The 72089-nt window shown below is 39.9% G+C and overlaps 1 protein-coding gene across 1 annotated transcript; it reads left to right on the top strand.

Annotated features, from left to right (window-relative positions):
- Window positions 1-45516: 45516 nt before the first annotated feature.
- On the top strand, window positions 45517-65826 carry STEAP4 (STEAP4 metalloreductase). The gene is made up of 5 exons (XM_081102169.1): window positions 45517-45637; window positions 59801-60258; window positions 60880-61407; window positions 62640-62804; window positions 64633-65826. Exons 2-5 carry the CDS (start codon window positions 59803-59805, stop codon window positions 64894-64896), a joined length of 1413 nt encoding a protein of 470 aa, XP_080958295.1. The 5' UTR covers window positions 45517-45637; window positions 59801-59802; the 3' UTR covers window positions 64897-65826.
- The last annotated feature ends 6263 nt before the right edge of the window (window positions 65827-72089 follow it).

Below are 72089 nucleotides of genomic sequence, written 5' to 3'. Positions count from 1 at the left end.
CATTAATTCTATCATCACTTGTCCCATTATGAAACAGTGAATTGCAAAAGAAAATAGGCTTGATTCTTGTGTTATTGCATGATGAATAACTGAGATAAAACAAAATAATCTTTTTGGAATTTTAATTCCCATGATATTTTTTACTTTCCCCAATAAGAAAAAGTAATGTTCCTTTTCAATAGCTATTATTAAATGAAATTCTAAACTATTTTTAAAATCACACAATAGTCTCTACTATAATTCTGATATTATTTAAGTATACTGTTGCTTATTTATCAGCCAATTAAGAAAAAGCACTATATTGGGTTAAAAAGTTGTGTATGAGTGTGTATTTTTAAAATTGTATTTTTAAACTACCTCATGTGTGCTGCTGGAAACTTAGGTCTTGTTGGAATTTTTGACACAATTTCTTGCTTTTACCCTTTTAAGTATATTTTTTAAGGCAAAAATATTAAATAATTTTTTGTTGGAAAATTTGTTGAAACACAAAATATGTTGGTTCTCTTTTTACACTCTGTGTTGCAGCCATTCCCTACCTACATCTTACTGAAGTGACTGTGTAACTCAAGGAGCAATGGCACGTTTATGGTGACACCCTTAATGCACAAAGCAGAATACAGGCACTATGATACTCTTCAGCCCAATGATTCTCATAGGCTAGCCCCAGACAGCAGCATCAGTGCCACCTGAGAAGTTGTTATAAATGCATGTTCTCAGGCCCCCAACTCTAATTGGGAAACTCTGGGGATGGGATCCAGCAGGTTGCACCAAGGCCTCCAGGTGATCCTGATGCCCACACAAGCTGGAGAACCACTACGTTAAGCTGAAGAATATTTTGAAACCTCAGGGGACTTCCCAAAGTTTCTCCTAGGTTAGGAGCTACTTCAAGACAGGTTCTCTCCACTGGCAACAATCCATTTCTATAGACTAACTCTCTGGTTTATCCTTTTTGTTAATGCCAGCTCTGACCTACCTTCAATGAATAGTCAGTGAAAGCATCTAGTTTTCTCTAAATTCATAAGGAGGAGTACATTATCTTATGATATGACTTTCCCCAAATATCTCGGAGAAAATTTGTCATTTTCCTCACAGCTATATTCCCTCCATCGCTGTGGATACCTCTGCTAGAACCATAAAATGATGAGTACTGCTCCCATTGCTGCAATTAGTGAAACTTGACCCAAGTTTCCTAGTTTGACACAGATTTTTAAAATAGTATAAATAGTAAATATTACAAATCATACTTGTTCTTGAAAAGAAATAGCACTTTACATTGCTTCATGCAAATAATATTGTCATTACTAGAGGAATAAAATTTGATTAATGAATCGCAATGTATTTAGATAAACAGATTAAACGGAACTGATTTTCCTAATGAAATGGAAAAAGAGCATCAAGCTCTTCATATAAACTGACCTGGAAATTGAGTCAGAAAAAATTTTCTGACAGGTTGCCATTTCAACAACAAATACCGAGTTATAACGTGAACCATCTAAGTGGCTTCCTTTCTTAACGGCTCTCCTCTTGCTAGTTGGAGGGAAGAGTGAGTTGGAAAAAGAGGTAGAAAGGCAGGATTCCAGGCACATGAAGAAGGGGAGGCATGAAGTCAGATGGATTCAGGGAGCAGGAGATTTGTCAGTGATGTCGGGTAAATTATGAGGAGAGATCCACCAACCTAAGAGGCCAGAAGGAGGAAGGTACTTATCACCAAGGATAGCGTAAGATTTTTTTTAGTAAATACCTCTTGAATTGCACTCACATACAAATGTATGCTGGAGAGGAAAGAGGACAACGACCTTTGTCAAACACAACCAGACTCTCATGCCCCATTTAGACTCAACTGGAGGAAAACTCCCTGCACACACACATATGTTCCTGTGCTACGTCACACATCTGCATAAGACCTACCATTAAAATATGACCTGCGGCAGGAAAAAAGCAAAGATATCTTACCCTTTCAGACTGCATGGAGGGATCTGACGAGTATTATGCTAAGCGAAATAAGCCAGTCAGAAAAAGACAGGTATCACTTGATCTCACTCATATGTGGAATCAAATGAACAAAATAACTGATGAACAAAATAGATCCAGAGACATAGAAGCATGGAACAGACTGTTGAATCTAAGGCATTCATATATGCATAACTTATGGACACAGACAATAGGGTGGTGAAGGCCTGGGGCAGGGTAGGAGAAGTCAATGAGGTGGAAATCAGGGGACACATTTAATACTTTCAACAATAAAGAATTTTTTAAAAAATAATATGGCCTTAAATTGAAGCGAGGAAAGGTGTCTCTGTCTAAACCACTTATCCACACAGCAGTCCATGCTTACTCTCTTCTCCTTAGCCTCCCCACTCCGCACCTAGCACATCCTTTAGGCCAGTGGTTCTCAACCTTCCTAATGCTGCGACCCTTTAATACAGTTCCTCATGTTGTGGTGACCCCCAACCATAAAATTATTTTCGTTGCTACTTCATAACTGTAATTTTGCTACTGTTATGAATCGTAATGTAAATATCTGACATGCAGGATGTATTTTCATTGTTACAAATTGAACATAATTAAAGCATAGTGATTACTCACAAAAACAATATGTAATTATCTATGTGTTTTCCCATGGTCTTAGGCAACCCCTGTGAAAGGGTCGTTTGACTCCCAAAGGGGTCGCGACCCACAGGTTGAGAACCGCTGCTTTAGGCGATCTACTGGAATTGCTTTCTATTTGCCCATACCTGCCAAGCCAAGCATAGATTTTCTTATTACTTCCAGTTTAACTTTAAAAATGCCATGATTACTTAAAAAAAACAAAAACTTTCAATGGACACCATTTTTTAAAATCCCTTTTCCTTTCAATTGTCCCCATTCAAGGTTATTCCCTACACATCCCCATCTTTCCCATGTCGTCATCACCGGCTAGTTGTTTGGAGGTTTCACAGGTGAGGATGGGAAGAGTTTCACTATGTTCTTACTGTTCTACTCTCTGATTTTTGAGTACTATTTGGGCAACATGGTTGGTTGCCAAGGCATGGTTACCATGGTAATATCATCAGATAGCATTTTTAAAAACCCAGCAAATTAAAAGCTTGCTTGAAATGAAACAGTGAGCAAAGAGGGTAGAGTCCAGTCAAGAGTCAGATTACCACTGATTCCCCTTTCCTGGGCATACAATATTTTTTTAAAGTAGCCATTCTGCGGGAGAAGATTAAAGATAAATAGTCTATTGGTTTGCTTTTTACTTAGCTTCTATGTATTTTTCATCAGGGAAAGCTTCCAATTTTTCAGTAGTCAGCCGTTGATGTGAAAGGAATTGTGTCTGCTCCCCCATAATAATGTCACTGACCTCTCTGAGTATTCCACTGAGGACAGGGTCAAAGTTTGCAGTCCTTGACCCTCTCAAGAACCCATGTACAGAAATCCCACTATAGTAAAATCTCAACAAGAGAGAATAAAAATAATGAATGCATCAGTCCCCTGGCAGCTGATACTAATAGCCGGGCTTATGCAAAACTAATTTCTTAAGTTGAAATTGGTTTATTGTGTGAGTTATGGTATTATATAATGTAATATTTAGCTGTCCTGTTTAATAAGAGTTATTTCTTTTCTTGGCAAGGAAAATAGTTTTACAATTAAATTATGCCATTTCCATGCCTTTCAATTTCTGGCATGCCTATGTTGTAGAAAGCCCAGTTTAAAATATAAATAAGAGAATGTTACATTTTATATAAGTGGATATTCCATGGTGATCTGAACTCCTTTTCTTCCATTTAAAGCATATGTCTTTTAAAAGCACACGTGATAGCTCCTGCATTTTCATAACATCTGAATTCTGAAGTCCTATGCAGCAATCAAAGCTGCAGGAGCTGACCTGCTGCAATTTTACTGTCTTGGCAAAATCAGCCCCCTTATTCTAAGCCATACATTTTCAAAGACAGTCTCAGCAGTATGCTTTTTTTATGGCTCCAGTTTATGTAACTTTTCCTTAGGACCTTAATTCATCCATACATCTGAGATTTCCAAATGCAGCAAGCTATCAAGTAATAGCATTATTTTATGTTTCATCAGTAAAGTCTGAGTACAGTCTGAGTGGGAGGAATAAATTGAGGTCACAGACATGCCGGGAATGTATCCGCACTGATATTCAGTCAGAAGTTATGAATATGTAGGAACAGACATGGGTACATTTAAAGGTATGTACATTCAAAAGGGGAAAAAGAGTTCAAATCATTGCTGAACTAGGTTCTTTGTGAATGAAGAGCGAGGGACCCTAATGCATGCTGCAGGCCAGAAGCTCACACAGTGTCACAGCTGAACTTAATAGTGAGCAATTTCTAGGCAAGGCCTCCAAAGGGGATGATTCAAAAGAGGAAACCAGACTGCGTGCATTCTTTTACTCCCTGCCAAAAAACCAGGGTCTTATACATTCACTGAGACTCTGCAGGAAAATAAAAGACAGCCCCGTGGCAGGGATGAGCAGGGAGCTTCTTCATTGGGGTGATAATGGAGACAATAAAATGGAATAAGCGTTGCTAAGGAAGTCACTTAAAGTACAGTCAGGAGGCTCTCACTGAGGAAGTGGGAGCTGCACATACCTTGTGCCTCGGTGCTCAGGGCTGCTAAATTGCTGACTCACTAACGTCCTGGAACAACTGCTCTATGGATATACATGGATGTGACCTCCTTGTCATTCCCCCCCCCCCCCCCCCGCCACTTTTATTTGCATATTGGAACTAACCAATCCCTATTAACCTTCATTTGCATGACAGAATTACACTTTGTGTTTTTTTGCCTTTATAAACCCTCCAGCAGAGCACAATTTAAGTTGCTACCTGAATCTGCGTCTCCTGGGTGGCAACTCTTTTGCTCAAATAAATGCTTTTTGTTCTTTATTACAGCCTGAACGTCTTTGGTTATCAGAGGTTATAGGGCTAGACAGGACTACAGTTAAGTTCTCACTTAACATTGCCCAATAGGTTTTGGGAATTTAAGTAAAAAGACATATATATATAAAATTTTACCACCGGCTAATTGTAATAAACAAATTAGGTTCCTAAAGCATCTCATCAATATGATAATGAAGCCACGTTATTGGAGGCCCTGCTGGATATGGAAAAGAACAAAAGCTCCTTTATTCTTTTTTTTTTTTTTTTTTTCAAAAAAATGTCATCCTTTGAGTAATTATATATTATCTGTCTTCCTATGGTTCCTGAAACTAAACCAATGCAAACCAACATAATTTCTAGATATTTTGTGAGACTTATGCATTTCTATCTTTGTCCTTCACTGAACATTCAGTTGGAAGTATCCGTTTGAATAGAACCCTAGGAGTATGAGCATAATCCCACTACATGGGGTCTAGATAACAGAGAACTTTATGAAGAAACTTCCTTTAGCCTCTAACATCAAATAGCTCCTGACCTCCCACATGTAGAACTCTCCTGTAATTTGTGATTCTGGGGACACAAAGGAGTTTCAAGGGAAAGGAGTCACTCATCAAACAGACTAGATCCACTGGACTCAACAGTGTGAGAGCTAAACTAATCCACTAGAACAAGTAACACAACATGTCAAAGTTTTCAAGGCAGCTTATAAAAATCCAATTTCATCTTTCAGCAACATGTAGTTGAAAATACCTTTCACCTAGATGGCCTACAGATGTGTTTTAAGGATAAAAAAGACACTAAATTTAATTTACATCTTTCTCTAAAAACAAGAGAGCTCCTTCTGAAGAGAAAAATATAACATTGAAAAAGCGTGCACTTTTTCAGATACAAATCAATGCTAATTAAATTAGCAAATCAAAAGTATTATTTACCTATTTCAGTTAAAAGATCTGTCCTGTCCTCAGCTGGGTAGCACATAGATAGCTGGTTAGAATTTTTGAGAAAGTAATTCAAATAATGACTTCAGTTACCTACTATCTTTTATTGTTCATTTGCCTTACACACTGGGAAGAACTTTAAAAGTAATATAGCTACCTTTTAATTATTCATGGGAAAAAATGTTAACATTCTCACAAAAAGAAATGTGAGAATCTGTTTTACTTTCAGACTTTTCGTTGTCATAATTAGAGAAATTATATAATTCAATAATCACTCTTCTATTGTAATTGCATTTATGTATGTGTCCTTTGATTGTCATTTTAAACCAAAATATTTTACCACCCATCCTTCCTGGTGAAAGGGGCAAAGGATGGAGTTTACCTTATGCTGGTGACTTGTATGTCTCTAAGAAATGCTATCAAATTTCAGCAAGGATTGGAAAGCCAAAACACCAGCTGAGTTAGTTTTCAGTTATTGGACTGGATTACTATGTACACAGTTTTGAATTCCCATACATGCCAATAAAACACTGATAATCAAATAAACTTCTAAGCACACATTAAGATGCTAGAACAAATACTCATGCATTACCTATATGAATGCTACTTCCCATAAAGGAAGGCAATACAAAATTAACTTTAAATAACTATGTATTGATTGAGCACATACTCTGCATGATAATCTAATACACTAAATGCTAATATTTATTTCTAATTTGAAGCCATTCTGGAGGAGGGAAATCAATGACCAGTAACTTCTGCACAAACATAACACTGAAGAGACTAAATGCTTATGTTAGTCCCATGACCTTTCTTCAACTAGAAGACTCTTCAACATTTCATAAAACTATCTCACCTCGCTTAAATACCATGATGCTTTTGATAAATCTTGTCATACTGAAATGAAAAGTTTGCAAAAAAAAATGCTGTTTTTTAATATTACAAAATTAAGATTTTTATTCCATATTTGTAGTAACAGGTATGTATATCTTTGCGTCTGAGACCAAAAACTGAGCAAAATAAATTTTCAAAATTGACAAATTAAGCACTACATCTGTCCAGACATGGAAACAAATTGTTGGAAATAGTGTTATTTTACAAAACCACAGGCTCATTTTGCAATGTCTGTGGTCAGGGAGGAAAGGGAAGAAGTGATGTATTAATTACATGTGATGAATGACATGACACTTCTGAGTGTTAGAATGAAGATGAAGTTTTGAAAGGTTTTCCGGGTGGGTTGCTTCATGTTTCAGATGAATATGTGTTTCTTCATATGTCTGCATTTTAAAGACTTTTAATAAAGATGGCAAAAACACATTATAAATTTTGGCATATAGGAACACACACACACACATACACCTCATACTCAATCACTCTCAACATTCAAAGAATCAACCTCTGGGTTTCTGCAAGAAAGATGTATTTCCCCCATTTATTCATGTGCCTATAGTATCCTAATGATTCTATTTCTTCTAGTTGGTAGCTTGCATCTTGTTAGTGTTTAATATTTCATTCAAAATAACATAATATACTGCAATAATACTGGTGTGTACAGTAAAATTATGATTACCTATGTGAAAAGGGATGGCAAAAAAATAATCACACATTTGAAAATGACATTATCCCAAAAGCCTACTTCCAAGCATTGTGCCAATATTGACCTTTATCTTAAGATTGCACCATTGTAAGACAATTAAACCTATTCATATATCTGCTCTTTCCAAGGCTATAACTTTAAACTGTCTCAGATTTTTTCTATAATCTCATATATCAGGTATTCATATAATAAATCAGGAGAACTAAAATCTTCAAATCTGAAGCAATTCCTCTCTTCTCCCTTCTGGTTGAATTTCTAAAAAGAATAATTTTACCTCTTTCCCTATGGTCTTGTCGCAGATTTCAGGAAGCTCATTATAAATATAGTTTGGGTGTTCCCAGCAGAGACAGAAATTGACAAAAAGTAGTCATTCTCAGTCATCACCTGTTCTGCAGATTGTCCCTTATGTTCCTGCAAGTTATTTTCTAATAAAGCAAGTTGTAATACACAGAGCCCAACTCTTCACATTTTTTTGCTGGAGAGGTTGTTCTGTGATATGTAATGCTAAGATCATCTTGACATAGTGTTGAGATTGCTTCCTTTTCCTTCCCTCACCCCAGCACACCCTGTACAATTAATTCATCAGCAAGCACCACAGCTCTCAAAGAGAATGACTCCAGGAAACCAACAGGCTAATCACATATCAGGTGTGTGGGCAGCATAACTGTCTTCACCCATCTCTCTTCCATTACCATCTGAGATCGGGGATCATGTCCTACTCTTATCTCTTATCAATATTATGCAGCATCGTGCCTGGCATGCAACAGACATAAAACAACTATAATTTGAATGAATGGATTTAAGCCACTATTTAGAGCAGTAGCTACTGAAGCCTTTGTAATATCCCCAGGGTCTTCACATCCTAAATACGCAGGGATTGTTTCTATTATGTGTAACTTGCCCTCATCGGCCTGGGCAAGAATCAAAGCATCTGCTTTGCAAAGAGGGGCCCTGCTTCAGGCCCACAGGGACTCCTGGTCCTTTCAACATGGGAGGTGGGGAGGGTCTGGGCCAGTTCAGCGACGCAGAGGGAAGACCAACAGGACATGCAGCTCAGAATGGCTGAGGAATCTGTGGAATCTGTGAGGCCTGCAGACAAGGCTCCTGTCCTGAGAACATTTGCCAACTCCAAGACTTGCTGCTAACTCTGCCACTTGGAGGCAGAGCAAAGAAGAAAGCCCAGGTTTCCCCAATTCTTCACTCCCCTGGACACAGAGAACAGGGGTAAATTTTATAATGGCATTTAGATGTGCTGCTCTTTCTGTGTAAGAACCAAAAATGTATATTTCTTCCCATCCATTCCATTTCCAGGTAAGTGTACCTGTGAGTACCTAGAAACTACTTAAAGCCCTCCCTCCATTGTCTTCCATTATTACTATCCATGTCTTTCTCCGTTAATGTATGGGGGAAACTTCACTGAGAATGAACAAATTAGGCCAAAATATAAAAAGATAAGGACAGTGGGACTTTAAAAAAAGATTTGCCTCTCACCATTTGCTGCAATTCTACTGGTTTAACTTGTCATATTTTTCCCAACAGGCCTACATTTACATAACTATAATACATTTTCTTTCAATAGGTTACAAAAAATATTCAAAATATCATTTTCTGTAAGTTCTCTACGATTCCTGTGGTAGGTGCTTCTCTGGGGTACCAACTTCAGCTGAAACCTGGTAGCATAAAGCTCTGCTGCAGGCATCGGGGAAATCACACCTCCTCCTCCCTCTTCCTTTGGAAATCCTGTCTGGACGAGAATGTTCATGCTGATTGTTTTTCCCTTTTATTTAATTTTTTTTTTCTTAGTAAACTTTCTATTATTATTATTATTATTATTATTATTATTTAAAGTTTTACATATGTCTTCTTTTTCCCCAATTGACCCCCCTCCCCAGCCATTCCCACCCCGGCAAGCCCCCACCGCCCCAGTTATGCTGATTTTTTTAAAACAACAGAAGTGTCCTGTTAAGACGCTGTCAGAGTGGCAGTGGTGTGCTCACATGGGCCTCTGAGCTTCCTGTTGTTGGAACTTTGTGAACCTAATGCACTTACCGGGAAGAATTAGGCTCATTCTTTCATTTGAACAGCAAGGTCTGTATAAAACGACGTTAGGATGCCTGGTGGCTGCCTCAGATGCTCTCACATTCCCAGGATGCATGTTGTTCAACTTGAAAAAAAAATCCCCTTTAACGTGTATGACTAACTCACCAGGCTCAACGTTTGCCCTTTATGGAATACTCATTATGGATCAAGCTCTGTGCCAAGAGCTTTGCCTCAATTTTTTCGTTTTATCTTCACAATCGCCTCATGAGGGAGGCACCACTGTCATCTCCAGGCTGCAAACCAAAGCTCAGAGAGGGACCCTACCTCATCCAAGAACACACAGCAGATGGGGAAGCCGGGATTCACATTCCGACCATCGCGAGTCCTGAATGGGGACTGTAACGGCTCTGCTCAGTGGCCACTCTCTGCGGGTCTCTCCACGGCCCAACGTGTCTCAGCTTCTAAAACACTGAAAGGCCCACCTTCCAAGAATGCTTTTCATTTTAAAAAGTGATGCGCTGTGCTACACATCGTGCTCTCCTATATTTAAGCCACTCTTTTTTTAAGGGGGTAGAGGACATAAAGGGGCCTAAAAATACAAATTAGCCAAGATTTCACAACGCAGCCACCCTGACTACTCTGTGCACAGCTAAGTCACCTACTAAATCACCAGATCCCGTGCAGCTACTTGCAGGCGGTGAAAGCCTGCCCGCTCGCTCGCAGCGGTGCTCCTCTGCCATCTAGAGGCCGGCTGGTCAGCGACGCTGTGCCCCGGGAAGGTCAAGCTAAATGAGTTCTGAAATGAGTCCTTCCTGAGATTCCAGCCTTCCAGTTCTCTCCTCTTTAATGTTTAATGTCCTGGGAAACTTCTTAAGATGCACATGTTTACATATAATGACAAGTTCCAATATATTCCTGTGGAAAATGTGTGTCCGCTACCTTCACATGGAAAAGGAATAATTGTGAATACTTGGAGGGGTACCTACCAAAGGGAGGGGGCCATAATTATTTTTGTTAGTACATAAATGCAGATTTGGAAGTATTTTTTTTTTTAAATTGTAAAAGAAGCATATGGGCATTATGGTCTTAGAATGTTAGAACTAGAAGGAACGTAAATATCATCTATTCTAGTCAGCATCACACTTTTCACAGAACAGAAAGCGAAGGCCCATAGAAATGCAAGAACTTGCCCCAATACAGCAAAGAGAAGGGCAAATCCAGAAACAGAACTTAATATGCCAATTGCCAGTCTTGATCTTTTGATAGATCAAGCAATATGTGTTATCCATGCACAGTCCTTCCTACACACACAATGTGTACTCATTTGATAAGTACCCAAATGCCTGCCATTGCTGGGCTGTAACAGATAACAGTAAGTACCTGGCACACAGTAGACACTCAATGAATATCAGCTGAATGTTCAATGCCTATATGAATTCCCATATGAATGCATTCACTTATTGGTATCTGCTACAGCCATCTGTATAGAAGAGAATGCAATGGAAAAGAGGATACCCAGAAGACAATTTTTGACCAGAAACAAATAAACAAACAACCACAACCTTCTTTTTGTTGGCCTTCTTTTGAAGGAAGTGGAGGAAATGTTTCAGATTTGCCACAATAAAAGGTATTATCCTTTAGTCATAAATCCAGAGAATTTCCAAAGAGAAAGTTTTCAGTATCATAACTAAAGACAAATGCTTTAATAAAACTGGCAGTCTTAGAATACATAAATTATCAGAAGAAAATACAAATTAGTAGTTATGAAATTCAGCCACTTGGTAGATAAATATTAGGCTCACTCCAAGAGAAATAGAGCAAACAGGTTAAGCACATTCTCTGAGCTGTGTCCTGTCATAGTTAGAGGTAGATGGAGGGTCCTACCTTCTGAACAGCCCTCATAGGGCTTCATATTGGCTAAAATTATTAGAGTTTAGGGGGCACAATCTAAGAGAAATTTTAAAAAACCAATCAAGATGGATCTCAACCTCGTTCATAAAAAGATAAATGTGAATTAAAACTATATTATTGCCCTGGCCAGTGTGGCTCAGCTGGTTGAAGCATGGTCCCATACACCAAAAGGTCACGGGTTTGATTCTGGGTCAGGGTACATACATAGGTTGCAGGTTTATTCCCAGTTGGGGCAAGTATGAGAGGCAAACAATGGATGTTTCTCTCTCTCTCTCTCTCTCTCTCTCTCTCTCTCTCTCTCCCTCCCCCTTCCTCTCTCTAAAATCAATGAACCTGTCCTTGGGTAAGGATTAAAAAACAAAACAAAAAACACTACACCATTATTATTTGTCACATTGTTACAATTTAAAATTGTGATAACACTCTATTAGCCAGGCTGTGAGGAAATAAGCCCTCTCATATGATACTGTTAAGATTATCCCTATGAAAGATAATATACCAATGTCTATCAAAACTAGAACTGCATATACCCCTTGATCCTGCAATTTCACTTTGTGAATTTATCCTCCACATATACTTACACTCGTGCAAACAATAATGTTTAAATATTCCTCACTGCTGATACGGTTGTAAAAAATCAGCGCTAATGCAAGTGTCCATCTATAAGGGAATGGCTCAATTAATTATTGTACATTTATATAATGAATAGTAGTTACAGCTATAAGAAAGAGTAAGCAAGCTTCTTATATACGACTACAAAAAGATCACCCAAGAAAAACTGCTAAGTGAAAAAAGCTATGTGATGGCACATAAGAAACTTACAACAGTGGTTAACTGTGGCTGGGGGAGATAGGAAATGGGAGGATGGGAGATCACAGTGGAATGTGAGTTTTCCAAAGTGTATTTTTTTATTTCCTTTAAGCTTTGAAATTTTAAATTATCTTTAAGGAATGGGGAGGTGGTAAAAGTGATGGGAGCACACCAACTGCACCACCTAAAATATTTAAGAGGGAATCTGTCAGCGTGCTTAGACTTGAGAGGGGGCAGCTCACTAGGGAGCCCTGTCAGGCCAGCAGCTGTGAGAGAAAGTGGGTGCCCAAAGGGCAGGAGCAGCCCAGGGAAAGCCAGACCACCGCAGTCACAGGTGAACCCAAGGTTGACCGGAGAGAGGAAGGTGACATTTTGGGGTTTTCTCACTTTTCAAATGCACTTTGATGCAGGATCTGGTTCTGGCTGAGTTAAAACTCAACAGATCTTGAAAATACATTTTCCTTTCAATGTTCAACATAGGGGAGATGCTTATAAATGGGGAAAAGGAAGGCAAATGGGGGTCCTCCCTAGAACAGATGCGTGCGCACAAGCGCGCACGAACACACACACACACACACAAACACACGCATAAAAATCTAATCATAAGGCCAGTTGTCATAAATTCTAAAGCTGATATATTTTGAGTCCATTTTATTTAACTCTAGAGAAATATAAAGATAAATAAACTTACCAGAAACATAAAAAGAAAAAACAAACCCATACACATGAAGATTTGTTGACTGGAACTTATTAACAATAACGGTACTCTCGGTCCTGTACTTGGATACTGTAAATAAGGAAGAGGTGCGGACGAAAGGATGAAAATATGATTCTCTGTGGCAACATCAGAAAGGAAAGGCATCATTTTATTCCCATGGTCTTCGGCATAGTTAGGCATACCCAGAGAGTTCCCCAAACTGTTGACAACTTGTTTCTCTCTAAATCTAAATGCTATTTTCTTTCTTGAAATGAAGTCAATATGAGAATTACACAATTTACACTTCAGTTACTTTAACCATAATTTTTCCAGCATACCACTAAATTCTGTGGGCTTGAAAACAGAAAAGCTTTGTAATCCCTACCCCTCTAAATGTGTCACTAAATCATAGCACTGGAAAGTTCACAAGAAGCTGTTTTTTTCTGGCCACTGTCTATCAGATATATAATCTAATTCCTATTATAAAAAAACCTTCCTAGCAAAGATTATCGATCTTTCAAATATTTTCCATAGGTAAGTTGTGCTTTCAACTTGAAATACTGAACTTTACCAGAAAAGTTTTTAGTACAAGTTCTCCTATAGGGGTGATGTTGCCCCTTCCCTCATCCCCTGGACACTTGGCAATGTCTGGAAACAGTTGTGGTTGTCACAGCTGGGAAAGGGGGGGCGTTGTGGTGGTGCCAGCACCTGTTGGGTAGAGGCCAGGGATGCTGCCAAACATCCTGCAATGCACAAGACAATCCCCATAACAGAATTATCCGGTCCCAAATGTCACTGGTACTGGGGTTGAGGAACCCTGATCCTGTGTTCTAAGAGGGATAATTGTATTTACATTTCCCAGATTAAACTTGGAATTTTGGCTGCAGCGCATACACAAAGCATGCTACTGTTTATCATATCCATTGCTAAGGTTAATTGTTGTTTTAAGTATATGTTGACTCCAATACTTTGGAGAGTGAAAATGGGATTGCATTTTTTTAATGTGCTTGAGATGAAGGGGTTTTGCATTTTACAATAGGAATCACTTTCATTTGTTCACAATTCTGAGTCAAAGGATAATGATAACCTTGGGAACAAAAGGGAAGAATAATAACATGTTCAAGATTTTACTAATTTTTCTTCTCTGTTACAAATCACATCCAGAGTACCGGTAGTCTTAGTTGTGGCATGTATATCTACATTGTTTTACTATTTGATGTATGTGCCAGATCACACCCAAAACATCAGTCAGGTCTAAATAACTAAAGCATAGTCAGTCCTTTACACTAACAGTGGTTCACAGAGAATAAGAAACATAGTCCTAATAGACATGTTTTCATATCGCCATTGAAGCCTAGCAGTGAAACTGTGATTAAACAAACGAGCCACTCTTGAATTAGTCAAGCTCTCTATAGTCACATAGATAGAAATTTCAGATATATTTTAGCCATTCCCACAACATGACAATTACTTTTCAAATAATTTCTCCTGCCAAAAAAGCTTGACTTTTTAACCTAGGTCAAGTGGAAATAAGTAAACAAACCAGGTGATGCAGAATCCATTGACCCCTATTGAACTCACTACATTGGGGAATCTGAAATTTACTAAGTGAAACCAGATGGGAAAATAAACATGAGAGGATCCACGTTAGACTTAGTAGTTTCCAAAGTAATACCTTTAATCAAATAATACATATTAGCTGCAACATTTGATTCTTTTCCAGAAAGAAGAATAAAACATGCGATTTTCTAGCAAAGTGAAAATGGATTTTCACAATAGTATGGAAATACTTTATTTCAATTTAAGTTTAAATGTGCCGTTGAATTAGCATTAGGCGCATGAACATCAGTTACTCACCAATCAATTTAAAAAGTATCTGTGACCACGTGAGTGCTGCAAACAACCTTGTTTCCTTTGCGTTTACAGGTCATACAAAGCACTTCACATGCCAATAGAAAATGTAGCCTTACTCAGTGGATAGAGTGTTGGCCTGCAGAATATAGGGTCCCAAGTTCGATTCTGGTCAAGGGCACATGCCCGGGGTTGCGGGCTCAATCCCCAGTGGGGGATGTGCAGGAGGCAGCCAATCAATGATTCTCTCTCATCATTGATGTTTCTATCTCTCTCCCTCACCCTTCCTCTCTGAAATCAATAAAAAATATATATGAAAAAACCCACAAATTATTCCACTATCTTTAAAAAAAGAATTTTTGCAAGAAACATATGAAAAAATGCTCAAAATCACTGATCATCAGAGAGATGTAAATTAAAATGACAATGTGGTATCACCTCACACCTGTCAGAATGGCTACATCAACAAATCAACAAATGACAAGTGCTGGTGGGAATGCAGACTGGTGCAACCATTATGGAAAACAGTATGGAGTTTCCTCAAAAAAATTAAATATGGAACTGCCATTTGACCCAGTGATCCCACTTCTAGGAATATATCCTAAGAAACCTGAAACACCAATCAGAAAGAATGTATGCACTCCTATGTTCATAACAGGACAATTTACAATAGCTAAGATCTGGAAACAGCCCAAGTGCCCATCAGTAGATGAGTGGATAAAAAGGCTGTGGTATATTTATACTATAGAATACTAGGCAGCAGCAAAAAAGAAGAATCTCTTACCCCTTGAGACAGCATGGAGGGACCTGGAGAGTATCACGCTAAGTGAAATAAGTCATTCAGAGAAAGATAAGTATCACATGATCATACTCATATGTGGACTCTAAGTAACAAAATAAACTGATGGATGGAGTGGATCCAGAGACATGGAAACTTGGAACAGAGAGAGGAGTCTCAGAGGGAAGGCAGCGGAGGGTGGGTGGGTGGGAGGTAATCAACCAAAGACCTTATATGCATTTATGCATAACTCATGGACACAGACAATAAGGTGCTGAAAGCCTGGGGCAAGGGGAGCAGTAGGGGATGAGCTGGAGGGGGTCAATGGAGGAAAAAGGGGGATATATGTAATACTTTCAACAATAAAGAATTATCCAATATAATAAAAGGCTAATATGCAAATTGTCCCCTCGGGAGTTCAACCAATCGGGAGTTCGACTGCTCGCTATGATGTGCGTTGACCACCAGGTGGCAGCGCAGAATGAAGGAAGGCCCCGATTGGCCCTGATCACCAGCCAGGTCTACACATGCATGAATTTCATGCACTGGGCCTCTAGTAAAAATAATCCTATATAATAAAAGGCTAAGATGCAAATAGACTGAATGGTGGAACAACCAGAACAACCGAACAACTGGTCGCTATGATGTGTGCTGACCACAAGAGGCCTGTGCAGAACGTGACAGGTGTTGGCCGCGGCAGGATGGTGGAGCAGGTGAGTGGAGGCATCAGACCAAGACGGGGCACTTAGTCACTGTCATCAGGGCAAACCTCTGGTGGTTACTGAAAATTCTTTGCTCCCACGTGCTGGCCCCGTTCACACCCACTGCCAATGCCAGCTCTGCTCGCACCCGCTGCCAGTGCCCGGCGCCAGTCCAGATTGCTTGGCGCTATCAGTGGGTGCGAGCAGTAGCTGCTGGCCCTGATCGCCCCTGAGGGTTTCTCTACCTCCCCCTGCTCCTGAGGGGTGATCAGGGGTAGCAGCCGCCACTCACACCCACTGCTAGTGCCAGCCCCAATCACTCTGCACTGTCAGCAGGTGTGAGCAGGGTAGGCACCATCAGCACGCAGGAGTGGCGAGGGAGAGAGCGGGGCTGCTGGCAGACAGGGGACCAGGGGCCGAGACAGGAGGGGCTGTGCGGGAGAACGGAGGATGGGCCGAGACCTGCACCTGTGCCTACCACAGCCTCGCAGCCCACAGTTCCTTTCAAGGTGCACAAATTTTGTGCACTGAGCCCCTAGTAATAATAATAAAAGAAAAAGGAGCCTTACATAGAGATGCATTTCTTTTCAAGTTGGTTCAGATACTGCAGGCTGATTCTTTTCCGTGACTTCCTCACCTTTTAAAAATGGGTCAAAGCATATAAAGTTCAAAACCTAAGTTGACATCTGTGCCGGGAGTCACCTTGACAACTTAAGAGACTGACCCAAGCTGCCAGAGCCTGGGAGCTTCTGGAACTCCCCTTTCTCTCCAGAACAGGGATTCCTGTCATGGTCACTGACTGGTCTTACTTTTATACCTAAAGGACATTCTTTCGTTCCCTTACCTTACAGCACAATCCTCATAGTGTAAGCTGCAGCTCAGAATACATGAGGTGAATGTTTTAAGCTCTCAAGGGGTGAACCAGAAGAGTCCAAGTGTCAATTAAAGAAAATGAGAAGCAACATGATGCACTGTGCCTTTCGGAGGTCAGCTGGGAAGGATTTTCTAGGATACCGTGTGAACCTTCCCTCTTCCTTTCGGGATTGATTAGACTGTGCCCATCTCTGATCGATAGAAATAACAATTTTAAAGAATTGTGGGGTCAACTCACGTTTTTCAGCCTTTCATTTAATCCTTACAACAACCAAAAAATTAGACTATGATTTGTCATTGCTAGTGTTATATTATTAATGTTCTTCCTGTTGCTGAGAGGGAACTCTGGTGGTGAATTGGTTGAATAATGAATAAGGACTTAAGGTGAGAAGACCCAAGAATGCATTTTCTGTCTTTTCTATATAAATTCAAGCAAACTACTTTTATCTGCCTGAAGACCTGTCTCTTCATCAATAGAATTGTCCTAAAATACATTTCAAAGGAAAAGAAAACTATAGGACATATGTGAAGGTGTCTGATACAGTGCTCACAACACTGCTCATTTAATCCCATTTTTAAAGTGAAATTTGTTTATTTGGTTCAGTTGGGTCGATAAAAAAAAAAGAACATCACAACTTTCAGAAACCTGGAGATCTGCCTACGGCCTCAGAGGTTATTGTGGCAGAGTAGAATTGAAATTTAAGTCTTTGGAGTGGATGCTATGGTGAACCAACCAGCCCCTCCCTCTCCTCACCCTGCACATCATGAGCAAAGCACTCCTTACCCAGCTGCTGGTAGAATTGCTGGCTAAGAACTCACAGCGGCACCTTTCACAGGGCACTGCCTTAAGCCTAAGGGATCTGCCTCACCCAAGATGAGCCTTCCCCCCAAAACTACCCACCACTGAGCACAGAGGCCTGGCCACGGCCTCACTTCCAGATAAGCCTGAATGCCCAGCTCAGCTCCAGAGACCCCTGTTGCAATTGCATCATAGTTCGCCTTCTCCCTCTGCCACATCTTGCTTCCCTCACTGGTGCTGACCACAGTACACTGCCCAGTGAACCTCTGCTCACTAACTTCCATCTCGGAGTTTCCCAGGAACCAGACATACTACTGTCTCCTGGACTCCAACTTCCATATTCTTGGCACAGCAGTACATAGGAGAGTGGGCAAAAATTTTTCCACAATGAACCTATATCTGCCTGTCAAGTTATCAGCAAATCTTTTAAGAATATAAAACAGAACCTGTAATTGTGGATAGTTTCAGGGAAGCGTCAGTGTCATGAAGAACAGGGTCCAAAGCAAAAGTAAACACCAAAAATAACCTTCTGCCCTTTGTTTTGTGCAATGAGACACAAAGTGTTTGGATAAAACTAGCTCTTGCTGTCAAGACATTGCAACCGAATTGTGCAGGATATCAACTCTCCATAGAGGAAGAGGGCAGGGATGTGCATGCTACCCAGAAGCCCCTGCTTCAGGGGTCTGCCTCCATCAAAATGCAGAAACAACGCATATGGGCAATGCCCACACAGTAGTCACAGACCACTCCATAGAAACTTGTCAGTGCAACCTTGTTGGAAACCATGCATCTCACCCACGGGGATCTTCTCCAAGCAAATGTGCTTCTGTTGCCATTGCCCCTTGAGTAGAGTTGATTGGTTCAAAAGAGGATCCCAGAGTCAAGCCAAACCAATCAAATGCTCTCTCCTAGTGTTTGGATTTTTAAACAAAGGGACCCAGAAACTGTTGGTCTCACTAATGTGAAAGTGCAGAACAATAATTTGGATAATACATCTTAGAAATATAGTCCAATTTTGCCACCTCAAAATGATGATAAATAACAACCACTCTTAACACTGAAGCAGTGTCAGATGCTACAGTGGGAATCCTAAGTAATATTAATAGTCCCAAAATCTTATGTCAAGCAAATGCAAAAGTTCCCCAGAGAAAGATGCTGGACTTACAAGTCCAGGAAGCACAGAGAATCCCAAACAAGAGGAACCTAAAGAAGATAACACCAAGACACATCATAATTAAAAAACCAAGGGCTAAAGACAAAGAGAAAATCTTAAAAGCAGCAAGAGAAAAACAGTTATCTACAAGGGAATGCCCATATGACTGTCAGCTGATTTCTCAACAGAAACTATGCAGGCCAGAAGGGAGTGGCAAGAAATATTCAAAGTGATGAATAGCAAGGACTTACAACCAAGATTACTCTGCCCAGCAAAGCTATCATTTAGAATTGAAGGTCAGAGAAAGAGCTTCACAGACAAGGAAAAGCTGAAGGAGTTCATCACCACCAAACCAGTATTATATGAAATGTTGAAGGGTATTCTTTAAGAAGAGGAAGAAGAAGAAAAAGACAAAGATCAAAATATGAACAACAAAATGGCAACAAATACATACCTATCAACAATTGAATCTAAAAATCAGAATAAATGAATAAGAACTGTAATGAACAGAATAAACTGGTGAATAAAATAGAATCAGAGGCATGGAAATGCAACAGACTATTCTCAGAGGAAAGGGGGTGGGGAGGTGGGAAGAGATTAAACAAAGATCTTATATGCATATATGCATTACCTATGGACACAGACAATAGGGTGGCAAAGGCCTGGGGCAGGGCGGAAACCAGGTGGAGGGAGACACTGGGGGGAAAAAGAGGGATATCTGTAATAATCTCAACAATAAAGATTAAAAAATAAAGAAAAGAACATAAATGTCTACAATAGAGGCTAAGTAAAACAAGCTATGAAAAAGATATGATGAAGTAAAACAAGATATGATGAAGCCATTAGCATGATGTTAAAATATTTGGCTGTTTTAAAGGTAACTACAATATAGTTCTAAGTTTTAAAATGTATTCGTTTTTAAATATACTACAATGCAAATTTAGCTAAAAATAAAGGTATGTTTTCACTCAAACAAAAACATCTGGAAGGACATACACCAAATGCTATTAGTGGCTGCTCCTAAGTATTTGAATCATATATAATTTTAATATATTTTCTTTACACTTTTACTCTAAAAATTAGCTATAGTGAATGTATATTGCATTTCAATGAAAAATGCTTTATATTTTAACTACATGCTAAAGAAAATACACTTTATAGGCAGTAGAAGATGGGGGGGGGGTAGCTGTTCATTGAATGACAGAGAATAATTTGGATAATATGTCTTAGAAATATAGTTCAATCTTGCCACCTCAAAATGATGATAAATAACAACCACTCTTATACTGAAGCAGTGTCAGATGCTACAGTGAGAATCCAAAGTAATATTAATAGTCCCAAAGTCTTATGTCAAGCAAATGCAAAAGTTCCCCAGAGAAAGATGCTGGTAGAATAAATAATCAATTCTATAAGACTGCACTTCTGGTAAATAGTTCTCTTCGTAGGTTTACGTAAACAGGACAAGTTTTAACTGCATTTAAGATATTAATCATTATACTAACTTTTGATATATGCTGATAAGTATTACAACAATCATGTTCCTAGATTCATATAGCCACCACATGAAGCTTGGTGAAAAGAAAACACATTTGGAAAATGTTGAGCCACATAATAACCATATTGAAAAATGTTTTGTATTAAAGTATTTATAAAATAATTATATCTGCAAGTTTATGAACACATCTACCCTTCAAATGTAACTTCCTTTCTTTAATTTCTCCCTATCCCAAACTGGCATGCTCCCAAAACACACACACACACACACACAACACACACACACTCACACACACACATTCTATTGCCATGATATAAAAAACAATTAGTTGATCTTTGGGGGTTATTTTTGTTGTTGTTGTTTTGCAGTTTTATCTGATATGTTGTCTGTTTCTGGTTATCCATTTACAATAGAACGTAAGCTTTCTATTTATTTTTTGCTACTAAGGAAAATACAAAGGAAATTGAGTTTCTTTGATTCATAAAGCCACTAAGTTTTTTAACTTCACTGTTTCATTCAAATCACATTGACAGTAAATTGATTAAAGAAGAAAAAAGGAGGAGAAACCAAGATGGCGGCATAGGTAAACACCGGAGTTTGCTGCCTCGAACAACCACTTCAAAAATACAACTAAAAGACGGAACAGACATCATCCAGAACCACAGGAAGGCTAGCGGAGTGGAAGTTCTACAACTAGGAGGAAAGAGTAAAACATACCGAGACTCAGAGGAGGCGCAGTGCTGAAGTAAAATACTAAGGTGCGGAGTGCATGCGGAGTGGGCTGGCGGCTGAGGGCGTGGTTGTTGTTTTCTATTGGGAGGGAGTCTCAGACTCTGAGCTCCAGCTCCAAGCGAGTCTCTAGGGACCCAGACTCATACGGGAGAAGCGGGACTGTCTGGCATCGCTCAGAACCCTAGGGCAGCTTTCTCTCCGTGGGGCTTGCAGCAATTACTGGGACACTGAGAAGCAGAGCCTCTGAGGGCAAGACTGAGAGCAGCCATAATTGCTAACCCCACCCTGTTGATACTGTGGGACCTGCCCCGCCCAAGCCCTGCAGGGAGACTTTTGCTGGATAGCCTCAGGCAAAGGCTAGATTAGCACCTCCCTAGAGATCCAGGAGCCAGGAAGCCCAGAGGTCAGAGTGGGACCATCCAGTTTGCAGCTCTGTGGAACCGTAAAAGACACACTCAGGGGGAAGACTCAGTGAGCACCAAAGCCCCATTGAAGCAAGTCTAGCCCCAGAGGGGTGTCTCCAGCACAGAAGTTCTCCCACTGCAGACACAGCTGATTCTCACAGCCAATTGGCCTGGAGGTCAATTCCTCACAGTGATAACTACAACAATCAAGGCTTAATTACAACAAGACTGTGCACAAAGCCCACAAGGGGATGGACCAAGAGTGTCTACCTCAGGTAATTGGGACACTTAGCACAGAAAGGAACTCTATCGACACAGCGAAGCATAAAAAATGCCGAGACAAAGAAACAGGACACAAACGACAGAATTGGAGGAAAGCAAACTGCTGGATATAGAGTTCAAAACCACACTTTTAAGGTCTTTAAAGAACTGTCTAGAAGCCGCCAGTAAACTTAATAAGGCCCTCGAAAAGACTGGTGAGACCGCCAATAAATGTAGTGAGATCTTCAAGAAGACTGGTGAGACCGCCGATAAATGTAGTGAGATCCTCAAGAAATCTAATGAGACCCTCGATGTTGTGATAAAGGACCAACTAAAAATTAAGCATACACTGACTGAAATAAAGAACATTATACAGACTCCCAACAACAGACCAGAGGATCGCAAGAATCAAGTCAAAGATTTGAAATACGAAGAAACAAAAAACACCCAACCGGAAAAGCAAAATGAAAAAAGAATCCAAAAATACGAAGATAGTGTAAGGAGCCTCTGAGACAGCTTCAAGTGTACCAACATCCGAATTATAGGGGTGCCAGAAGAAGAGAGAGAGCTAGATATTGAAAACCTATTTGAAGAAATAATGACAGAAAACTTCCCCTACCTGGTCAAAGAAATAGACTTACAAGTCCAGGAAGCGCAGAGAACCCCAAACAAAAGGAATCCAAAGAGGACCACACCAAGACACATCATAATTAAAATGCCAAGAGCAAAAGACAAAGAGAGAATCTTAAAAGCAGCAAGAGAAAGAAACTCAGTTACCTACAAGGGAGTACCCATACGACTGTCAGCTGATTTCTCAACAGAAACTTTGCAGGCCAGAAGGGAGTGGCAAGAAATATTCAAAGTGATGAATACCAAGAACCTACAACCAAGACTACTTTATCCAGCAAAACTATCATTCAGAAGTGATAAGAAAAAGATTCACAGATAAGAAAAAGATTCACAGATAAGAAAAAGCTAAAGGAATTCATCACCACCAAACCAGTATTATATGAAATGCTGAAAGGTATCCTTTAAGAAGAGGAAGAAGAAGAAAAAGGTAAAGATACAAATTATGAACAACAAATACACATCTATTAACAAGTGAATCTAAAAATCAAGGGAATAAATAATCTGATGAACAGTATGAACTGGCTATTGTAATAGAATCAAGGACATAGAAAGGGAATGGACTACTCTTGTAGGGGGGAAGGGGTGTGGGGTGAGGGAAGAGATTGGACAATAATCGTGCACCTATGGATGAGGACAGTGGTGGGGAGTGAGGGCGGAGGGTGGGGTGGGAACTGGGTGGAGGGGAGTTATGGTGGGGAAAAAAGAGTAACTAATGTAATAATCTGAACAATAAAGATTTAATTAAAAAAAGAAAAAAGGAATCAGGATAAAGTTCCATAGAAATAGTCACCTTTCCTTATTTATTGCCAAGAGAAGTGGGACCAAATCTGCACTTTCATTCCAGCCCAGGGAGACAAGTTTCCCTCTGCCTCATGGTTTATGCAGGGATTCTCACTGTCATGCGGGGGAAGAACCGAGATCATGCATTCCACTCTGGTTTGGGGAAGTCAGGAAGTGTGTCCTCCAAGCAGAGAATATTCCAACCTGTGAGCTTGTCAAGGCTGAGAACTCTGGGATAGTTCAAACGGGCACAGTGTGTTTGTGCTCTATTTCTTGTTCAGTGCCACTTAATCATTCACAATCCCTGCAGACAATTCCTTAAAAAAAAGACTTCATTGTGTGTAAAAATGTAATCAACAGTGTTTTAGTTCAGGTTCCACAAGAAGTAGATAGATCCTGAGGCCAGGATTTAAGTGAATCTTTATTTGGAAGGTTCAAGAAACTCCAATAGCAAGGAGAGTTATGGGTAAGGAAAGGCAGCCAGAAGAGAGTAAGTTGTTAAGCAAGTGTGTTGACTCACCATACAAACCAGTCCAACACCTACTGACTTTAGAAATGGACATATATAGTTTCTCACACTTCCATTAGTCATCCAGACAATTCTTTTTTCTGGGCCAGCTCAACTGATCTCTACATTCAGCTGCAGCTCTTCTAGGACCCTAGGGTCTTCAGTGGTCAGACACAAATGTCTAATGGTTGTTCTAGGGGACTTAAGCTGGAACAGCTCATCTCAAAGTCACCTCTCATCCTCCAACAGGCTACCTGAGGTTATAAAATGCCCCAATAAAACAAGCTCCAACAAGCAAGCACTTTTCAATCTTCTGATTGGTTCATGGCCAAAACATGGTTGGGATCTGCAATGTCATGTTATTTTATGACCACCACCAGCCATATGAGGCAACTGGAATTTAATTCACCAGGGAATCTGATTTAATCTATACTTCAGAATTAATTCATCCCACACTAGGTATGAGGAAACTAGAGTATTTATACACCAGTCTCAGAAGGCCACTCCATGGTTGCTAACACCCCTGCAACTCCAGAGCAGGTAGAGTGGTTCAGAACAGACCTCAAGCACACTGATCCACATGCTGGCAGCTGGGAGTCTTCTGCTACCCACAAATAATAAGTCCTCAGGATAATAATGAGGCCTTGTCTGTGAATAATACCAACAAGATATATTTACTGTTGTTCAAAGTGATTCAAACCACCCACACCAAATAGTGTGGAGAAAAGAAAAAAAAGGCCACATGCTGACCTGACAAGTTCAGGGGAGGCCTGCATGACAGTCTTGCAAACTTCAAGACTTAAAGCAACCACAAAGGATGGTCTGAAATTAAAACCTTAACAAAAAGCAGTTATAGTGGTAGGCCTGTCCTAGGCTGGTATTTTCCCTGACAAGGTCAATTTTTACCTTAACTGGGCCTATTGCCTTTTTTGCATCTATGATAACATATCCTTGAAATGTCTGGGTAACTTGTAACTTCTCTTTTTCCGGACCCCTTGGCACACAACCTAATGTGCCTGGGCTCCAGGACAGATACCAAAAATTCCTTCACTGTTATCACGTTGATTGCTTACAAAATACTTCTGTTGAATATAGTGAGAAGTGGTCAAGACCGTGCACCCAGAAGTCAAATGCTTGGGTTGGAATCCTGGTTTGGCCACATACCAGCTATGTAGCTTGGAAAATTCACTAAAGCTGTCAGTGCCTTCATTCTTTAACCTGTAAAATGTGGATGGTAAAGTTTCCTATCACAAAGAATTATAGTAAGGAGCAATACATAGAATAATCTTAGAACAACACTGGGCAATATTACGAATGTTAGCTATTTTAGTAGTGAATTACCATTTCCACATACTGACTAGTTATTGAGTTAAAAATAATTACTTAAAAGTTCACAGATATGATTTAATTGCATCCAGATGTTGGTGAATACCTTAAAGAAGTTAGACTCTGTAAAATTAGAAGCAAGCAGTTCTGACTTCAGTATATTCAAACTTTTTTCTCAGTGTCTTCCTGGTAGATACATTTTTCATTATACACAGACACTGATTTATAATACCTACCTGCACATACACACATAAACAAATATATTCACACATACACATCAAAAAGAATGTTTCATGGAGCAGTACTCATTATAATATTCTCTATTCTCTTTTATTTATTTGTTTATTTATTAAAATGTTGGTAGTAATTGATTTCACCATCATTAATGGTTCCTGACCTAATGTTTGAAAATATACTACATTACCAATCCGTTCAATGAGTTAATTACAGTAAGTCCTCACTTAACATTGTCCATAGGTTCTGCAACTTAAAGTGAAATGATATATAATGAAACCAATGTTACTATAGGTTAATCAATATAAACAAGAGTTAAGTTCCTATGGCATCTCATGAATGTTATAACAAAATAACTTTGAACAAAATGGCGCTGTTAGAGGACGTGCTGTATATGGGAAAAATATATGCTTTTCCCATTTCTGGCTCCCTTCAGCGCATTTCCACCCTGTAGTGTCAGTGTTAAGTTCTCCCTTAGTACAAAAGGAAACAGATACCTTCTTGAAGATTCCCAGCTAGATCAGACTACCCTGATCTCTGGTCCTGGCATCAGCTACTCATCCTTCTCAGCAATTTTCTGGACATGGAGGATGTGTGGAATGAAAGCCTCTGCCTGGGAAAAGAAAGACCTCTCTATGACCTAAAATTCTTCTGCCTATTGCGGACGTGGGAGGCATGCATACGGTTTAGCAAGAAGGGGTCATCAAACCTCCGGAGAGCTGTGAAGAGCCTCTTTCCATCCCCAGAATAGAAACTGTGACCTCTGCCCTTTCGTCCAATTTGTAGCTAAAGCAGCATGCAGCCCAGCATCTAATTTAATTTTTGCTAATTAAACATAGAGCAAGGTTATAAGGATGGAAATTTTGTAGGGACAAGGCCAGATGGCGTATATTTTTAGATAAATGGTGCTTACCTCCTACCACAAATTCATTTGAAATTACGGTCCACTTGCTTTTTCACCTTTTTCTACTCACGCCAACGGTACATCACTAAATTCTACTTTTAGCATGATTCACTTTTATTATAAAGCAGATCTCGTGATCTCCACACTTGCAGGTTGAATTAGAGACATGAGGATTCAACACACACACACACACACACACACACACACACACACAGAGTATTAAAAGAGAGAGAGTTTTGGAGATAAAGCAAGGTGACCGTGACTGCACAGCAATGTGAGTAGACTTAATGCCACTAATTTTTACACTAAAAATGATTAAGATGGGCCCTGGCAGGTGTGGCTCCATTGCTTGGACTTCATCCCGTGCATCAAAAGGTTACCTGTTCGATTCCAGGTCAGGGCACATGTCCAGGTTGCAGGTTTGATCCCTGGTAGAGGGCAAGGCAGCCAATCAGTGCTGCACTCTCACATTGATGTCTCTCTCTCTCTCTCTCTCTCTCTCTCTCTCTCTCTCTCTCTCCTTTCCACTCTCTAAAAATCAATAAAAATATATTCTTAAATATTTTTAAATAAAAAAAGTGGTAAATGTTTATGTGTATTTTACCATAAGTAAAAAATATTTTGAAAAGTATTAAATAGAAGTTCTCTCAAATTCATATTACACATTTAGGCCACCCTCACACCTTACCCCCTCATCACCAAAAAAAGAAAACAAGTAAATGTTGCATGTTATGATTTGTTAGGTAAAATTTACTTTTTTAGTTCTTTGAATCTAAATTTATTCATCACCTCTTACTAATTTACAGCTGTGGGGAACAACTAGAGAAAACAGAAATAGCCCTCTTAATCTCATATTTACTCAAAAGTTTCCACCTCATTACTGAAAAAGTTCTCCATAATAAATATTTATCCATAAATTGGCTAATATTGTTACTGATGGCAGAACTGACATATTAAACATTGTGTCAGAGACCTATTGGCACTCAAACTGAGCTTCAAAGGTAATGAAAAAATATTCAAAAAATCATATAAATATGCTATTCCAGAAAATATGAAAATGGATGACTTATTCAAAGTTTCTGCTTGGCTACACCTTGAAAACTAAAAGAAAAAAAAAAGGACATTTTATTTGTGTGCCTTCATTAAATGAAGCCTTGAAGAAAACCAAGGGAGCAGTTCATTTAACATGTGTTTCTCACTGACCTTGTGAGGCATCTGAACAAAATTTTTAAAATAAAAGGATGCTGTGAATAAGTATCTTCTCTTACCATTGAACTTTGATGGTCTTATAAGCCACTAAAACTTCACCTTTGTAGTTAATGTTATCAGCAGAATCTGCTTCTAGTCATCTGTGAATAGCTTTGTTGTTACTTCTTGGCCTTTTGGCTAAAATCAAGTGTTGTGAATAGCTTTGTTGTAGTTTCCAATTACCATAGTGTGTATGCTTCTTGCTCATGCTCATTACCCAAACCAAACATTCTACTAAGAATAAAGTTACTTCATGTAAGGTTCATTTTAAAAAATGAACCTAGAGGAAAACTCTAGGTTTTCCTCACAGTACTTGAATACTGCATTGAACATTTCAGTCTTAATTCTAGACTTGAAATCTACCTAATTCAAACATAGTAGCTTCACACCACTCTTGTGCCCCATACCATGTCTCCTGATTCCCATAACAATTGATCATATAGGAAAAACATTACAACCAAAGGGACAAGGAAACATAAAATTTAAGACTGGCCATACAAATACCTGTTTTATAATGAACAGGACCTGCTTGAGTAAAGCATATTTTGTGTCACTGTCCTAATCTAGAACTAAAAGAAAGTTCTACATAGAAGCACTCAAAGTTCCCAATAAAAAATTTTGTATTTCTGTTCTGTTCTGTAGTATACAATCACTGTACTTACTATAAGGAGTTGAAGGGAGATAGTCAAATATACCTAGAATTTCAAGGACAGACAGTATGAATAGCCCTAATTAGATCATATTTCATACAATTACCAATAACCAAATTATATCAACAGCAAGATATAAAAAAATAAACTTGTCAACAGAGATTTCAAAATTAACATAAGGATCAGTAGATGGATATTTATATGTGTACACCTTGAGTTATAAACCTTTTGATAAATAAGGAAATCTCAACTTTAGAGCTTAGAAGTCTTAAATCTATAAATAAGGAAAGGTAGCTCACCCAAAATGGTAGTGGCATTTCATTTTGCATTAAACAAAGAGCTATTAAATAGTTATGAAAAGTGAAAGATACCAAATGCATTTCAGATATTGCCAATTCATATTACTTTCGTCTTTGAAGACTCCTCCTGGAAACTTTTAGGCTCACATCCAGGAAACCTTCCCAAATGACTCATATCAAACTCTTTACCATCAGTCTTCTGCTCATTCTACTGCCGCCCAAGAACTGTTGCTTTTCCTATTCCCAATCCTGATGCTGATTATTACTAACACCTACCATTCAACTCAAGAAAAAATGAAGGAATGGGATTAGAAAAGTAAAAAGAGGAAGAAAAAGGTAGAAAAACATGTGAGGAATGAATGGGATGTAAAACAAGTAAAATTATTATTACAATAGGGCAAAATAGCTCATTCCATTCTTTTCCTTTTCCCTAACCAAGAATTAAAAACTTTTCCAGTCATAATAGTTAATATTCACTAAGAACCTATTATGAGCCAGGCATTGCTCTAAGATCCTTACAAATATAATCTCATTTAATACTAACAACATTTCAATGAGGTAGGTACTATTAATATTCCATTTACAAACAAAGAAGCTGAGGCACAGAGAATCTGAGTAACTTGACATAGCTCACACAGCTAATAAGTAACAGACCTGGGATTCAACCCACACAATCTAGTTCAGGAGGCCATATTTGTACCTAATGTGTTAGGTTGCTTTTCTGCATGAGAGGACCTGCTAACTGCAGGTCCACCCATGGGTTCCATTATAGTGCTGTGCACTCAGGGGCATGTTAGGGCTTAGGATCCATTCCTTTAATAAACATTTATTATAAACTGACTATAGCTTTAGCTACTTGAAAGGAACACAAAAAAATGAACCAATCATAGCTCAAACCTTAGATAAACTCAGTCTAGTGGAGGATATATTATTACAACACAGTAGAAACAGTGCTTATAGAACTATGCAAGTTGCTATTGGGGATATGAGGGTGAAGTGACTAACTTCTTGGAGAATATGAGGAAAATGTCACTAAAAAAGTGATAAATAATCTAAGCTTTTTGAAAGGTGAGTAAAAGTTTCCAGAAAATAGGGAAGGTGGAAGAAGTAGGTATTCATGTTTTGGACAAAAATGAAGATTCATTTCTTAATAAACAAAAATCACCAGAGGGCGGCACAGAACCAAGGAAGGCTCCTGCCGGCTCTGATCACTAGCCAGGCCTAGGGACCTTACCGTGCATGAATTTCTTGCACTGGGCCTCTAGTTGCATTGTATTTATTTGTGTTTCTTTCATGGGCCTAGCACATGGTGATCAGCGCACACCATAGTGAACAGTCAAATTGTCCCGAGGGGACAATTTGCATACTAGCCTTTTATTGTATAGGATTCCTTCTTTCAACAAATGTATAATCTAGGAGGGACAATAACACACAAATGAATATTACAAGGCTATATACCTTTTAAATACTCTAAGTCTTCTAGAATATGCCCTTCGGTGATCTCAGAGCTTCTTAGAAAGAATCCAAAGAACTCTGGGGAAATGACACTTACTCTACTTTTATAACCCTGAGTCCAGGAATACAGCTGGTTCATGAGTCTGAGGGTAATGGATGAAGGCTGCATGTACTGCCGTAAGCATATTATATATAATGCTGAGCTTGATGAGGTCCACCTGGACCAAGTGAGGAGAATCAGACGTATCCAGACTGGATAGCATTATGCAGAACACGCAGCATGGAAAGGGGCTTATGACAATTCTAGAAAGACTTGCAATCTGCACTCACAACTGTGGAATCCCTGGTTCAATGGGGCACTAAGAAGCTTGCATCTTTGTACTGGAAGATGATGCTGATCTTACTTTCATTTTACTAACTACACTTCGTACTATACACTTAACATAAGCAAAATGTGATTGATTTACTCAAAGGGTTATCTATGTCTTATCTGTCGAACCAAGCCTGCTAAGAAAACTTTCCAGGATGGCAGTGGGCAAGGAGTTGAACAAATTATATAGGAGTTCAGAAAAGGAGGCTACTGTTGATTAAATGATCAAAGAGGTCTTGGAGGAAGGGGCATTGAAATGATAACTAATTGAATTTATCATCAACCAAGATTTCAGTCTGATGCAGCCCCTTCCTGATTGATACATTCACTCATTAGATAAGTTAATATATTCAAAACATTAAAGTCTAGTCTTGCAGGTGTTGGAGACTTCCTGCCCTTTACAAGGACTAATTTTATAATTTGTTTATAAAGAAAAAACTCTTAGTTCCCTCATTCCCAAGTTCCCCATTCCCGTCCATTGAGACCTAGCTATATTCTTAGCCCTATACCCTATTTTCTGTCTATTATTCCATTTCTTAAAGACTGGGTCTTAAGTAGTAATATCACAGAATATGTGTAAGACCAGTTAATATTACCTCATTCACTAAGATACAGTGACCAATGCATAGAAAGGGAAGGGAGTGAGGGAGGGGAGGAGGGAGGACAAGAGAGAGGGGAGGTTATTTTCTATATATGTTAATTGTAGCCACAATCTCTCAAACCTCCCATTCTATTCCACTGTAGAAAAAGTAGATTGAGGCCTGGGTTTCAAAAATGATGCATGTGCTTGGTACAGGAACAATGGATTTTGGTGGGGGGAAAAATTTTCCTCACACTAAATTTTTAAAAAATATATTTTTATTTATTTTTTAGAGAGGAAGGGAGAGGGATAGAGAGAAACATCAATGATGAGAGAGAATCATTGATCGGCTGCCTCCTGCATGCCCCCTACTGGGGATCGAGCCCGCAACCTAGGCATGTGCCCTTGGCCTGAATGGAACCTGGGACCCTTCAGTCCACAGGCCGCAGGCCGATGCTCTTATCCGCTGAACCAAACCGGTTAGGGCCCCACACTAATTTTAACAGTGCTTTTGAAAGGAGTTTTGGGGGGTAAATTAGGAATTTTTAGGGGGAAGCAGGCTTTAAAAAATTTTAGAAATTAAGGGGCCCCATGGAAAACACACAGGGCTACAGAGCTGGGAAAGGGTACATTTTCATAATGCAAGGGAGACTGGAAGAAGTTCTATTTCCATAAGACAAGGGAGAGGCAACAGTTACATTTCCATAAGATAAGGAAACTGGGAATAGCAAAAAGGTCTATATTTACAAAATAAAGGAGGAAGAAAGCCCAGAGGGAACAGGAGAACAATGAGGGAGGAGGTCCTCACAGGTCCCATATGAAGTTTGACCTTTGAGCCCAGAAGTTACTATAGTAACCAATTCAAAGGGGAATAGTGACCAATCAGAGGGGATATCAAGGCACCATGAACTGCAGCCTTTATAAAAGGTGGAAACAGGAAGTGGGTGGGACTCTTTCCCTCTCCCCACCTGGGAGTTCGTACTTGTTTTTCAATAAATTTCTCCACCTTTGCAATACCATCTTCCATCTGTGGATTCATTCTGCAACTCCAATGGACAAAGAATCTGGGGAACCATCCTGCCCAGGGGAACACCGTGTGTTCCAGTCCAAAAATCCCGTATTACTTTGAGCAAATGAACCAGGTAAATGGGTTTGAGAGTGGGGGATAGGAACTGCGGTGGGTGGAGGGAGGGAGCATAGATAGATCATTTGGAAATTCAGATGAGTCTTAAAGAAAAAACTGGTACAAATAGAAAGGAAAAATTTGTATGAAAAAAATGCTGAGAAAGAAGAATGGATGACACTTGGCAACCAATTGGCTGTGTGAGACAGCTGGGGCAAGATAACTGTCCCAAGTCCGGGGCCTGGGTGACTGTAAGAGTGATAAGACCAGTGATCAAATCTGAAATTGGGAAAAGCCCTGATTTAAGGGGTTAGGGCTCATCTGTATACATAGTATCTGGCCTACAAGGGTAGAAATAGCTGCCAGTCCAAGAGGAAAGACATGGGATTGTTCAACGGGGCTGACAGTTGACACAACTCACTTGGGCAGACCTTCACAGACAGAGAGACAGTAGGGGGAAAGATCAGTGAATCCAGAGATTGAAAACTGCTTAAGAGTATAAAATTGGTAGAAATAAGACAGACTAGGAAGCGCAGACAAGCCCAATAGGGAAACTGAGACAGTTAAACAGCAACTTGCAGCCACCTAGTAAATCCAGTCTTCCCTAAACCAAGGACACTTAAGAGTAAATGGTTTGCACTGCTCCTCCCCAACCAGAGGGTAAATAGCTTAAATCACCCTACTCAGGGAGACAGGTAATAGAAATGCAATTAGCGCCATTTGCCAACCACACCCAAGGACAGTTGAAATTAAGAAAATAAATCTCATTTTGGTGCATTTGCATAAAGCTGATGAATATTCTATTGAAAACCCCCCCTAAAGGCCAAGCCTTTAAAAGAAAGGTCTAGTGTAAGTTCTCCCTTCCAGGTGTAGCTCCGTCTCCCCACTCCTACCCACCACGTGCCTTCTTCCCCCACAGGCATACACCTCCTAAATGCTAAGGAACCCAGGAGCTTGCAACCAGGGCAGCAGTGGGCAGTGGCAGTTCACCCCAGGCAAACCCCCTGAGCCTCTCCCCAAGGTCCCCTTTTCTCTAACTTCTTGATGAGCAAAGCACATGGCAATATGCAAGTTATTTATTAATACACTATAACAACTTTGGTAATGGAGCTAATTACTATCATTCTAATATAGTAATTAGCAAGAACATCATTTTTAAAAACTGCAATGTGTAAGGAAATACACACACATCAATGATTTCTACTGTAATAGAATCACAGTATATGTTAATGCAATGTAGCACTCCTGGGTTCCATGGTTTGGAACCAACATTCATAATTGAAAAAAATCCTAAGTTTTAGTTTAAGTTTAATAAAAATAAGAAATTTTTTCTATGAACTTGCAATCACAGACTCCTGGTTAAGAACCTCAGATTAGATTGTCCCTTTTATAAATAGCACAAATACAATTGGTGCTCACCCACTGTGATTATTAACTAAGTAAGTACGAGCTTTTACCTTCAGGAACTATTGAGACTATTGAGTGATCAGAGAACACAACATATAGTTATGACTACAGCTGGCAAGGGAAAGATGGGAGTCCATGGATGTGGAGAATCTCTGATACACTCTGAGAAACAATGTCCAGGAAATTACTTCCCCACCAGATTGGCTCCCAGACAGGCCCTGCAGAAGGATGAGCACAGTGGGGCACCTTCAGCCACTCTGGCCCAACATGATTTGCTCTCCGTGTCCTGAAAATCCATAATGTGCAAGTGACAATCTTAAGTGTCTGTGTCATGTTGCTAAGTATGTATCTCTCTGTAGTATTTTGATTAAAATTCTACCAGAAGAAAGACTTGGTTCACCAAAATTTTAAATTAATGAAATTACAATTGTTGGAATTGTATAATAATACACATGAAATACTTAGAAAGCCAAACCACAGACATACAGATTTCTTTTTGTTTAGTTGGTTGGGTGATTGTTATTGGTTTGGAGTTGTATTTATTGTAAAGGTTGGGGGAAATAGTCCTTAACCCAGATGTTAACAGACAAAGTGGTTATTTGATCATATATGAGACAGGAAACAACCACAAAGAAGGCAATAATGAGTAATAGGTGAGGACCTTCAGAGCATTACTCAAGCCTGAATATATTATTTGCCCACCTAAAACCAAGTGTATGAGTTCCCTAGGACTACTATACCAGATTACCACAAAACTGGTGGCTTAGAACAACAGACATTCATTCTCTCATCGTTCTCCAGGCCAAAGTCCCAAGTCAAGAAGTTGGCAGGGTTGGTTCGCTCTGGAGGCTCTGAGGGAGAATCTGTTCTTGCCTCTCTCCCAACTCATGGTGGCTGCCAGCAACCTTGGTGTTACTTGGCTTGGGACTGCATCACCCAGTGTCTGTGTCTGTCTTCTCTTGGCCTTCTCTCTGCATCTGTGTCTCAAATCTCTTTTTTCTTTCTCTTATAAGAACATGAGTTATTGGACAGGATGGTCTCATCTCAAGATTCTTAACTAATTCCATCTTTCAAAGACTCTATTCCCAAAGAAGGTCACATTCACAGGTACTGGGGACAAATATTGGGATATATCTTTTGCAGGGAGGATACAATTCAACCTACTACACCAGAGAATCCCAAAATTCCACACAGTCTAGCTATGGAGGCTTTTGGTAAAAGATGGTCAGAGGTGATGCAAAGCCTAAAGCATTTTTTATAGACAGTATTAGTAAATACAGTGGGGCCTTGACTTACGAGCTTAATTCGTTCCGAGACCGAGCTCCTTAAGGAGCTTGTTAAGGAGCTCATTAACTCAAATTACTCTGTCAACTCAATGCAAAAAATCGGCCGAGAGACAGCTGGAATCTCAAAAAACTCATTAGTCGGGACACTCGTAAGTAAAGGCCCCACTGTACTTCTGTGTAAAAACTGCACATCATAAATTCCTAGCATTTGCAGATCTGTGCAATAAACACCAGGAATATCTGTAGCTATAGAATTGAAATAGAGTTGGTACAGCCTGTGTAGTTGACATAGAAAGTTATTTTAGAGACTTTGAGAAATTATAGACACAAACCAGGAATTCCCGGCAATCATCTCTGAAATAAGATATGCCCAGGCCAGCTCCAGAGGGTGTGGGCCATTCTGTGATGTAAAAACAGAATGAAGACATATGTCCCCTTAGTCACTGCTGCCTAAGGGTGTGCCTGTTTCTTTAGTGAAATAGGCTGAGTATCCTCCAGCCCATGCTGGAGCTATTACTGAATTAAGATACAGTGTCTATATTTGTTCTTAATTTATCTTTTATGAGTTTTAAGTTATTTTTTTTCAACTAGTGGTTTGTAGCCAACTCTTCTAAACTAATGCTTTTATGTTTACTAGTGCATGAAGTCCTGAAAGAGTGGATTAAAAAGGCTCTTAATGCAGTACCAAGACAAATGGCATCTGACCTGGGCAGCCCAACTGATGCTTGCGCTTCAGAAAGGGGAGACTACCTGATGTCTAAATATGGGTATTCTTGTTTGGGTCCAACACCCTTCACATATCGTAAGATTTTGAAAGCTAGGTGCCAAGGCATGGTGACGTGGCCTTTATCCACATATCTGGTTCATTATTTTCCATGTCTTCAAAATAGAAAGCATATTATCATGTAAATATTAGAAGTATGCATGCAAAGGTATAAATATATTATCAATCTATTTATTCATGTTATTTAATGATACCATGCAGTTCTTTGTACATGTATGGTCCTTCTTAGACTTACTAAGGAGATTAACCCTGTCTTGCTAGAAAGGACCCTGTCTTATTCTTCTGTAGTATCTCTCACAGTGCCCAACACAGCTCCTAGTAAACAGTGAATCCATGATCAGGGGTAGCTAAGAGATTTCCTAATGTGTTCTAGTAACTGCATTACTAAATGGTTGTTCCTTTTGTGGAAAGTACCACCTACACATGTGCTGCTGTGAAAGATTCACATTGAATTGACAATGCTCAATCATTTTCTCACTGAAGCAACAAGGAAATCTGGGTTTCGGGAGCACCTAATTGTACTGGTACACTCTGTGCAATTTGTAAAATGGAGTTACAGTTGTACCTGCACCCGGGGGTTGTTGTGAGGTTGAAATAAGTCAATATTTGGAAAGTGTTCAGAAGAGTGTCTGGCATGTAAAAGTTCTATGTAAGAATTTTTACTAATAGCACGTTGGTATTATTGTTATTCGCTGGCCTTACAGAAATAGGTGTGTTTGAAGGAGTGAATGCAATAATGCATCTTTTATTCTGCATTGCTGGTGAATAATGTCTTCCAAATTATTGAAGTTACTACCTTTAAATAATCAGTTAGTCAGGATTGAGCTCCTATTGTATGCCATGCACTGTCCTGTTGTAGTATAGTAACACAGAATTAAAACAAGACAGTCCCTGCCCTCACAAAGCTTACACTCCAGTGGGAAAAGAAATATATAAACATATCAATTTATAAAAAGATACTCTCCTATAATATGTACCATGAAGAACACAAAATCATGTGATATGATATACAGTGACTGCCTGAAAGGTGGGCGAGATCATTTGAGCTAAGAAGGTCATTAAAGACTAGAGGGAAAGTTAAGCTGAAACCAGAATAAATGAAGCAGTTTGGTAGGTCTGAGCAAAAGCCCAAGCAGAGCCACTGCACTGTGCAAACGTCCTACGATGGGAACAAATTACCTAAATGCTGTCAGATATGACCTGGTGGAAAGGAAAAAACTAGTAACTGGGAAAGAAAGAGGGTAGTGCAGGAGGAAAGCCTTTATGAAGGCAGCATAGGGCAGGATCCAGAGTATATCTGGAGGGAATGGCCTTCCATAGGGGCAAAGAGACTTGGCAGAATGTGAGAACGAATACGGTGGCATCTTAGAACTAGGGGCAGGAAAATGAAATAGTGGTGCGATCATAACATGTGAGTGAGTGGAAAGGAAGGAGAGAAAGGTTAAAGGAGTAATTTCAAAGAGAATTGAATATGCATGGCAGGTACTGAAGGATGGCACTTGGTGTGGTGTGCCTTTGCCATGTGTGGTCATGGTTTTGGAATGATTCTAGCCAAAACAATTGTTTGATTTTTCTCCAGCAACATTTAGCTGCTTGAATGGAGGTGCAAAGTGGACAGTTAGTTGAGGGAAACCAGGGTTGAGATTTGCCAAGCAAGGAAATTGGACCACGATGGTCAAGCAAATCAAGAAGCATTTGCAAGAAAATGGTCATAGTAGTATACAGGAAATCGTAGCTGGGTAAGAAGGGAAGTGAAAAAATTGAGGAAGGAAGAGCAAGAAATGAATATAAAAGATTAACAACAAGGGCAGGGGACTAGATGAAATTAAAAACTAGCGAGAGAGGGATACACAAGGCCAGTGAGTTGTATGGACAAAAGGTAATGATCTGAAATGAGATGTTTGACATGAAAGTGCACCATTGTCAGTTCTGAAAAGGTGGATGTGGTAACCATGTGAGTGGTGCCTAAGGAAGAAGGAGGTCAGGTCAATATCAAAAACTGACTTCAAATTTTCAATATAATCATTTTGGATAGAAATGCCATAAATGGTTTTTTATACCATTTCTTGTATTATTGGAGCAGACAAAACATAAATTGTCTGGTCATAATAGGGTTATCAACATGAAGATAAGTTATATGATGCCATACATGAGAATTCCCCAGCATTTCCTGGATGTTTGGCCCTTGCAATAAATTATCCCCGACACTTGTACTTGGAGTCCTTGGGCTGCCATTTGGAGTTTTCCTGTCTCTATTTGTTCCTTCCAGGTCTAGTAGCCTGAAAAGTGGACTTCTTAGCATTAACTAAAACATTCCTGAGTGAGGGTCTTACAGGCACCCTTATAATTGAAATCAATGAACTTGACTGAATCAGCCTGGGTTTCTTAAGGGTCCTTTACTAAGTTCCTTCCCTCTGACCCAATGAGGCTTTACTCTTTGAAAAGGAGGCGGGGGCACCAGGGTTAGCAGATGTCCACCCCACCTAAATAAATAAATAATTTAATTAATTAATTAATAAGCTTTTATTTCTAGTAAGTAAATTTTGGTGAGAACTGATAAACTTCCTTTCTCTATTTAAATGTCTAGTGCTAATTTGAAACATTTACCTCGTTTATTCATTATTTTCTTGGGGGAATAGCCATTAAGTTATGAATCGCCCTGGATTTCAGTTCAGAGTTAAAATAGTTCTGAACCAGGGTTTTTAGTAATTCACATTTGAATGACATCAAAAACTTATTACCCACCTCTCCACTGCCTCCAAACATTCTTTCCCTGGTGGTCTTACTCATGTATAAAATCTATCACACATTCACTGCTTTACAAAATGGAAAAAAGCACAAATTAAGAATATTCCCAAATAGCCACTAGCCCAACCAAATCAGATATTTAAAAGGGCCCAGTAGAGTAAGCCACTTATTTTGTTTTCCTCCTCTTCCTTTTTGTAATGATAAAAATATTTTCTACTTAACACCAATTGAAAGCACATGTCCACAACCCTTTTTCCTGTAATGATTATATAAGAATGCAGAAGACTGTTCTGAGGAATCAAAACTGTCACAGTGGCTTCCCCAATGTGAAGAGAGAAGTCTCTACTCCCTTGTATATAATGAAGGCCGATCTCCTTCCACAGCCTGCTTACAATTGCTAACTCCTGGGACTTACTATGCAATATCTCACTGCAGAGACAGTTCAAAAAAAAAAAAAAAAGGCACAGGATCTCCATTTTCACAAATACTATTGCAGGCATGGGGGATATGGAGTGAAAAAGAAGTAATTAAGTGAAAAGGTTATAGTAAAAAGGGCAGGTGAAAAAAAACAGCAGCCTGGGAATAGCAAGAGATAAAGTAGCTGGAGGCATTTGGCCTTTTCTGAATAATTCTATCACAGAAAAAATGGCCGGCAATCAGTAGAGGTGGTTGCTTGAACATTCCACTTTAGTTGGAGAAGCGCAGGTGTAATCTCATCAATTATTTTTTACATGAATGCTTTCAAAGATCCTACATTTCTACAGAACCTCTTTTATGGGCTTCCATCAGTCCATCGCGTTCTCTTCAAACCACTCACTCATTCATTCAACAATATTTGCTGGAATATTTCAAACAATACTTGAAGAAACACACACAATGTTTTATAACTGCCCATAATAATACTTTGAGGTTTTCTTACCAGAATGAAATGTGTTTTAGAAGAGTTACTGACTTAATGGGGGGCGGGGGGAGAAATAAGCAATAGTGACAGCATTTTCAAAAAACTATAAAAATTCCGTGAAGATTATACATCACTTGGTGTTACCGTAAGTTTTGTCAGTTTTAAAATATTTTTTAATTGTACGGGAGTAGGTTTAAACACAGGAAATAAATATAGGCCATTTCATTATGCCTTTATTGAGACACTATTATGTGCCAGTCACCATTCCAGATGTTATATATACAACAGATCACAAGTTACACAAAAATTATTTATCCTCATGACTCTTGCAATCCAGGAGGAAAGACAAGTCATAAATATAAGAAATAATTCCATTACAGTGTGTTAGAAAGTCATGAGAACTGGGGAAATAAAGTGGAAGGCGAAACAAGTGAAGGGGGCTAGGCGTGCATAGGTGTAATTTTAAACAGGACTTCCTTCACTGCTCTATTCTGAATGCTCTTGAAGTTTCATTGCTACGTGAAAAAAGCAAAATACACAAGAATGTGACTAGTAGCCTGCCATTTGTATTTGCGGGGGGCATGACTTAAATGTTTTTATATTAAATTTATTGGGGTGACATTGGTTAATACAATTATAGGTTTCAAGTATACAATTTGATAATACATCATCTCTATATTGCATTATGTATTCACCACTCAAAGTCAAATCTATTTTCATCATTATACATCATCACCCTTTACACTTTACTACCTCCCACCTGTATTTTTTAAAAATATTTTTATTGCCCTAGCTGGTTTGGCTCAGTGGATGGAGTGTTGGCCTGCGGACTGAAGGGTCCCAGGTTCAATTCCAGTCAAGGGTACATGCCTGGATTGAGGGCTGGATCCCCAGTGTCGGGGCAAGCAGGAGGCAGCCAATCAATGATTCTCTCTCATCATTGATGTTTCCATCTCTCTCTTCCTCTCCCTTCCTCTCTAAAATCAATAAAAATATATTTAAAAATATATATATTTTTTATTCATTTCAGAGAGGGAGAGGGAGAGGGAGAGGGAGAGATGGAAACATCAATGATGAGAGAGAATCATTGTTCGGCTGCCTCCTGCACACCCACCACTGGGGACCAAGCTCGAAACCCAGACATGTGCCCTGACTGGGATCAAACTGTGACCTCCTGGTTCATAGGGTGAAACTCAACCACTGAGCCACACAGACAGGGCCTCCCACTTGTATTTTTAAGAATAAGTATACTTGCTTTTATATGCATAGTTCGTCTATGTAAGGAGCTTAGCAAATCATTAACATGGTTGCCTCCAGTCAGGAGAACTCAGTGTCTGGGGGAAAATGCTTTTTAATGCATCCCCTTCTTATCTTGAATTTTATACTTGTGCATCAGTTTTTAAAATATTTTAGTTAATTCTTTAAAATGAAGTTTTACATAACTTAAAACAATCTGTAGTCGTTAAATGAATTATTTGACAACTAATCTGTGAACATAAAATAAATCTCCTGTATTTGGTATTTCCCTACCAGTCTGATATAAAAACTTTAATAATTATCTTTAAGGCAGAAAAATAATTTAGCAAGTAATTGATCTTTACAGTCAAAAATATGCAGAAAAATACATTCATTATTCTTATTCTGTTTTCCTTCTAAGACCTGCTTTATACTCATCTCATTTCTAATTCTGATGGAAGGTGAACAGGCCAATGGATGAAGCTACATTCAGTCTATTTTTTTTTTTTTGGTCTTCTCCTTTGTATGTGAAAATACAACTAACCATCCTTTACTGGCACTAGGCACAGATTGGCAGGATGCTGGAATTGCCTTTACCAATAACACTTCCAGTGCCCAGTACGAACAGTCACTGTCACCCACAGTCGAAAGTTGAATCAACTTACTAACATGTTTCTCCATCTCTTCAAACTATTGTGAACGTCATGTTCTTTGATAACATCACAGCTAAGTGGCCTCCCTTGAGGCCAGCAGGTGTGTCTTGGGCCACGTCCAGGCTTCTAGTGGTTAGTCAGTTCATAGCCCCAGCCAGGACCCCAGGAGAAAAAAAAAAGAGTTTCCAAAATTAACAAAGACTTTGTGACTCGGAGAGAGTCAGAGACAAGATAAAGAGGACAGGGCTTACTTGCTCACATCCAATTCCCAGAAGTGCTGCCTTTCACCTCTAGTCAGTGACTTTTAAAAATATTATTCACTTATCTCACACACATACACACAACTCTTCCATTTGAAACGTCTCTTGAATTTCTAGTGACAGAGTTTGGTTCTTGAAGGCATGCCTGGTTTTTAAATTCTTTATTGTCATTCCTGACATCATCACCTAACCCAGCCTCCACTACTGCCAGTGTCTGGTCTATTTTCCCGTCAGGACTTTTTTTGGGTACAGGTGGGTGGCAAAGGTTGTTTGGTTTTGCTTCCTCTTCTGTGTTGGCAGGAATCCTAGAAATTGGGTAAAACCAGGTTAATGGCCTGGGTTTCTTTACTATACCTTTCTCGGTTTCACAGTTTGGCAGGGTTGTGGGGATTCTCTTGGTTCACTTTCCATAAAGAAAAAAAGCAGCAGGAAAAGAAGTTATCTGGGACAAGAAGTTAATTTCCAAGTCTACCAGCAAGGAGTTCCAACAACTTCAATAACCCTTCTCCTCCCACCTCTTTGCTCTCCTTTCTCTTGAGGTGGCTTCTTTCTCAGCTGCAGGTTTGTGTTCTAGCAGCTCACCAACCCTCCCTAAGAGTGTGTTTCTTTCTGGGTAGTTCCAGGAAAGATTCCTATTTTCCTAGCTTAGGTCACATGTCATCACCGAACCAATCACTGTGAATAAGGTTCTGTGCGTTGATTGGTTAGGCCTAAGTCATGTGTCTATTCCTGAAACCACAGCAGTGCTGACACTTCTACCTGGATCACAGGGACTGAGATTGTGCAAGGGTGTTTCTCAAAGGAAAAGGAAAATATGATTAACAGAAAGGGAAATGGATTCTGCAAGGCTAGGACAAGAGGTCAGGGAAGCCCCAAAGGGGCAATATTTAAAGAGACATTCATTTTCTGGCTCATGTAGAGTTAATTTTGAGAGAAAGCCCCTCCTCAAATGTTGTGCCCTAGGCTCCTCACTCACCCCTAGTCCTGGCCCTGGATGTTGGGCAAGCAAAAGACAAAATAATCATTATACCCATATTCAAAAATATCTTCTAGAGTACCTGAAATCCCATCAGTAAAGATTCATTTGTTTGGGCTAGGCAGGCACATCTCCACAAGTCCCTCAATATTTTTAATTTTTCCATGAACAGCTAGAGGGCAAATCTGTAAATCGACAAGAGCTTCCGTATACATGTTAACTAGAGACTATCAAGTCAGTCACCTCCATCCAGGCCCAGCATCTGTTGAAAGCCCCACCCACAATAATGTGTGATGCACTGTAAGAAGAGGCCTTGGAGAGGAGCGGCCAAGACCTGAGACTATAGAGAAGAGGGTTCCTGCAGGGGAAAAATGGCATAGAAAAGGAGATACACGATGTTAAAGGCACACTTCTTTTCTAATCTTCATCTGAGGATATTTTTCCATTGAGCTTTAGAGAGTAGATGGAAGGGAGGGAGGAGGAGGCAGGGAGGGAGAGAAAAAAAAAATCAATGTGAGAGAGACATATCCACTGGTTGCCTCCCACATGGGCCTGAGATTGAACCTGCAACCCAGGTACATGCCCTTGACCAGGAGTCGAACCCATGACCTTTTGGAGCACCAGCCAAAGCTCTAACCACCTGGCAACATTGGCCAGGGCAAAAGCACACTTTTCGTCAATTATTTAATAACACTTGATGAACGCCGGCTCTAAGCCTACTTTATCAATTTTCTAAGTTCTGCCATGTGGAGAAATTGAGGTGGCAGGCTGGCAAGTGAGGATATTGCAGGAAAGACCTAGGGCACAGAAAATGTGGAAATCTCTAAACAGGAATTCTTTGTTGGTATGCAACATCTGGGAAGGCTTATCCAGAGTTCTGATGAGGCTTTAGAGAGAAGTACACATTCTGCCAAGGCAAGTCCTTGGGTATTTGGGTTGCTGGCATCTTTGAAAGCTTAATTTTCCCCTACAACAAGGGTTTAAGGAAAGACTAGGAGAGTTATGAATTGTTTCTTGTCTTCGACCAAGGGAAAAAAAATCAATCTTCAAGTCACAAAATAAATAAGTCAACTATCTCTTAAGTTTGGTAGTAATAAAGAAAATTTTTCTACCCTTCGTATTCCAGTAACTTACTTAATCTTCCCTTTTTGGGAATCTAGCTGCCGTTGGCAAAGAAAAGAGCTTACATAACTGAACCTACCTCTTAACAATCAGGTTGTAAAATATTTTGTCCATCTAATAATACTAATAAGTATGTAAAGCAATGATTCTGTTATTAGGTGGAGGTTACATTTGGAAATATGATTGTCCATTAAGTTAACCTATAATGGGTACAAACACAACCCAGAAATCAGAGTGAGCTGGTCCACAGACTCCAGCTGCCTGCTTCTAGTGGCACATAGATCACCATGACGTGATGCCAGCAACGGGGGAATCTTATAAATCACTCCCCTGTTTAGGAAGCATACTTCTGCACTGAACGGCTTCCACAGGATGTGCCTACATGGAGAGAATATGATGGCTAGACTGTTTGGTGCTGTATTTTCACAGTGACTATTTGTTTATATTCCACTGACAACTAACAACTCAGCATCTTGGCTTTAAGTATTAGGTTCAAAGTGCTGAGAATCTAGATTCTGTGCCCACAAGGCTTAGAGCCAGATGCTAGGCTGGGGGTAGTCACAAAACCGTGCTGACCGATGTGAGGCCTTTCAGGCTTCACACCAAAGGCCTTATTTCCTAGTTGCACACCCTTGTCTCACCTTGTCGGTCTTCAAACTGGGAAAATCGATGCTATAAAAAGCAATATATTTTAAAGTTCTTCCTTGCCCAACAAATACAATCAGATGACCTTTTTGCAGGCTACAATGTAATAACTGGCAGTAGATTTGTCAATGAGAACAATAAATATTGAGTATCATGCTAGGTGTGGTGAATCCCAAGCTGAAAAGAATAGGGTGTCCACCCTCAGAGCTTACAGTCCAAGAGAGGAAATACATACACAATGACTCATTTTTTAAAAATATATTTTTATTGATTTCATAGAGGAAGGGAAAGGGAGAGAAACATCAACGATGAGAGAGAATCATTGACTGGCTGCCTCCTGCACACCCCACACTGGGGATCAAGCCTGCAAGCCGAGTATGTGCCCTGACTGGAAATCAACCAAGACTTCCTGGTTCATAGGTCAATGCTCAATCACTGGGCCATGCCAGCCAAGCCACAATAACTCTTTTAAAAGGCATGTGTCCTATTGCTGTATCAAAAGCATAAACTACACTCTATGGAAAAAGAAAAGATTAAATGCAACCAGTGTCTCAGAGAAGACTTGGAATCTGAAGAGCTGACTCCACAATATACTCAGGAGACTTGCAATCCAGGCAAAGGAAGAGTTGACTCAGAAGTGCTGGGAACAGGCCTCCCATGAGGCTCATCTGGACCTTGGCAAATTTGACATCTGGGTAAGAGACAGATTGAGAGGACCCTGTGTTCTAGACCACAGAGTTTGGGAGCAGAGGGGGGCTTTGCCTCATAGGTTATCATCCTCAGTTAAATCTTAAACTGATATAGCTGTGACTTTGAGCTCTTCCTATAGAAGGGCATATCAATCCCATTATGAAATATAGATTACTGCATATTACGATGCAGTATTTTACAGTTACAGACATATGTCAACAATAAGGTAACCTCATCATCATCCCTCTCTTTCATTTGGTTTGTTCCTTTTGAACGACATAATCTACATAAATTAAAACCTCAAGGTTATCCACGCTGAGCCCCATAAGAACCCAGAGCTTCCAGGCAGAGAGAAAACTGTCACCTTTTACAGTGAATTGCGCAAGATGGCAAGAAGAGAAATAGCTAGAAGCCTAGACTGGGTGGTGTTTTCTCAGCTACTCCAAGAAGCCCTTACCTAAAGGGGTGCTCCTCAGACTCTCCAGCCTCAATCTGCCTGGAATGCACAGATCCCCAGGACTCTCGAAGTGAGATAGGAGAGGAATTGAAATCGGGGGAAAACCCTTAGAAACTCCACTGGCCACAGATCAGCGGCAACATCTGCCACAAACGCTGCAGTGGCAGAACGGGAAGTTCTGGTCCTTCCAGCCACCCGGGATTCCCAACTTGACTCTTCCAGGAAGCGCTTTCTTCACCCTTTCTCTTGCGAAATCTAGGGTGCCCCCCGCCCCTCCCTCCCTTCTCAGCCTTCTTATATGGCCAGCCCGGGGGCGGGCGAGAACCCAGAGCTGCAGCCGTGAGCTGGAGCTCTGCACAGCGTCTCCCTCCTTGCCTGGCCAGCTGCGCGCCCAGCTGCCGCCGCCCTTGGCCTTAGCAGCTTGGAAGCAACCCTCCCGCAGGTGGGTCACGTTTCTGGCTCTTTGTCTTGTACCTTTCGCCAAAGGGCCCGCCTCCTTTATCTGTTTCAGCTAACCTTGAACCCCTCCTTTCAGGACCCCTCTCCCCACGCTCGCGGGGAAGGAAATAGGTGCTGGCAAACTTCCCGGCGCCCCCTGCATCCCTCCCAGGGAAAGGACAATCTGTTAAGCAATTCAGCAAGCTTCCAGATTCCTGGTCTTTTGTCGCTTATCTCTACACTAGAGAGCAGAGAAGTCCGATTTCAATTCCTCTCCTATCTCACTTCTAGATAAGAGCAATCTCGTGGTGCTGGTCAGAAGGGAGCCTGCAAGAATGTGGTTTAGGCAATCTCTGCCATCTCAGATCTGAGGTCACTTCTTGACCAAGAGCTGAAATGGGTCCTGCGACATGCACCCACTTCCACCTTGGATCGTGATTTAAATTTCCTTCTGTAGTTTAGCGATTGCTTTTCCAGAGAAATATTATTGGAAATGTAACTTATTATGAAGAGTAAACAAAACTGTGGTTTTGTTTGTCCAGAGGCAGCAGGAAAGAAGTTTTTCTCTCTGGATGGTAATTCGGGAACTTTCTTTAAAAGATGACTGGTCTAGTGGAAAGGGAATTGGATGGAGAACTGGGAAGCAGGTTGGAGAATTTCTGCTCCTTGTTCTAACTAGAAACTCCACACCTCAGCCTCAGTGTCCACATATGCAAAGTGACATACGCCTATGGGACCAGACGATCCACTCAACCCAGCTCTAACCAGGTGAAAATGCACAACTAAAGATGCTTGCGGGTTGGAAATTTTTTTGACCACCTTGTTAATGTTATAGGTATGACCAAGTCATTACTCTCTTCACCAGAAGGCAGGTTTTATTTTTAATAGCGGAAACTACCCAATTATGGAGACAGTCTCTTCCCCTACGAGTAGCTTAGACTTGTACCATATTTATCATTCAACGCGTACCCTCAGCTTTCAAAACCATTCTTCACCCCGCTATGTGAGAATGTCCTAGTCCCTGGAAATGGCAGTCTCATAAATGTCACTCACATGAAAGGACATTTTTTCTGATACAGTAGGGGTAATTTTATGAAATGGCACATTTATTTGAAGTAGTAACTTCTTTGAGATATGGCCTTTTGCAAAGACCCAAGTTCTTCAAAATGTTGTGATTTAGCACGGTATTATTCTGCCTGCATGGCAAACACTGCCAACCCATAAAACAGGACGGCACTCCCTATGTGTCAAGCTGTGAGGTTTTAAAGTAAATGGTACATGTGTGGAGAGAAATTGGGGAACAGCAGTTTCTTCATTTGGCATCAGTTATGGTTCTGCTGAATGATATTCAGCAGATGTTTCCCTTACTGTATCAGAAAAAACTGTTCTTTCATGTGAGTGACATTTATGAGACTGCCATTTCCAGGGACTAGGACATTCTCACATAGCGGGGTGAAGAATGGTTTTGAAAGCTGAGGGTGCACGCTGAATGATAAATGTGGTACAAGTCTAAGCTTCTTGTAGGGGAAGAGACTGTCTCCATAATTGGGTAGTTTCCCCTATTAAAAATGAAACCTGCCTTCTGATGAAGAGAGTAACGACTGGGTCATACCTATAACATTAACAAGGTGGTCAAAAAATGGTACATGCGTAGAGAGAAATTGGGGAGCAGCACTTTCTTCACTTGGCATCGGTTATGGTTCTGCTGAATGATATTCACACGGCAACTCGAGGTTCAGAAACCAGCAGAGACAAAGCCTGACCCCTGGCTTGAGGACAATCTCCAGGCTTCTCTTTGTGTCCGCTTGTGAACTGTTGTTAGAAGTAACCAAATAACATTTTTATGAGCCTGTTTGTGAATAAGTGGAAAACCCTGGGCCTTGAGCCTTGTTGTGAAGAGTTTTAAGATAAAGGGATTCATTTGTCATAGATTTCAAACTGGAAGAGAAACCCTGAGCAGTCACTACATTTCCCTCCCTCCTGAAGAACCACCCTTGCAACGTTCTACCATGATTAATGCCAGTATTAAAAGGATATAGATTCTCCTTTTAAAGTATCCCCAGTAGCTAGCACTGCAGTCATCTTCAGCTACACAGTTCAATATTTCATGACCCTCACCACCTAGTTCTCTTCAGATGAAATTTGAGTCTTTTGTCAACTGCTATTAACAAATCATTTCCTTTTAGAATCTTAAGACTAATAAGCTAGTGGTACACGCACACACACACATACAATCACCCTTCGACCTTGAAGGCTTGCTAGGGCACCTTGTAGCTCGTTTCTTCTGGGTTGTCCTCTGAGGAGGAGGTGGTTTGTTAAGTGTCTGTATCCACACTTCCCTTTAATTCTGACTGTAAAACTCTAGGATAATAAGGCTCTCTGGGTGGGATTTTTTTTTCTTGAAGTTATAGTTAGGCCAGAGCTGGTAAAAATAAAATTTACAAACTCAAGACATCCAAAGCCACCTGTTTGACTGTTCTTTGTACATCCAAAGAGAATGGGTCATTAGTTAATTATGAAGACTTCCTGAGCAGTCCCATGTGGTGTGTTAAACATACTCAAAATATTTTGAGTGACATGTAGGTCATTTTCAAAATGATTTGAATTTAGAGTTGTTATTTATTTTATTTTGAGAAGAAGTCAGTCCTGGAAGGAATAAAGCTAAGTAAATAACTAATAAAGGATAACTAATGCTTAAAATAATGCATGATAAGAAAACATACTTGGCCTGTATATATAAACAATTTGTTCTTCCAAATCATTAAGAAAAAAAGAACAAAGAATGTTTGCACCATTTGAAAATCACATTTACAAACACATCGCTGCAGAAAGATGCAACAGTTTACTAAAAGAAGTATTTCAACTCTAACAAGGCAGGGCATTGACATCCTAATCTAAATGCTTCTCCACAAAGTTCCAGAAGAGTTTATTCAACCCTGCGTGGAGTGGTCTTGCCATTTGTACTTTGACATTCAAGAATTTCTGAAAATTTTGAAGAGAAATATGTGTACTTCAAATGTAGAGGGCATGCTCAATCCTAATGTCAGGATGAAATAAAGTTCACGGGTTTGAAAAGTTAGGAACTTCCATTCTGATTTAATAGAATTCGATAGCACACCTCTTAGAGGGTTATTAGAACACAGGCTGGATAGTCTCTTCTGCCTCAGCTCCACAGATTGTAGGGGCTCCAATCCTGAGGAGCACAGGATAGGAGGGGCCAATTAGCTGTTGACAATGATTAGGCATGTCTTATCTATACCTGCTCATTTCACAGGGTGTGGAAACAGCTTTGAGCCAAGTTAAATAGTGGCTGAAGAGCCCCAGGCAGATTAGTGCCCCTTCTCTCCGATCCATGCTGCACATTCCCCTGCTCAGGGCCTCACACACTATATTGTCACAATTTGACTATGTTGCCACATCCTCCCCAAGACTGGAGCCCCTTGAGGACCAAGAGGGTCTCATTGATCACTTCATCCCTGACACAGCACAGTGCCTGGCACAGAGAGGCTGTTCAATAAATCTGTCGAAAACATGAAATCCTACTAAGATATTATTGGTAACACTGATTTTTAGGTTGGGAAGATGCTGATCATGACGGGCGTAGTAGCTTATGAGCATGGCTGTCCCCTATACTGGACCAGTTAATACAGTCAAGTGCCCAGATATCTACTACCTGCCTTTTGGGAGAAGCGTGGGATTGCTTTGCACTGTGCAGTACATATAAAGTAAATAATGGAAATTATTATAACTTTTTTTTTTAAAAAAAAAAAGGAGAAAGACATTGCAGGAACCTTAGTGTTTCTTCTGCTTAACCTTAATTTTATTAACCCTATTATGCTGCTATACTGGGTAAGTTTCATAATAAATTTGTATGATACTTTGGAGTCTACTTCATTTTAAAGAGTAATTCATTTTCAAGAGTGACATAATACAATTAAGGCATTTAACTGAGGTCATAAAAATTGGAATATTGGATTTCTAAAGATTTTAATTTGTTTAGCTTAAGTAAAACATTTTAGTTCTTCTGTAATACCTCAAGGTATGTCATAAGCTATAAAACCTATTGAACAGTTCAAAAGAACTAAGTAATGTCGAATCATTTTTATAAAAAAAAATTATTACGCTTCTAGTTATTTCTTCTCCAGTGCTAAAGTATTTTAGTACCCAAGTACTAAAATGATTTTTTCATCCAATTCAATTGCCCTGATATAGGTAGTATAGGACATGGAAGGAGGTCAAGGAGAGAGCAATTAGGCGGTTGGTAAATGGTTCATTGTGGTTAATAATGAAATTGTGCCACTTGTTGGTTATCCTAGACTGAAATCCCAAATTGTGAAGGTTTTTTCTTTTCATTCCTTTTTTTTTTTTTTTAAGCATGTGTGGCAAATTGGAAGATATGTGTTTGGGGATGTGAGTATATACAAAAAGGTCCCTGTAAGTATCTCCCTGAGAAAACCAAGAGTCCAGCAGTGGTATCAGATTTACAGTCACCAATAGTGTTATCTACATGTATGGGGTGGAACAGACCTGGGAACCTTTGTTGGATTCTGTTTTGATTAAGAATCTAGGAGTCTTCTGAGATGGAAGGCCCCTAAGGAAAGAGATTTAGGCCTAATGCGCAGAGTCAGGATTGGAAAAATGAATCATCCTGTCAGCCCAATTTTTCCCATTTCCTTAGTCACATGCCCAAATCTTGGGAAGAAAGGGATGAGAGCTAGAGAGAGAGAGAGAGTGAGATATAGATAGAGAGAGAGAGACTCTGTGGCGTGCTGGAAAACATCTCTCTAAGGGCAGGGCGGAGACTTGATGTGTAGCCTTTGCTGATTTCCCTGGTGTGAAAACTCACCTCGTGGCTGATTGCAAGCTTTCAACCACACCACTGAAAAGAGCCGAGATTTACAACCCAGGAATTAAAAGCTGTTTTCTTAAAAAATATTTCTCAACCAGCACAGCACTCGGGCTTGTTTATCAGAGTATCGCACAGGACAGGGGAAGAAGTTTCAAGAGCTCCTTCTCTCCTGAGATAAATGGAGCAGCTGCTGGGCCAGGCCTCGCCCCTCTGTTCAAGCTGACTTTGCAAACACTAAAGGCACTATGGCCATCGAGAGTCCCAGCGTCTGGGAGCCAGATTAAAAATGGAAGAAAATGGTGTCCAAAAGAAGATGAAGGAAACTATATTCATAAAAATGTATGAGCCATCCCGGGAGATTTCTAAAAAGGGTAAGGAGATACTTTGAAGCAGAATGGAGTTCTTCCATCAGGGGCTCAAGGTGGAATCAGGTCCACAGCAAAACTGCTCTACCCCCAAACTCATTGGGCAGTTATCAAATGTTTAGGTAAGTTCTAGTGGCCGTAATGTAAAGATAAATGACTATTCCTAGTAAGTTAATTTAAACAAAGTTAATTCACAATTGAAATGATGCAATCACTTCCTAAATATCTCTGACTACAGTAGTCCTAGAATTAGTACTACTAATTTACACTAAATATTAAGTGGGTTGTTGTAATCACCAGATCATCCAATAAGCCATGCTCATATAGAGTGTACAAGCCAAATGCTACTCAATCAGTGAGAGTTGTTTTTATGCTGGTGACAAGCCAGGGCCAGGGTCTGGGCCTGGGGCTGAATCTTTGGGGAACCAAAGATTTGTAAGAAGTTTTCAGAAATTAGAATGTAAATGGAGGTCAAGGTAAATAAACTCAGACATGACTGAATCCCTGACCTTGTTGTCATGAGCCCGGGTTTTAATCAAATGAAATAAGCAGCCTAGACAGTGGATAATGAACTTACCTGCTGAAATTCTTGGCCAGGGAATCCAAAAACCATCTTCATTTAGCTTGACAGATGCAGCTGAGATCTAAATGTGAAAACATATGTTAATGAGATTTATAATTGAACTAGAATTTCACCAAAGAACTTAAATTAAAAATATTTTTTTGCGTCACCGGTGGCTCAGTGGTTGAGTGTAGACCCATGAACCAGGAGGTCACAGTTTGATTCCTGGTCAGGGCACATGCCGAGGTTGCCAGTTCAATCCCCAGTAGGGGTCGTGCAGTAGGCAGCCAATCAATGATTCTCTCTCATCATTGATGTTTCTATCCCCCTCTCTGTCTGAAATCAGTTTAAACACACACACACACATATTAAAAAATATTTTTCCCTAAAGTGCAATTAAAATAGATAATATAGATCTGTATTACCTTGCTCCCTGGTAATTCATTTGGTGATAGTGAAATGTTATTAACAGAATCATTTTAGTTGCAGCACAGTCGTAGCTAGTTCTGATGATTAGCAGTTCCCATGGAAGCATATACCCCCACTGAACGTTAATGTAAAGGTTATATTTAGTTAATGACCCTTGACTTGATCAAACTGTACAAGATATTATTTCCTTTTGTGTCATTCTAGCGGGTAGGATAAAAACTAATCATCAGTAAATTAAGTTGCTATGAGGCACATAACATTTTCTCACAAAACATCTAAAATAATCAGTTTTTCAGCAATGAACCTGCAGTGGTTTCTTTAGTTAGATTAAGAGTTTTAAATGATATATTTCTGTTATCTAGGGCTATTACTAACAGAGCTACTTCTAACTACATCTAAACTGAAGATTAAACCATCCAAAAAAGAAAGAAAAATAATTCGTAGAAAAATCCATTGATTGTGTGGGGGAGGGGCACAGTAAATTTTTTAATAAACTGTAATCAATGGTCTCTGTAAACCAAAGTCCTTTGATTTTGCTACAGTAATGGACAGTCAGTAAAACAATATATGCTTAAATGTGAACATGTTTGCTTCCCTTATGTATTTAGTGAGCCTTGATCTCACTAAATACATAAACTGCTCAGTGAGTAAATTGGATGTGTTCATGTGTTAGTGTAAGAGTTTTTGTTTTGTTTTTATATTTTCTGCTTTCCAATTGTCCCTGAGATATATCAAAACAAATGCTCTGGATCACAAGAAGACTGGCATAGCTGCAGAACTCCCTCCTGCCCTATGCCTCCTGATGAAAACAATGTTTGATTGATGGCTCGTCAGCTCATCATAAATATATTGTCAAGTTATGTTAGGTTTTCAGGTTGAAATTCAAAAGGAATCAAAAAACAGAAGGAAGGACTAAAAATAAACAAACAAAAAAAACCTGCTCATAGGCATCAAATTAAAATGAAAAATCCTGTCACATCTTATAGTGTTAGGGGTGCTATTTCTTTTTTAACTTCCTGGAAGCTGTCCAGAGGAGATGCTGTCCGAGGAATTCAAAATCTTGTATGAACAATCATTTCAGAATTCAAACCTGACTTTTTAAATGGAGAAAGGGTCAGACTGTCTTTAATAAAGGTTTCATCCAAACAAACGAGATACTGTATGGCACTATATGAGAATGGCTATTAAGAACTGATGTCCTTTTGTGGGTGGATTTAATCAAACTATAACTTTGTGGCTCATGGAAGACAAATCTTTTTTTTTCTAAAAATTTTTAAAATGTATTTTTATTAATTTCAGAGAAGAAGGGAGAGGGAGAGCGAGATAGAAACATCAGTGATGAGAGAATCATTGATCAGTTGGCTCCTGCAAGCCCCACACTGGGATGGAGCCCGCAACCCAGGCATGTGCCTGACCAGGAACTGAACTGTGACCTCCTGGTTCATAGGTCCATGCTCAGCCACTGAGCCATGCCAGCCGAGCTGGAAGAAAACTCTTTAAGGTTTCCTTGAGAGAGTTACAGAGCAAAGCGTACCTGCGTATCTGCAGTCTGATATCTTACCTTGAGCCTGGCTACCTTGACTGTCATCTTCTGAGGTCTGCACACCATTCTTGCCTCTGGTTTTCATAAAAACAAGATTCTAGACTCTCAGACCCGGTCAATAATTACTTAGGGGAAAAACTGTAAAGCAGGTAAAATGTTTCTGCATCCCCTAATAAGCTCAACACCCTGTCTTTTTTCTCCCACCATTAAACTTCAAAACAGCTCTCATTCTCTGTTTTCTTTCCCAGTGGTTCTCAGCCCCGGGTGCTCCTTTAGAAATGATAGTTTTAATGTCCGAGTTCTCCTTTAGATCAGTTAACTCAGAATGCCAGCAGGTGATCCCCTAGCATTTAATAGCTGCCCAGCTGATTTTAATGTGTGACCAGGGAAGAGAACCACTGAAAGCTAACAGGCAATATTCACAGGCTTGGCTCTAAAATCATCTGGGGAAAAGCTTCAAAAATTTTTTTAACTTTATTTATGTATTTGTTTGTTTGTTTATTTTTCTGTCACCATTTATGCCCTCTTCCACCTTCACCTTCCCCCTTGCTCCCACCCCCTCACAATCAATTAAAAAATAAACAACAACAATGCCCAGGCTCTATCCTAGACCAATTAATGCAGACTCCAAGAGTCTGCTCATCGTATTTTGCGAAAGCTCTCCGGTGTTTCTAATGTGCACCAGGGTTGAGAACCACTGGTTTCTGTTGTAATCTTTTGCAGAAGTATTTGCACTTTTTAAGCCTTAGTGATTATAAGAAGTTGCTTTGATGAATGAAGGAAATATTGGAAGGAGTGCCAGAAAGTGCCTGTCTATACCACCATTTCCCTTCTCACATTCCTCTCCAAACCCATCTCTCTGTAGGGGGTCTTTCTTTGTTTACTTATGATTATTTTATGGCCCTCAGCACACTACTTCTATTACTCAATAGTGTGTGTCTTGTGATGTTGATAGTTTTGTCTTTATAGTTGGTTTTTTATGATTACCTCCAAACCTTTTATATGTAAAACGTTTTTTTTCACTTTCAGTTTGTATATGTATTACATATGTAAAGTTGGGTGAACTTAAAAACAAATAAGATTTCTAATAATATATGTAACTAAGATTGAATCTTTACATAAAAGAATTTACCTTAATTTGTATTTTCTGTGGATTTATCAGAATAAAAAATATAGGAGGAAGTCATGAAAACTAATTATTTCTCTCAGTCCTATCTGCACTAGAGGAAGGTTTTTCTTCCTTTTCTCTTCTAAATACAGTATTTATATATTTTCTTTTTCATTCCATAAAAACCCTAGGGGAAACAAATGGTCCATCTCCCCAGAGCAAGGCAAGAAAGTGCCACTTTTAGAAGGGGCACAGTTAGGTTGTTGAACCCTGAACCCTGTTCTTCTTTCTAAAAGAACTGGGACATAGGTCTATTCTAGGGCTGGGGAGGGGAAAGGGGCCATTTTTGTCCCTGACTGCTGATACACAGGACTTTAAAATTTTATTTTGATATATTCTCCAAATGAGGTCTATGCATATACATAAATAAACAGCTAGGATGAAAATCATGCAACTTTAATTTTGTATCCATTTATCGGATGTTTGTACATGGCCATTATGCTTTAGTATGAATTATTTCTTTTTAATAGCCTGGGATTATCTCCTAAACAAAACAAATAGGTTGCATTGTATTTTTTTAATACGTTAAAAAGCATTATTTTTTAAGTATAAGCATTATATATATATATATATATATATATATATATAATTATCCTAAAACTTATATTGAAAGGCAAAGTAACTAGAATATTTAACACAGTTCTGAAAATAAATAAAAGTGGGAATGATTAGTCTACCCAAATTTAAGACTCACTATATAACTACATTCAGAGTCAAGGGGAGACACATAGATCTATGGAACAGAACAGAGAACCCAGAAACTGACCCACACATGTGCAGACTGCTGATTCTTACAAAGGTGAAAAGCAATTCAATGAAATAAAGATGATCTTTTTAACAAATGATAGGGAAGTAATCAGATATTCATGTATGCAAAAAAAAATGAACCTTGGCTTAAACACTTTATACAAATATTAACTCAAAATGGATAATGGATTTAAATGTAAAATATAAAACCTTTAGGAGGAAATATTGAGGACCTAGAGCTTAGTGAAGAAATCTTAGACATGATAGCAAAAGCACAATCCACACACACACACAAAAACACCATTAAATTTCATTTAAAAAAAACAAAAAACTTTGCCCTAACCGGTTTGGCTCAGTGGATAGAGTGTCACCCTGGGGACTCAAGGGTCCCAGGTTTGATTACGGTCAATGGCATGTACCTTGGTTGCGGGCACAGCCCCAGTAGGGAGTGTGCAGGAGGCGGCTGATCGATGGATGTTTCTCTCTCATCTATGTTTCTAACTCTCTATCCCTCTTCCTTCCTCTCTGTAAAAAATCAATAAAATATATTTTTTTAAAAAAAAAAAACCTTTGCTCTGTGAATGACCCTGTTAATATAATGAAAAAGCAAGCTACAGATTGAGAAAAAAAAATATTTGAAATCCCTATATCTGACAAACGACTCATATCCAGTATACATAAAAAATTATCAACACTCAACAGTTGAAAAACAAACAATCCAATTAGAAAGTGGCAGACGACACAGAGACTTTTTACCAAACAGGACGTGCAGGAAGCAAATGAGCAAATGAAGAGGTCCATACCATGGATTGCTACTCAACAATAAACAAGGTCAGACTATTGATACAGGCCCCAATGTGGGTGACTGTCCAGGGAATTACACTATGTAACATATAACCATTGGAAGTGTTAACTAATAAAGGTCTGAGGACGTAAAACAATTTAAAAGTTTATTTGGAATCTTAAAAGATTTGAATCCCTGAGACACAGATTCAGGTAGCAACCCAAGTTGCCCTCAGAGAGACAAAGGCAGGCTTTGTAAAGACAAAAAACACCAAGGGTAATTCGTTCATGCAAATGAAGGATTGCAGGCTAGGTAACAGATTGATATAAACCAGGGGGTAAAAAACTCAGGAGGAGGTCAAGTGCATGTGTGTCCACAGAGCAGTGGTTGCTCCAGGTTTGTGAGTCAGCCTTGGGCTGAGTTTAGCAACAGGTTTAGCAATTTGGCAGCTCTGAGACTGAGGCATCAGATATGCCCAGGCCCCACTTCCTTAATAGCCTCCTGACTGTTCTATATAACGTGACTCTCTTAGCAATGCTTATTCCAATTTATTTTTTTCCATTCCTGAAGGATGCACAGGAACCTCTTGTATTACCATTACAAATTTCTGTGAGTCTATAATTATTTCAGATGAAAAGATTTTTTGGTTAATATCATTGATTTGTTAACTATAAGCATTTAATATGTGCAATATTTATAATCCCGTTTGGACATTCACATGCTTTTACTATGCTAAAGTTCTCTGAAGCTGGAAGTGGCTTGTGATGTCTGACTCTTGGGAGGTAAGAGAAGTAAACACACCACACTGCTCTAGCACCCTCATGGGATGCTAGGTTAAGAACATCTGAGAAGAATGCTGCCTCAGGTTTCCAAAACCTAGGGTGGGATCTGCAGTTAGGGAGATGATAGGCAAGACTCTTCATTACCCACACCTGACCCCTCTTACACACACACACATGCACGTATTTCAGTGGCAGCTTCTACCATGGCTTTCACAGTCCTCTAGGCCATTTTTGCATCTGCGTCATTAGTTGCCAATCTCTAATCTCTACAAACATCATTGTTGGACCGGATTACCTAGATTACCTGTCTGGCCCACCTCTCAAGGAGCCTATCTGGGAAATGCTTCATAGGAGGTAAAACCAGTCCTGGTGATTTCCCCAACCAGGAGATATTCTTGTTGCATTTCCTGTTACATAACAGGTTTATAAAGAGCCAGAGGAAAGAGAGGAGACCACTGCTATGTTTTAACTATTTTAACCCATCTTTCCCTCAATAACTGCTTCCTCCTTGCCATCTTTCTTATTTTTCTTTATTCCAGAATCCCATCCTACGTCCAAGAGGAAAATAGGACTAGGAATCTAGTTTTTAAGCAAGAACCCTTACTACCTCCATAAATTCATGTTTACACCTGGGAGTTATTTTGAGTTACAAATGGTCTGAAATGGGTGTAACTTCCTTCTTTATGTAGTATTTACTGTAAAATGATCTCTCTTGTGGTTTAGAACATCTTGTTTTTATGTATATCTTGTTTTTATGTACTTCTGTTATTAGGATATTTCCCCAAATAATTGCTAACTTTTTTTCCGTGCAATTATTTCTTCATCACAGTTATGGTAACCTTAGGTCAGGTCTTCTTTTTTTTCTTTCATAAAAAAGTAATCATAACATTGCATTTTCTTAGGTTGATTAGCAAGCAGAACTGTGACAAAGGCTTGTGTACAGTTTTTTAGGGAAGTGATTTCAGGGAGCAGGCATGAGGAGCACAGGGCACAAAGCAGAGAAGGTGGGAAAGACAGGAAGAAGACGTTACCTTGGCCATTGCTACAGACCAGTGATGCTCTGATCCAGGGGGACTTTCTGGGGAGCCTTATGAAATGTGTCAGAACTGTGTGCCAGAGGATGAAAGGGAAGTACTTATCTATGGAGTCCTGGCCCATGGGGGCCCCATGGGTTGTACATGTTGAGTTCTACCCAGGCAGAGGTATCAGAGGGACCCCAGGACAAGAACCTAGAGGTATAAGATGTGGGGCCCCAATGTGAGCCTCTGTTAGGCACTAGGAGCTGAGCAGTACTCAGGTACTGCCCAAGGTCTGGAGCTAGAACCGGGAAGATATGATGTGGAGCTCAAGATGTAGCCAACACGATTATCAACCTCAGAGCTTCTATAACTTGATAGGAGTTATGACCAATGGAATAACTATAGTTCCTTCTATTAAGTCAGCCAGTGATATTTAGTATCTCCTTATTGTTTTTGCACTTTCAATTTGCCCAGTGATGTCTCTGAAGGTTGAAGAGTGAAAATTAATTGTAATGGTTGGAGTAACAGCCCAAGTACGTTACATTGGGTTGCCAGGTTGCATTTTAAGAGAAAAATATTAAAATAAAATGTGAAAGAGTTGTAAATGAGAGAAATTCGCACTTGAGCTATTTTTACATCTATGTTTTCATAAATCCGTATGTTCTAAAGCCATTTCATGGGAGATTTTATTTATAAAATAAGAGAGTTCAGCAGAAGCTTCTTAAGAATTATGAAATGCTGTTTCAGATAAATTGTATGCATTTCCAATAAACACATTTATAGAAGCATAAAATTAAACCTTAATTTACAGAATTTATATAAAAGTTATAATTAGATAATTAATATATTGATTCATTAAATAATTAATGTGTACTAAGTAATCTATTAATAAATTTACTATGTCTCAAAAATGGTTTTAAGATATGCATCTTAAAACGAATGCATCTGATCTTTCCGATGTCTCCAAGGTAGTTACATACTACCAATTTCTCATTTTAAAGATGATGACACTGGGACACAAAGAGTTTTGTTACCCAACCAAAGTTTAGTCAAAGGTGGAATGAAAAATATAGGACTGTGTAGTCCACATCTTCATTTTTTTAAAAAAGTTTATGGCAGGTTATAAAAATGAATGCAGTTGCCAAATTGTTCACAATAAAGTCCAGAATCACTCTCTCTTTGCAATGATTAAGATGATCCAAGTGAGAATATGTCAATAAAGATATCATCCATCTCATTACAGGACACCAGCAACTTGATCAAATCTGTATTTTGTTTGCAAATTTTAATCCCAATATAAGAGATAGAAAAATAATATATTAGGATAAACAAATAGAGTAATGAGGGGATAGCCAGGCACACTAGAACTTTTGGAACTCTAACTGTGCAATGAATATAATATCATTGCAAAACACATGCACAGTTTAAAACATCCACCAGTAAGTGTCTTGGTTTTTTATTGCATCTCTTTATCCAACAGAAGTTTTTCATCAATGATTTTGTTAAATAAGACATCTGAGAACATATATAAGATAATTTTTAAAAATCTATACATATATTTTTATTGATTTCAGAGAGGAAAGGGGAGTGAGAGAGACAGAAACATCAATGATGAGAGAGAATCATTGATTGGCTGCCTTCTGCATGCCCCACACTGGGGATCAAACCCACAACCCAGGAACATGCCCCAACCAGGAATCGAACCATGACCTCCTGGTTCCTAGGTCGACACTCCACCACTGAGCCAAGCCGGCTGGGCTATATATGACAATTTTTTACTCCTTCAAAATTTTGTGAGGAATTCATGAGAAGCTTAGAACAACATCAGTCAACCACTGTTTCCTGGAGGTAATTCTCATTAATTTTTCCATGCCCAGAGCATTCATATTTTGTTGGGTATTTGTTCTATTATCTTTCAGTCATGGAGAAAACGTCTACAGACACACTTCCTCTTACTATGATTTCTCCAGAAGAGCAAGAGACTGTATGTATTTTTGGAACTGGAGATTTTGGAAGATCACTGGGACTTAAAATGATCCAGTGTGGCTATTCAATTGTCTTTGGAAGTCGAAACCCCAGGACATTCAGCCTGCTGCCCAGTGGTGCAGAGGTCTTGAGCTACTCAGAAGCGGCCCAGAAATCTGACATCATAATCATAGCCATCCACAGGGATCATTACGATCTTCTCACAGCACTAACTGAGGTTCTCCGTGGGAAAATATTGGTCGATGTCAGCAACAACCTCAAAAAGCATCAGTACCCGGAATCTAATGCAGAGTACCTTGCTCAGCTGGTGCCGGGAGCCCACATAGTGAAAGCATTCAACACCATCTCAGCGTGGGCTCTCCAGTCAGGAGCACTGGACGCAAGTCGGCAGGTAAGATCAAATGATGAATTTACTTTACACTCAATTTCGTATGTGCACTTACCTCAAAATAGAATACCTACTGAATCCTTCATCCTACTAATATATGACATGAACTGCTTTCTCAGGATGGAGCAACTTAGGGGAGTTAATTGTGATTCTTCTCCCACTACAAAGCTTTTGATTTGATAGAACCCAGTGATGTCAGTCTCCAGAGATCTCATGTTAGTACTAGAAAATAACACACCTAAAATCATTGATTGATATCCTTTGCACTCCCATTACCTTGTATGAAACTACTTCCATTTATTCACTGAGGTTAGCAGGAATCCATAAATGAGGTGGCACCCATGAATACGGAAGAAACATCAAACTGTTCACACTGTGGAAAATAAAGTCTTGTCCTATCAGTGTGATATGCCTGAAATCTCCCTCAACTTGAAACCCTGGTACTTAACTCTCTGACCCACATGTACAAGTTCAAAACTTCATCTTATTAAATATGTTGATTCAACACCCTTGTTTGAAAAGCAGTTCACTACTACAGGTCCTGTTCTAAGCAGTACTCATATAGACTTTCAAAAATAATTATTAAAGAAAGTATAAATACCAAAATAATTATTTTTCACCCAGGCATTCATCTGCGGAAATGACAGCAAAGCCAAGCAAAGAGTGATGGATATAGTTCGTGCTCTTGGGCTGACTCCGTTGGATCAAGGATCTCTCTTGGCAGCCAGTGAAATTGAAAACTACCCCCTGCAACTGTTTCCAATGTGGAAGTTCCCCCTGTACTTCTCTGCTATCCTGTGTGTCTTCTTGTTTGTCTACTGTGTTATCAGAGACGTAATCTACCCTTATGTGAATGAAAAGAAAGATCACACTTTTCGCATGGCTGTTTCCATCCCAAACCGTGTCTTTCCAATAGCGGCCCTGACACTGCTCGGAGTGGTTTACCTCCCCGGTGTGATTGCTGCCATTCTGCAGCTGTACCGAGGTACGAAATACCGGCGGTTCCCAGGCTGGCTTGACCACTGGATGCTTTGCAGAAAGCAGCTTGGCTTGATAGCACTGGGATTTGCCTTCCTTCACGCCATCTACACACTTGTGATTCCTATTCGTTACTATGTACGATGGAGGCTGCAAAACTCAACCATCACCCGGGTAAATCTCTACTCATTTGTGCTCTCCTATTCCTTCAATCAAAGAGGAATCTTGCTACATGATATTCCATTTTACAGATATAGAAAATCAGTCTTCTAAGCATATTTATTTTTTAAAGTAACTAGAATTAGACACCTGCTGTCTGTTTTTTGTTTTTGAGTGGATCCAGTTGACATCTCATACAACCATTGAGAAGGCAAGTTAGATTCCCAGGTTCCTGGGGTCCAGATCTGTATTCCCAGGATTGACTGGGATCCTGCAAAACCGACAGATTTGAGGGCTCAAGAAACCTAAATGACACCTCCTTGAATTCCTTTGGGGCACATTCAGTAAATGTAAAGCAATGCATTTTCAAGCTTCTGTTTCTATGCATGCCACCTCTTTTGGGAAGTCAAAATTAACCATCTGATTAGGAAGGGGCCATTTGGACTTGTGGCACAAGAATGTAAAAAAATTTCCAAAAGAGTGCTTATAACTCCATTAATGTTTTGACTTCCTTAATTGTTTAGTTTACTAAGCAAATGGCAAATAATACTATTTTCTGAATAGCCAAAAAAATTCAAAGAGAATCAGCTCAGGGAGTCTAAAAGCAGTCCCAGAGTAAGTGCTACATATCAGCTCCAGTTAGGAAATCATTAGTTTCGACCAATCTTTAGTCTCATAGTTCATTAGTCAATACCTCATTGATGTTGCTTCTGTGGGTTTCTCAACATTATTTCCCTAACAAATACAGGAGAGGTTCTTGGGGAAGAATCACATTAAAGTAGCCTGATTTCTCTCAATTTGCGGTGGGACAGACTTGATGCTGGATTACAATATAATAGACATGAAAGAACCCACACGTTCTGTGTGTGAATGATCAGTATATCAAACAGAAAAACAGAATCTTGCTGTAATTATTTGAGAACATCCAGTTTTGCTTAGGAAACAAGAAACTATATGGTAGAGAAGGTTTAAGTAAATGTTTACTTTGTTTTAGTATGTATGGGGTCAATTACAACTCCTGGAGTCAACTATTATAATGAAGTCCCAGCAGAACCAATTACTTTTTCTATCACAAAAATAATTCTAAGTGTATTTTTCTCTACAATTATTTTCAAATGACTATTAAGAAATGTCATCTAATTTGCCTTGAGTAAGTAAGCCATGCAGAGGTGTTTTCAGTCCTCTTCAAAGTTTGGGCAGTTTATAAAAACATGTAATTTTTTAAAAATGCTTGTAATTTTTCTTAGGCAATATCCAAGAAAGAAAATCCATTTAGTACCACTAATGCCTGGCTTAATGATTTATATCTGTCTTTCGGAATCCTTGGATTTTTCTTCTTCATCCTCTTGGGGATCACTTCCTTGCCATCAGTTAGCAACGTGGTCAACTGGAGAGAGTTCCGATTTGTCCAGGTAAGGACCCCCAGATTCAATCTGCTTTCATTGCAAAATGTGTCTGGCTTTACAAATAGCCTCGTTTTTCTCTCACACCATGCATAAGTTTTCCTTTTGCTCTGTCACTTCCCGAGCAATCTCCTAAAAATAGTAACTGAAACAAGTTCAAATTAGAAAATGCTAAACTCTGGTACCAAAAGGCAGATTCTGTAACGGTTTGATTCCTAGCAGGGCATCCCTTGCCAAGATTCCTGACTCCTCCGAGAGCCACAGCTACAAGTATAGCGTGAAAAACACCAACAACTATTATACTTTGTGGCAATGGACTTGGTGCAAGGTAAAGAGAAAACCAAAGACAACATTGCTCCTTCTGAAAATCAACCTTAGATTAGGATCCCATTCATATACAAAGCAACATACTGAAATAAAGTTTAAAACCTTAGAAACACATCATGCTAGACTGTCATCATACCAGACTCAATGCTGACCTATAACAGGAAAAATCTGTTTTTTTTCCACATACCAACCACCAGACACCTCATTAAAGGGGATTTTCAACTATTCTTATAAACCAGTGGTCCCCAAAGTGTGGTACCTGCACCCAGCAGCAGCAGCAGGATCTCCTGGGATCTTGTTAGATACACAAATCCCCAGGCCCTCCCAGACCTAATGGAGCAGAAACTGTACGTATGACCCAGCAGTTTGTTTTAACAAGCCCTCCAGATTATTCTGATGCATGTTCATTGTGAACCAGTGTAATGGAATAGACCAGTGGTTCTCGACCTGTGGGTCGCGACCCCTTTGGCGTTCGAATGACCCTTTCACAGGGGGTCGCCTAAGACCATCCTGCATATCAGATATTTACATTATGATTCATAACAGTAGCAACATTACAGTTATGAAGTAGCAACGAAAATAATTTTATGGTTGGGTCACAACATGAGGCACTGTATTTAAAGGGCCATAAGGTTGAGAACCACTGGAATAGACCATTCGTAATTGATTTTAGGTTTGAATTGTATAGAACTATTCAAATTTCAAAAGTCTGTTTTACTAGTATCCAGGGACCAAATGCAGTCAACATTTTCTCATGTTCACGCCTATATTCAAGACATTAAGACAAAAATGAACGTTGAGCTTTAGTATATAGGCCAAAACAGATAAAAGTGAAGTTTGCTAATTGCTCTGGATTGTGATAGAAATTAGCTAGTATGTGCTTTTAGTCAGTAACGTATACTGATGTAGTACTTCCTGAGGACATACTGTGTCTTGTTCATCTCTGAACCCCGGAAACGGTGACCAAGGGAAAAGGTTACCATGGAGGAAGAAGGCAAGGCACCTTGTTCATTCTACCTCAGAAGAGTTTACTCCTGGGCAACTTTCCCATCCAGCCAGGTTAAGATTTGTAAGCACAACCTTTTTTTACAAGTGAAATATTTATCATCCTGAAGGAGGGTTATTTCTTTCTTCAGAATGTTCTAAATATGAAAGGTTTCAAAGGTTTGTGGTTGTTGGCAATATTCTTCATTGGCTTCCAGTGTTTTGCTTTAAAATGCAAATAGAGCCAAAGCCGGTTTGGCTCAGCGGATAGAGCGTCGGCCTTCGGACTGAAAGGTCCCAGGTTCGATTCCGGTCAAGGGCATGTACCTGGGTTGCAGGCACTTCCCCAGTGGGGGATGTGCAGGAGGTAGCTGATCGGTGTTTCTCTCTCATCGATGTTTCTAACTCTCTATCTCTCTCCCTTCCTCTCTGTAAAAAATCAATAAAATATATATTAAAAAAAAATAAATAAAAATAAAATGCAAATAGTGTTAATGTACATTTTTTTTGTTTCTTGCTTTTATAGTCCAAACTGGGTTATTTGACCCTGATCTTATGCACAGCTCACACCCTGATATATGGCGGAAAGAGATTCCTCAGTCCTTACAGTCTCCGGTGGTATCTTCCTTCAGCTTACATACTAGCACTCATCATTCCTTGCACCGTGCTGGTGATCAAGTTTATCCTCATCCTGCCATGTATAGACAAGACCCTCACACGGATCCGCCAGGGTTGGGAAAGGAACTCAAAAGGCTCTAAATCAGCACTGAATGGACAAACAGATATTTAAAGCAACGTTCAATGCACCCAGAGTTCTGAACTGTATGTTTAGAGACGAATAATGGGCTCAGTCAAGAATGCATTTTTCTCCCACCATGGCCTGAAGTTTGTGAACAGCAAAGGAAATGTTGCCTGACTTTAAGAAATTGAGAGATTGGAAGAGAACAACATTTTACCTCTGGTTAGTGATGAACTGATGTAGGTCCTGCCTCCCAGAGGCAGTCGGGCTGTCATCCAGATTAGTTTTGTGGCTTCACACTCAGAAGCTTCTGGTTGTGGACACCATGCAGAACCTAATTAATGTCTTGCAAACTCCAGGCGCAGTACATGCACTTTCCTTCTCTGGTTCAAGGGCTGAGTGGAGTGAGAGAAGACAGTAAAATGGTCGTCACTGATAAAGGCTTTCGTTGGTACGTCTGAAGAAGAGGACCAAATGAAGTAAAAGAAATGAGTTTTTTTGTTTGTTTTTTGGACATGAAGGTGATTATAAATATTGCCATAGTGAATTCTGTAGTTAAATGTACTCTTTGATTTTGCTTTTACCAATGTGATTGTGTAATAGTGGGAAACTATTTCATAACACAACAAAAATACCACAATTGATTGGAAGTATGGGTCAGATATATGCAAATATATACAGTTGTCCAAAGATCCCTCCTCTACAAGGAATAGGTGTAAGAAAGATTGAGTTAAAATTGAAGGGTACCACTAGGATTTTCTCAGAGTATAATGAGCAAGGGTGGGTTGATAAAAACCCTTCCACAAAGAGTTTAAATAAACCAGAATTTTAGATAGCAAGCTAAATAAATATTGTAAAGTTGCACTAGATTAGGTTGGGTTTTGTTTAAGTATTGTGGTATGCTTTGTAAATAATATATTCCAAATATTATTCATTACTAATTATCTATGAAATGAATTTCTCATATAAAAATGTAGCTTCTATAGTTTGTCATATATTGAGCAGTGAAATTAAGTGAATAATGCAAGTGAAAGTGTGACAGATGCACAGATGAGAGAATTATGGAAAGTCTTAGGGCAGAAAGGTGTGAGCAGTAGTTGTTACATGAGACTTGGTCCTTAGAGCCTCACTGGGATGCAGGATGATTCCGTCGAGGGCAGTGAGAATGACACCAGGTGTTAGACCAGTGGGGTCAGACCGGACCTGGGTTCAGCAACCTCAGTATCTGAGTTTTGGCTAGGAAAGAATTCAGAGCCAAGCCCCAAACTATAAGAGAGTATCCTCCTATATAATAAAAGGCTAATATGCAAATCAACCAAATCGTAGAATGACCTGTCACTATGATGTGTACTGACCACCAGGGGGCAAACGCTCAATGCAGGAGCTGCCCCCTGGTGGTCAGTGCATTCCCATTGGGGGGTGGGGGGGCGCTACTCAGCCAGAAGCCCTGAGCCAGGCTCATGGCTGGCGAGCACAGTGGCGGTGGCGGGAGCCTCTCCTGCCTCTGCAGCAGTGCTAAGGATGTCCCGCCAGGGAGCAGGCCTAAGCCATCAGTTGGACATCCCTTGAGGGGTCCTGGACTGTCAGAGGGCGCAGGCTGGGCTGAGGGACCCCATTGAGTGCATGAATGTCCAGCACCAGGCCTCTAGTTTACTTAGAAAATCACAGATAGCAGAAATAATTCGTAGAAGAAATGGGCTTAGGAAACAAGTGATAGAGGCAAGGGAAGGGCCCCTGAAGCTTAGAAGTGAGAAAGGTGAAGTTGATAGCACCAGAGGGGAAGAAGAGAAGGAGGGGAAACATGGGGGTGCTCTGGGAAGGGGGAGGGAGAGCTCCTGGGTCCTTGCCCAAAGGGTTGTAAGGGTAGAGATGTTAGGGGAGGCCCCAGGGAAAGATCTCAATAAAAAATTCAGCAGTTTTCCATGTGTGTCCTTTCAGGCTCTAGGTCTCCACTGATTGATTGGTCAATGCCAGGGCAGGGGGTCATTAACCAATGCAGCTGGTCCTGAGGTCAGCCATGGGGTTGCTTATCTGATTTTGCTGCATTTTTTTGCTTACTCCTGAGATATAGCTGAGGCCTAGATGTTATCTCTAGGGAGGAAAGGTTGAGGGTCCAAACTGCATGACCAGTGATATGCCAAGAGAGGAAAGGTCACCATTGGGGCTTTCCCCCCAGGTGACCTCCAGGACCTGGCCCATCGTCCTTGCTCTGCTCATGTCTGTCTAACTGCCTACAATTCTCTGTTTTCTGTGCTGACAGTTGCACTTCAAGGTGACCTTCACCAGGATTAGCCTTCCTGGCTCATACATGAAGCTAAAAAGAGCCTTAGGCACGATCTTCCCACATCCTGAAATAACCAAAAGGCTTTGGCTTTGACATTTTTCACCTGCTCTATCATGACCATTTGTTTTTCTCTTTTTTCACATGCTTAGAGAGAGGAGAGAGAAAGGGGGAGAGAGAGAAGCATGGATCAGTTGCCTTCCGTACCTGCCTTTAAGGGGGATTGAACTGAAACCCAGGCAAGTGCCCTGACCAGGAATTGAACTGGCAAATTTTGGTGCACAGGATGGTGCTCAGCCAACTGAGCCACTCTGGCCAGACTCTTTTTTAACTTTTATTATCATATATTCTACATGACAATATACAAAACAATTAAAATGTATTAAAACATCACCCATAATCCAGGATATTTTTTCTATAAAACTTTTTAAAAAATAGTTCTGTTTATACTGCATACTCAACTTTACATCCTTTTTCACTTAATGTATTAGAGGCTTTCTTCTCTTAGTTATATGGTATATGTATTTAACTTATAGCTGCATAATATTATATCAAGTCGGCATTTATTAACCACTGCTCTAATTAAGAATGTAAGGTTATATTCATTCTTTACTAAAACAAATGACATTTCAGAGACTTACAACTTTTTCCCATATTTCAAATTATTTCTTCAGAATACTTGCCAAGAATTGGGATTACAAAACTTTAAGAACTTTTAATAGCATTTGATATATATTGCCAAGTTATTTCTAAAGTGACCTTGTCAGGATCATTGGTATTGGATAGGGGTGTTGGTTTCATCATTCCTTCATAGGTTTTGCATTTTATCTCAATTTGTGTTCACTGAAAAGATACACAGAGCATATGATCCATTAATTTATCCTTGATCCACCCAGCAAGGATACAAAAAGCCAGAAGACTTTGAGCAGAGCTGTGTGTGAGGTGCCAGCCCTAGAGCATCGATGGGAAAATGTCACTACTCATCCCCTCTATTTTATGCCAAACAGCCAAGTGTTGGAGGGTTGTAGCCTGGCCTTTGGCTAGAGAATTGGTGGAGGACTATCTAGGCTGATACCATGCTCCTTTTTAATAACAGAGTAATGTTTTTACTGGGTCACAGTTCATCACTAAAAATAGGAAATACCATAACTAGGTAACAAAGCTTTCCTGGAGTAAAGTAGACTCCACTTTTATAACCTAGTAGAAATGCTCTATCCAGGAACTAATAAAAGCTTTCCATGAAATGGGGGGGGGGGGGGGGGGGGGGGGCTCATATGTAACACTTTCAACAATAAAGAATTTAAAAAAAAAAAAAAGCTTTCCATGAAGCTAGACGTTAAGGAGCGCCCCCTAGTGGTTTTGACAGCTAGGTTGCCAGGTCTCAACCGCACAGATTTCAAACCACACCAGCTGTCCAGAAAAGCCAATTTCCTTTTCTTCCCTCTCAAAACCCTCCCTCCACAAACCATCAAACCAATTTGACCATACTAACACAGCCAAATAAATGAGTTTGGAATAGATGGAAATAGTGAACTATATCCCTTTTAACAGATCCAAACTGTTCTATAGCAAAAAGTTAGACTACATTTCTTCACTACTGGTATGTTTCCTGTATTCTAGTAAAATTTTTCTTAAGCTCATAGACCTTTTATTTTTGTATGTTTCCCTGACTGCACTTGTAAATGTGTACTCATTAAACATTATTTTAAAAATATTTTTACGCTTGGTTTAATTTTGGCTTTAACTTATTAGCATTGCAAAGAAAGTGATGAAAAGATTTTGAATCACAGAAGTTTCAGCATCAGGAACTAAAAATACCTCCCTTCAGAAATAAGGAAAAAGAAAGGCTGTTTGTTACATGGGTTTTAGAGCACATTAGCGGATTTGCAGCCTCATGAAATGTATGCTTGAGCTCAGTGAGGAGATGCATTCTGATATTCCACACGTTTCAGTTTCAGCTTCAGAGAGGGGAGCACCTGCCGGCCTAACTGAAGGGTATGAATACACCACCCACACTGGACTTTCCTTCTCCCAGATGGATTCCTCCAGATAGGGCTGATAACTTGATGGGGGGACTGAGTTCAGCTTGGATTGCCATCTGTGGGACCAGACATTAAACTCCCTGCACAACTGGACAGCTGCAGCCCTAATGGGTTATTCTTTCAAAAGCAAAATAATAATTGATAGAGAAAGAGCTGTGATAAGGGTTAACTAGCTAGCTTAGGACAGGAAGAAAGGGGTCTAGAGAGAGAGGACAGAGACATCTTGTCCTGAACAGTTAAAACAGCCAAAAACCAAGGACAGAGGTATCTCTGGCTTGAGCAGCTGGGAGAGCCATAGGGGTAATCTCTCTGGACAAGAGGAAGAAAAAAAAAGAGGCCACTTTACTCTTTTGAGCAGGGAAGGCAGTGGTTTCAGCCTCAAGGCTGGGCAGGATAAGGTTGCTAGGTACCATAAGATCGATCAAAAGTAACTCCAACTTGAACAGATAAGATGGATATGTGAAGGACAAAGAAAAGACCGAATGTCTGGAAAAAAGGAAATATGTTTTCACAGAGTTTAGAGGAATGTTGCAAAATAAGGGGAAAGAAAGAGGGGGCACCCCCTGGGCTTTGGCCTTTGCAGAGTTACCAATGAGGAAAACACAGGGGTCCTAAGTTGGGGAAGGGTCCAATTAGAAAGGGTCATGAAGAGACAAAGAACTACAGCCTTTATAATGCCTCAAGACAAAGAGCTGTGGCCACCCTCTTTAAGAGAGACAATCTTAGAATTAGAAGCTTATAATTAAGAGTTTTAGAGTAGTATCTGCTTACAATAAAGTTTATTCTGCTTGCAATAAAGTTTCTGTACTTCTCACCTACCACCTTTGTCTGTGGCTTCATTCTTTGAGTCCATCTGGACAAGAACCTGGGAAAGAAATCACCTTTGTACCCTGTTCAATAAACACACACACACACACACACACACACACACACACACACACACACGAATCACTGTCAACCTAGATCAGTGGTCAGCAAACCGCGGCTCGCGAGCCACATGCAGCTCTTTGGCCCCGTGGCATGGGCCACGAAGTTTCAATCACACTGTACACCCGCACGTGGTATTTTGTGGAAGAGCCACACTCAAGGGGCCAGTCTGCCCACCACTGACCTAGAGTAAGCTAGAAGCAAATAGAGAAGCTCCTACTCAAAAGCTACTTCAATAAGAAATTACAAGTGTTTACTGTTCAGGGATCACAGAAGAGCCATGATCCTGATGAACCTATGTCATGAGTTTTGCCTCCAGCAGCTCAGAAGATTCTGGACCTCCTCCCCAAATTGAGGTGGAATGGCAGTCAAGGTGCCGCACACAGAGCTCACAATTTTCGTCCTGCATCTCCACAACCATCACCCATACCACCACCTAATACTCACACACCAAACATATTCTAATGTGATCTGCTCTGATTTTGTACAATGAGTTAGGGTTACAATACAGAAAAACCCTCTGCTCCTCTAAAGATTTGTTCAGTGGTATTTAAAAAGATAATAAGTTGCTCTCTTATGCATTACCTTTCCTGAAGCTCAAGGCAAAGACCTGAACAGTCAGATAAGAGGAAGAAAAAGACCTAAATGAGGGAGGAGAAGGTTCAAGGGTGAAGGGGAGAGGAATGGGGGCGTTTAGACAAAAGGGGAGCTTGGATGAGCAGGACAGTGCACCCCACCCTAGCCCAACCAGGACAAAGGCATCCAGTTCTACATGCTTCCTTTTATAATGGAATCTTGGAAAATTTTCAGTGATGTTTATTGTATAATACTGTGAGCAAAATCTGAGCTAAAAACTTGATCTACATTATCTTATTTAATTCTCATTAGTAATTCTCTAAAGTGTTACATAAAAACTTTGAAGGCTGAAAGCTTTAAGAGAAAGGATTTCTTGAGCCACGTGCTAGCCAGAAACAGGACCAGGTCCTGGGATGTGTAGTTTAAGCTACCAGCAGCAGGGCTGGGCGGGAAAGACAAACACGCCCTCAGTCCTGGAGTGGATGGACCTTTTCCACTTCGAGTTTGGAGAAGAAAGACGTGAGTTGTTTTGAGAGAATTTCCCTCGGCTACAGACAAAGCCAGTGGGAGAAGGTAAAGTGGGGCTAGCTCTGGGATTGGTTCATAGTCCATAAGGAAGAAGTGCTTCCCCTTTAACTTGGTTGCGGGCAGCAGTCCAGAAAGTTCATGCATAGGCAAGATGCAGAGGCACCTGTTGGTCGGGCTACATGGCTATTTTCTTTTGATAATCTGGGAAATCGCCTGCAAATTAATGCAAAGTTTCAACACACACTCAAGTGTAAGTAGTCTTCTGTTGGTTTTGCCTTGTAGTTGTTAATGGATTAACCTCTCTTGTCTCTTCCTCCCTCCAGCCTTTAATTTAGGACATTACAGAATTTTTTTCTGGTCAGGATGAATCTTATCCCCATCTCTCAAAAGAAGCTGAGCCTTGGAAAACACTGCATGCCTTTGCTTGTAAGAGGCAGAGCTTGGATTTGAATCAAGGCTCTCTGACCTCGGGCATTCCCTTTCAATCCCACAATATAATGAGGGACACGCATGCTGACCTCCCAAGCACCCCTCTGAATCCATATGTTAGCTGGATGGGTGGAACCACTAGAAATTTTGGGGAAAAATTTTTTAAAGGAAGCTCATTAGCACTTTAAATATTCCTGGTTGTGCTGGCTTAACACCCCACATTTGCCTGTTATTAATTTTAATACACCCTATGATGTTGCAGCAACATGAGATCATAGTTTCAGCATGGAGGTCAAGTCTGCTGTAACTGCCATGTTAATCTTCCCACTCCAGTCTGCCACAGCTTTCCTACGCATCAGCCAGAGCTTTGCTGGTTCAGGGGGGAACCCCTAAGTGGGGACTCAAAGTGATAGGCAAGGAGAGTGCAGATCTCCAGGAGCTGAAAGCAATGTTTGCTTTCT

This window comes from Myotis nattereri, assembly GCF_964212035.1.
Source record: "Myotis nattereri genome assembly, chromosome: 11".
NCBI lineage: Eukaryota > Metazoa > Chordata > Mammalia > Chiroptera > Vespertilionidae > Myotis > Myotis nattereri.
Note: the sequence above shows the minus strand (reverse complement) of the source record. Positions and strands in the feature narration are given on the sequence as shown.

What these genes read in the sequence shown, in the direction of transcription:
- STEAP4 (XM_081102169.1), top strand. Translation starts at nt 59,803, where the DNA reads ATGGAGAAAACGTCTACAGACACACTTCCTCTTACTATGATTTCTCCA. An exon ending in CACTGGACGCAAGTCGGCAG is followed by an intron (nt 60,259 to 60,879) that starts GTAAGATCAAAT and finishes TTTTTCACCCAG; the next exon opens with GCATTCATCTGCGGAAATGA. An exon ending in GAGAGTTCCGATTTGTCCAG is followed by an intron (nt 62,805 to 64,632) that starts GTAAGGACCCCC and finishes TTGCTTTTATAG; the next exon opens with TCCAAACTGGGTTATTTGAC.